Source organism: Pipistrellus kuhlii, unplaced genomic scaffold (assembly GCF_014108245.1).
Source record: "Pipistrellus kuhlii isolate mPipKuh1 unplaced genomic scaffold, mPipKuh1.p scaffold_m20_p_9, whole genome shotgun sequence".
NCBI lineage: Eukaryota > Metazoa > Chordata > Mammalia > Chiroptera > Vespertilionidae > Pipistrellus > Pipistrellus kuhlii.
Window position 1 is genome coordinate 45,493,341 of NW_023425595.1, and position 54,653 is coordinate 45,547,993.

Here is a 54,653-nt window from a genome sequence, read left to right on the forward strand (position 1 = left end):
CTCCAGCAGTAGCTCCTCAGACTCCAGCAGTAGCTCCTCAGACTCCAGCAGTAGTTCCTCAGACTCCAGCAGTAGCGATGAAGATGACAGCAGCTCTAGCTCATCTTCCTCGGGGGACACCTCTGACTCAGACTCCAACTGAGCTTTGTTCATTCCTAGATAGTGGGACAGAACTTCCTAATAGAAGTCTTAGGCATCTGTATAAACTGAAGGGCTCTTCTCCTGTCCCCCTTTAGATATATACTAGAGGCCTGGTGCACGAAATTCATGCATGAGGGGTGTGTGTGTCCCTCAGCACAGCCTGCACCCTCTGCAATCTGGAACCCCTTGAGGGATGTCCGACTGCCTGTTTAGGCCCAATCCTACTCAGGCCTAAATGGGCAATCGGACATACCTCTTACAATCCATGACTGCTGGTTCCCAACTGCTTACCTGCCTGCCTTTCTGATTGCCCCTAACTGCTTCTGCCTACCAGCCTGATCACCCACTAATCACTCCCCTGCCAGCTTGATTGCCCCTAACTGCTCTCCCCTGCAGTCTGGAGACCCCTAACTACTCTCTCCTGCAGGCCTATTCTCCCCAACTGCTCTCTCCTGCAGGCCTGTATCTCCCCCCCTCCCCCTCTGCTGGTTTGATTGCCCCACAATTGCCCTCCTTTGCAGGCGTGGTCCCTTCCAACTGCCCTCCCAGGATGGCCATCTTGTGGTGGCCATCTTGAATCCACATGGGGGCAGCCATATTGTGTGTTGGAGCAACAGTCAATTTACATATTACTCTTTTATTAGATAGGATATAAAACTGCTTTTATTTTATCTTAAATTTTTATTGTATCCTTTTCCCCCCATTGTCCCCCTTTTCTCACTCATGCCCTCACTCTCCTGGTGTCTGTGTCCATTGGTAGGCTTATATGCATGCACACAAGTCCATTGGTTGATCTCTCCCTTTACCCTCACTCTCCCCTACATTCCCTCTGAGGTGTGAGGGTCTGATCTCTCTGTCCCCTTTTATTGCTTTGATTCCCCTTCTCCTCCTCAATACAGAGTAGGACAGGTTGGGAAGCAGGGAGTTGGGACAGTACTCTCAATATCAGACCCACACAACCTGGGAAGAGAGGTTCCTGCTGGGAGAAGAAATATATGTGAGCCTGTATTGGGTCCCCCTACATCATCAGTCCCACTCCCTCTAGGAGCCCCAAGCAATGAATAATCTTGAAACAAATGGTGAGGTGATTGGGCAGTTGTGGGGAGCACATTGCACTAGACTGTGTATTTCTGAAGAAAGAAGTTTTGCTTTCATCATTTTCTGTCTACCAGAGGTCGTTTGTGGCCACCATGAGTCTGTGACTCCTATATTTTTTGCAAGAGCTGTAGCTCTGGACTCTTGCACTCATCTGGTGTGAGAAAGGAGTTGGTCAGTCTTGTAGCATCATGTAGCATCATGTAGCATGCAATATTTATACATAGATATTTAACTCTGACATTTCTATGAGTGTTTCTTACTAATTTCAAATATAATTATATATTCTAATTTTAGCTATCTCATGTGAATGAGTGCCTCCATAGAATAAATGCATTATAATTTGGGGCACTGCTTCTCTAAGTAGTGTGTGCATTTGTTCTTGGAAAAACATAAATTTCTTCCTGTTGCTCCAGGTTCAAGTGAATCTCCTATTTAGTGTTCATGGTTGATGGATATATGAATAGATGGATGATTAGATTGATAATTAGATAGATAGTAGATAGTAGATAGATAGGTGATAGACAAAAATAAAAAGATACATGGATAGCCCTGGCTGCTATCTTTCAGTGATTAGGCATTGACCTACACTCCTAAGGGGCTCAAGTTTAATTCCTGGTCAAGGGCAAATACCTTGGTTGCAGGTTTGATCCCTGCCCTCAGTTGGGGTGTGTCAGAGAGGCAACCAATGGATTTATCTCTCATATAGGTTTCTCTCTTTCTCTCTAAAAATCAATGGGAAAAAAATACCCTTAGGAGAGGATTAACAACAACAACAAAAGATATATGGAGAGATACATAGATATATACATAGAAAGATATAGACATATAAGTATGCAATATTCTGTTCCACTGGTCTATCTGTGAATTATTGTGGTAGTACCACATTGCTTTGATTATTTGGTTTGCTGATACATTTGAAACTCTATTTAAGGCCCTATCATTAGATTCTATTCACCTCTATATTTCTGGCTATTTCCATATTGTGTTCTCATGAATATAATCATGATAAAAATAATTGTATCATTTTTATATGAAAATCATTTAGATAACTAGTTATCCTAGTGAATTTTTATTAAGTGTTCTTCTAGATAAGTACATTTTAGAAAATAATGGCAACATTTACACATTTTATACCTCTAATCCTTTCTCTTTCTAAAAATGTTGGTTGGAATATTCAGAACAATGTTAAGTAACAATAATGATATGTGTTTATCTTGCATCTGACTTTCAGACTAAGATTTAAACTTTAAAGAATTTGCAGCCATTGAAATTATGCTGATTAATATATTTAGAATAAACTATATAACCTATTCATAAAATGCCTATATATTTATATTATTTTACTACATAATATGTATTCTTATTTAATACATCACTTCTATCAGATTAATAATATTTTCATTAGCTATATTCATATCAGAGATTGGGTTATTATATGCCCTAATATTAAACAATCATCATATTCCAGAAATAAACCTGTTTTTTATTCCATTTTGAAAAGATAACTAGAGGTTAAGCAGATTTTCCAGCCATTCCTGTGCTGGGAATGTGACATTTACACAAAGCTTCTGGGTATATTCACTACATTCACTAACTCTTTTTCATAATCTAGATTTTTTATTGACTTTTCCCATGGTAATGAAACCTGCTTGGGGAAAGCAGGCTGAGGGAAACAGGACACATTATTACAATAAAGCTGAAGTATTTCCCTTCTCTCTTCCCTAGAAATTGAAAAGAAAATGTATTTAGGATAGGGAGGGAAGAAGATGCATTTATCCAGGGAGGAAAATCTCTCAGTTCCAGATATCTAGCCTGGGATCCTTAGCACCTAGTCTCTTTCACTTTGCATAAAACTGGAGAAAAAGTGGAAGGTAAGTAACACGGAACCATCTGGGTGTCACAATGTGCATGGTGTCTGACAGTCCAGAGGAATGAAGCTATCCCTCATGTCTATGCTATTTGAAGTTCAGGAGGGAAAATGAGGTTTGCAGAGTGATTTGGCTTCTATCAATACATTTATCCTCTTAACAGATTGGCTCTCATTCATTAGGCATTTCTTTCCTTCAAAGACTGTAAACTCCTGGTTTCCCAACTTGGCTTCTCAGTCTGCTCCACTGCTTTCCCTGTTGTGGGTTCAACATATTCTTATTTTAGTCTACATGCTTTTCAGGCATGACCTCATTGTACCCCATGTTTTCAATTATCATTCTTTTAAAAAAATATTTTATTGATTTTTTACAGAGAGCAGTGGAGAAGGACAGGGAGTTAGGGATACTAATGAGAGAAACATCATTCAGCTGCCTCCTGCACACTCCCTACTGGGTATGTACCTGCAACCAAGTACATGCCCTTGACTGGACTTGAACCTGGGACCCTTGAGTCTGCAGGCCAATGCTCTATCCACCGAGCCAAACAGATTATGGCATCAATTATCATTCTTATATCAAGGAGTTCCACATTGATATCTAAGTTCATATGTATAGAAATTCATCCACAGAGAAATAAAAAGTTCATAAAATCTCAAATAGGAAAGACAAATTTTTGGTGTACAAATGAAGAAGAAAACTAAGAGCAAGGGATGGAACCTGAGATTCCTTCCTTGTTTGAGATTCTATGATGGCTTAGTTATTTATTATTTTTATAAATATGTTTTCTTCTTGATTTCAGAAACAGGAAGAAAGAGAGAGGGAGAGAGATAGAAACACCAATGATGAAAGAGAATCATCAATCAGCTGCCTCTTACAAGCCTCCTGCTGGACTCGAGCCAGCATCCTGGGCATGTGCCCTTAACTGGCATGGAACCATGGCCTCTTAGTTCATAGTTCAATGATCAACCACTGAGTCATATTCGGTGGGCAGTACTAGACATTCTTATTTCATTCCTTATTCTTACAAGAAAGCTTGCAAATTCTCCATTAAATATGTTTGCCATAATTGTTTCTAGATCATTGTTATAAGATTATAAAATTTAATTCCCCTTTTTGTTTGTTAATAAGTATTTAAAATAATGATCATTGAATTACATTGAGTGATTTTATATTGAATCTAAATACTCAAATACATATGCATAACATTATTCATAAAATTATCTTATTATCCACTAACATCTAAATCATCTGCATGTTTGCTTTTTTTAAAAAAATCCACACCTCCTCCAGTTATGTTTGTTTGTTTATTTATTTCCTTTGAAAGAGAGGAAAAGAAAAAGAGAGAGAAAGAGAGACACAGAGAGAGAGAGAGGCAGGGATCCATTGCCTCCCATATGTGCCCTCACCAGGAATTGAACCTGTAATCTTTTGGTGTATGGGATGATGCTCCAATCAACTTAGCCACATGGCCAGGACTGTATATTTGAATATCTCTCCCCCCTTTTAGAAGGATTAGTCTTCTTATGAGTTTATCAATTTAATTGATCTATTCAAAGAGCTAATTTTGTATGCTATTGAGTTTTTCATTGTATTTTCTTTAACTTCAGTATTTTATGCATTATTATAATAAATTTTATTTCTAAGTATCTGATATGGATTTTCTTTTCTTAAGCTACCTTATTAAGATAGGCTTTTTTTCTTTCATAATATAGTCATTTAATATTACACATTTTCTAGCACACACCTTAAAAAGTAATTAAAAACAGTTGAAATAAATTTCAATAACATATTTAATCCAATATTTCCAAAACTTCATTTCAGCATGTAATATCAAAATATTAATGAGATGTTTTACACTGATTGTTTTAATTTTACATTATGCATGGGTTTAATTCTTACAACAAAACCCAGTTAAGACTATTCACATTTGAGGTGACTATCAAAAAAGACAAAACCAAATTAGACAAACCACCCATCTACATGGGAAACAGCTTGTTTTCAAATCCTTATTTGACAGAACAATTTCAAACAGTCTTAGGACTAGAGAGTGGGTAAGGACCCACATTCTCTAAAGTCCAACAGATGGCCACTATCAATGGCCTAATGATGATAGTTTTAGAGGAAAAGTTGTCCCAGTTAGCCAGGCTGGGTGCTTTATTGAACATGATCCATTGGTGGATGTAACCTGGCATCATAATGACCACCAGCGAGGCTCTTTATTTTCAGGTAAATATGGAGGACTGAATTCCATTCCTAGGCTCTTTCTTTCCTTCTCCCCACCCCTCTCTTTGGTTTCTTTTTTTTTTTTTTAATATATAATAAATCTTTATTGTTCAGATTATTACAGGTTTTCCTCTTTCCCCTCTCTTCCCCCATAGCTCCCCTCCACCCTCCTAGACAATTTTCTTAACATACTAGTACAGTCCTACACTTTGAACTGGAGATTACGTTATCATAGTTATAAACAAAAGTTTAAATCATTCTGATTGGGTTAAATAATTGCTCAGACTGTTAAAGAAAACAATAACAAACACCTTTAGGTGGCTGATAATAAGATCAGTGGGTCTGATGTCATTCTTTGGTCTTCCAGTTTTTCCACCCACATAAGTTCACCTTAGATATGACTTCCACTACTCTCCACTCTAAATCTAAAATATATAAACTAGACTAGATCATTGCATGAATGTTTTTTTAAAAGTAGATTTTACCTTCTAGGTTCACAGCAAAATTGAGGGGAAGGTACAGAGATTTTTCATATTTCCCATCCCCCTACACAGGAAACTATAGTGACACATCATTACCACCTAGAGTGCCTTTATAAAACTTATAGCTTTCATCAGGGTTCACTCTAGATGATGTACATTCTATGGATTTGAACAATTGATAATGAAATGTAATCACCATATTAGTATCATACAGAATAGTTTCACTGTCCTAAAAACCCTCTATGTTCCACCTTAGTTTATTGTTTGATTATAAACATTTTTTAATAGTGGAGAATATTTTGTCTTTTCTTTTTTTCTTTTTAGAAAAAAAAAGAGCAAAGTGAAGTGAAATTTCAAGCTACATTTAATATATATATATATATATATATATATATATATATATATATATATATCTTTGATTGATTTTCCACAGAGAGGAAGGGAGAGGGATAGAGAGCTAGAAACATCGATGAGAGAGAAACATCTACCAGCTGCCTCCTGCACGCCCCCCCCCCCCCAACGGGGATGTGCCCGCAACCAATGTACATGCCCTTGACCTGAATCGAACCTGGGACCCCTCAGTCCGCAGGCCAACACTCTATCCACTGAGCCAAACCGATTTCAGCTCAAGCTACATTTTAGAAATCAAAATCCTGGAGACATACATGAGGATAAAGTGTCAGAGAGTGGCAAGTATTCACTGCCACAGAACCTCCTACAAACATGCTCTCTGAGCACATCTCCCAGGCACCATCATGTCAAAGCCATTGCTTTGTTCATCCCTTGTCCACAAAAGGACAGCAGAAAGCCAATCATTTCTTCACTTGAAAGCTTTCCACAAACTTTTAAAAAAAAGTTTGTAATGACAACATGAAGTCCCAGCTGATCTTTTCTCAACCCCATTCTATGTAGTCAGCACCAATGAATGGTGGGTTTGGCATCCAAAAGAGGACCTCACATGTCTTCAGAGGACACACAGGGCAATTATCCCAGCAGCAAGGCATCTGTGGACACATTCAGAGGCTGGCCCTCACCCTGCTTTTACTTTTTAGTCTTACTTAAACTGAATTACAAACAGGGTCAATTTGATAGATAAACTCAGTCAGAGTTAAGGTTAAAAAGTTAGCCTTAAAAGATGAAGGATCGCTCACTACTCCCAAAGCTGTTAAGGCCCTTCCAGATGTATGTGTATGTGTATATGTATACCTAACTACACTAACATATAGATGGAGACGATGAGTATATATATATGCATGTATGGCTATCTGGAAAAATTATGTCATTACTAACCAAACAGAACTTTGTAGGCAGTCATCCCAAAGCCATAATGCCACACAGAGCCATGCCCAATCCATGCATTGTACCATATTAACCGACAGAAGGCTGACTGGGCTCAATCTCTCCCATCTGTGGCCCTGCTTTGGCGAGGCAGGGGGTAAGAGAGAGGCTGCCTCTGCTTCAAACATAAGATGCTTCTTCATAAGAACAGTCATTGTCAGGTGAAGCTATTAAAGATGTCCATGGAAATGAAAAGCAGGCCCCCTTATACTTTCAGGAGAAAAGTGGCATCACATGTCAAACTACCTTTCTCCTTGACCAGTCAAAGCCAAATTTCCCAGGCCTTGGGAGCCCCCAGGGAGCGGGGGCATTAGAGGCTCACGGGCTTGGGGTGATGAGGTCCGAGGCAACTCAGGCTGCAAAGACCTGCTCTTTGCCAGGGGTCTGTCACTGGAGTTGACCCAGGTGGCCATGTCCTTGGGGCATCTCTTGGCAACAGCTACACTAAGTGAAAAGTTCTCCAGGTGAGATGAGTTAGAGAGCCAGAAACAAAGTGGGAAGTTCTAGATAGAACAAGTTTAGTGGCTCTGCTCACTCTGAGCACAAGGCCATGTACCCTGCGGATCCATCAGGGGCCTCAGACGATTGTGAGACCTCAAGAGCTGGCTTTTCAGGGTCAGACAGGAATGGAACTTCTCTAGCTGCTCCAGGCTGGCCAGAATCTTCAAGAGGGGGTTCTCATGCTCCAGCTGAGAGTTTTTCTCTACCAGCTCTGAGATCTGCTCCTTCAGGATCTCTGCTTCCTCTCTCACAGCATAGAGCAGGTGATTCTTGACCAGTCCTTCTCAATCTTATTGTCTAAGGCCATCATGCTGGTCCCAGGTCTGAGCTCCGAAGCTAGCTAGCAATTCCTTCTGGGCTCTGAAGCTTCAGTCCTGCTCCTAAGTGGCACCCAGTGCATAGCCAACCCCCTGCCCAGCCCTGCTCAGCCCTGCCAACCATCCTTCCTCTGCCTGTAGCTGCCTCTGCCTGATCCTGCAGCAGCTCATTCTCAAAGAATACTTTTCTTATAAGGCAATTAAAAATGAATATTGTCTGATACAAATAAAAAACCCTGTGAGTTCTGTCAAAAACTTGACCTTAATTTGAAGTAGTTTATAAGCACTTGGTATGTATATGTTTTAAGATAAATATCTGCTTTTTTCTGTGCCTGGACATTTTTAGGTTTTTATTTTTATTGATTTCAGGGAGGAAGGGAAAGGGAGAGAAAGAGAGAGAGAGAGAGAGAGAGAGAGAGAGAGAGAGAGAGAGAGAGAGAGAGAGAGAGAGAGACATCAATGATGAGAGAATCATTGGTCATCTACCTCCTGCATGCTCCCTACCAGGACCGAGCCTGAAACCCGGGCATGTGCCCATGACCAGAATTGGAATCAAATGTGGGACCCTTCTATCCACTGAGCCAAACTGGTTTTGGCAATAAAATATATATTTTTAAAAGCAATATACCACCTGCCCAGCTGGTGTGGCTCAGTTCTTGAGTGTCAACCTATGAACTAGGAGGTCACAGTTCCATTCCGGGTCAGGGAACTGGGCAAGGGCTCGACCCCCAGTATGGGACAGGCAGGAGGCAGCCAATCAATGATATTTCTATCTCTCTTTCCTTCTCCCTTCCTTTCTGAAATCAATAAAAATGTATTTTTATAAAAGAATGAAAAACTTTAAATATTGGCAGTACATATTTATTTAAGATCTATTCTATATTAGGTCCTAGAATAAACTCTTTCTTTGCATTAGGTATTTTGACTAATCAACAGTCATTGGAAGGTTGGTTCATTTTCTGCATTTTCTCCTTAGGAACATGTATTTTTGAGATGCAACACATAGCAATGGTAGGAGCACAGACATTAGAGATTACTTATTACCTTAATTCAAATCACTACTCAATAGCAGCATCATATGACTTAGTTTCTTTCTTTTTAAAAAAATATATTTTATTGATTTTTTACAGAGAGGAAGAGAGAGGGATAGAGAGTTAGAAACATTGATGAGAGAGAATCATTGATCAGCTGCCTCTTGCACACTCCCCACTGGGGATGTGCCTGCAACCAAGGTACATGCCCTTGACCGGAATCGAACCTGGGACCTTTCAGTCTGCAGGGTGATGCTCTATCCACCGAGTCAAACCAGTTTCGGCCTGACTTAGTTTCTTTATCAGAAATATTGGATTATGGCTCCATATGTAAAATACAGGAAGCACATTTACAGGAAAATCACACGTTGAGTTCCATAAATGTAAGCTCTTCGTCTGCTAAATTTGAGTCTTTTTTTTTTAAGTCTAAAAAATTACCTTGATTTAGCTAATCATCGTTGATTAATTTCTAACAATATATTCAGGAAATGCAGTGGTGAATTTGCTATTTATTGTGGGACAAGAACAATTCAAACAACAACCGATTTGTGGGGAGAGATAGGAGGTAGCTTATGTGTGCATTTTGGTCTTCTGTCTTCCATTCCACCACTCATGGCCCAGGTGATGATGCTAACTGAATTTACAATGATGTGAGAGTGCCGAATCCTAACCACTAGACCACCAAGGACTGCTGAATTTACAATGATGTATGACTACTCAGATTGTAACACACACACACACACACACACCTAGTCTCTATCATAATAGAGATTCTATAGTGGCTGTCTCACACATAGAAATACCATTTTATCACAGAAGGGAAAAATCAATGGGGTTTAAACTCTGTTTTTAAAATCAGTTTTTCAGATTAACTTTAAATCCTGAAAATTTATAGCAAAACTCCTTTCAAGTAAGGTAACTTACTAATGTATCCTTCCAAAGATTTGCTAAGTGCCCCTGATGCCCTAACTAATGCATTCTATTGTTGAGGGGGGAAAAAAGGACAAGTTATTCAAGCTATTCTAGGTTCACTAAAATGAAGGCCTATCCTAGTCAGCAGAAACTTCCTTGTCAGCTCACTTTCCCCCCTGAGGGTAAGTAAACTTGCAGCAGTGACCAGACCAAGGAGAAAAAGTTGCAGACTGACATGGCATGTAGATAACCAGGCATATCCAGTATGTAAAAATCCTGCATTCCTAGATTCAAACCAAGAATAGTAATTGCATAATGATAAATATTTTGGTGACTCCAGCAAGTTCATAAAAGAGGCAAAATACTACTGTACATATATTCTTGATAAAAAGCCATAAAGCATGATTTTAATGACAAAAAAAGAAAATTAACACAATTTTACATTTCACCTTATCTTTATTCTGAATACAAAGAGTTTACATTAAAGTAGAAGAAGAATAAAAGACAATAATGTATCATTAATAGGCTTCAACTAAAAAGGGCTTCCTCAGATCAGACATCCCAATCACATAAGCAGGTTCATAATTTAGCCCTACTCATGAGTTGCCAGTGAAATGTAAGGTCTGAAACTGTTATTACACAGGTCACCTACATAATCCTGAAATGGGGAACGCCTAATGAGGGAATGCTTAATGAGAGAACACCTCGCAACATCCACAAAACTTACAGTTCTATTGTCAACATCAAGGAACACACCGACCCTGGACAGAGGTTTCTGTATGTATTGACGAGCCATCGGGGCAGTGCTCCAGAGAGCCGTATGATTATCCTCCTTCACATGTATAAGAAGAAAGGTGTCCTCACATTCAGTCAATGTGCCATTGGTCTCCATCCAGGGTTCCTTACGTACCCCTACAGCCCAGTCCCAAGACTTGTCCACATACACCTCCCAATAATGCTTGCCAGACTTGAAGACACGGTTTCCCCATGCAGCAAAAGAGTTAGATGTTCCAGGATCCAGAGATACATGTAGACCATCACCCATAAACCTCAGACTTCTCACGTCATCAAACAACCGTATATTCTCAGGGGTTATTTCACCAGTGAAGGAAACTTGCACTGTGAAGAAAGGAGAATATTCCAGTCAAAATCAATGTTAAGCCCTCGACAGTTTTTCTCAGTGATAAGAACATCAGCCCATGGACTAAATTTTGTAGTGTTTGATTCCTGACCATGGGCATGTACTCTGGTTGCAGGTTCATCTCTGCCATTGTGGGAGTGCATGTGGGAGACAATCATTCCACATGTGTCTCTATTGTCTGTTTTTCTTGGTCTGTCTCTTTCTCCCTCCTCCCTCCCTTCCATGCTCCTCTGAAAATCAATGAAAAGAATATCCTTGGGTGAGGATTAAGAAAACAACAACAAATCAATGTTGAAAATAAAATTGTCCATGAGAGAATGGGACACCTTAGTGTCTCACAAAAAAAAAAAAAAAAAAAAAAAAAAAAAAAAAAAAATTCAACACTAAGTTTGAATGGAAAATATGGAAAATATCAGATTCAAATGATTCCAACAAATCTCCTAAACACACACACACACACACACACACCCAAAAAAAAGCAAAAAAAAAAAACCCCACACAAAATGAAAGAAATATCCAAGACCTAGAACTAGGCTATCATAAAAGTGAAGAAGGTCATATCTACTTCTGGCTGGTTACTTTTTATAAGCTGGACACCTGGGCATTGCTACCAAGTCCATAACAATAAATCTTACCTCTCCCACTCCTTCTTGAGGAGAAAAATAATTTTATTTTAAATAAATGGAGATGACTTGCTCAGAATATGGTGCTATACGTAAGCAAGTTGGCATTAAAGAAGAAACATAGCCGAGACCGGTTTGGCTCAATGGATAGAGCGTTGGCTTGGGGATTGAAGTGTCCCGGGTTCAATTCCGGTCAAGGGCATGTACCTTGGTTGCGGGCATATCCCCAGTAGGGGCTGTGCAAGAAGCAGCTGATCGATGACTCTCTCTTATCAATGTTTCTAACTCTCTATCTCTCTCCCTTCCTCTCTGTACAAAATCAATAAAATATATTTTAAAAAATTTAGATACATTTCAAAATACAGAGTTATTATTCTTTAAAAAAAAAGAAGAAGAAGAAGAAACATAAAGGCCATCTTAGGTATGATTTCCTATGAAGGATAGGAAATGGTTCCACCTAAAAGCTTAATCTTTGATAAATGTTTCCACCTAAAAGCTTAATCTTTCTTTCTTATAGATTAAACTCCAAGGTATAGGTTTAATGTTAAGCTCTACGAGTAGGCTCATTGACCACCAAATTATTTTATTCTCATATTCATAAATTCTTGGTTTCTACAACTAGCTTTTTACACAATAGTGATTAATTCATATTATATCATTTGAAACCCACATTATATATCTAATTACTATAATTATTTAAGGAAATATTTTAGAAATCTAATTCACTGCAGTTATTTGTAATACCTTGAACTGATATCCAGTTTTCTATGGATCAATCAACAATTGACATTTTATATGATATATTTCTAGGAGTCAGTGGGATCCTTTTTGGTGCATGTATTTTTTTTATCATCATATAAGTAACATCAAATTTACAAGTTATTGATAAGGCATGAGTCACACCTATCATTTTCCTATATTATAGTGACCCCATAACTACATAGGACTATACATGCCACTTTGAAGACTATTTTCTTGTGCAAGGTAAAGTTTAAGACAGAGGAAAAGGTCACCCACAACATTTCCCAACTGAAGGACCCTGCCAGGTGGTCCCCCATTGGGTAACTTTCACCTCGGAAGGGGTTGAGCCTGTCCATCAGTCCAGTGATGGGACTTGCAGTGAGTTCTGGCTTCAGAGGCTGAGGCATGTCCAGCTGCACCTGCTCACTCCTGTCAGGAGGAAGAGGCAGTTAATCCTGCTGGTGGCATCACCATTCAGCTGAACATTCATCAAAATCCTTTTGTTCACAATGATGGTATAGAATTGGGCCAATCTTAGGGAATCTCTAACTTTTCTTTTTTCTTTGCCTGCTACCAGTCCCATTTCTCAGAGGTGCTTGTCTGTCTTACCTAATTCTGGGAAAATCTAGACTAAATCTAGACTTTGCAATTTCAGTTCCTATTGACTTTGAAATATTAAACCATAAATGATCAGTCTATATGAAAAGTCCTCATTGAGTCTAATGACACATACTCCCTCAGCCACCGAAGGGAAAATACTAACTTCTGGTCAAAAGTACAGGAAGTCCTATTCTGCAAAACATGCATAAGTAGATGCACACACAAATAATTGAGAATAATCTGAGAAATTATGTCTTCACTATGTGAGAGGTAGTTGTAATCTTTCACATCCCTAATGAGCCCTAGTTAACATTGAAACCCCAAATCACCTTCTTAGTTTGTCTTCTAGTTCCTGTAAAGAAAGAAAAGAGAAGCTTAGAATTCTTCAGAAATAGGTTATTTTACCAACCAGACTTTGGGTTTGGGGGAGTTCAGAAAAATACTAATCGCACCACCTGCAAACTGTCTTATAAATTCAGTTTCTTTTCTTCCCTAAAGATCATACTGACACAACATTTTGTCAGAATCTAAATTCTTTTTCAAATACTTAAAATCTTTTTATTTAAATACAGTTGGTATTCTTATATAGGTTATATTAATTTCAGGTGTACAATATAGCAAGTCAATATTTTTGTATCTTATAGAGTGATCACTCCCACTAATCCTAGTAATTAATTGTTACGTTGGGAACCTATCACAATATTTTGTACTGTCTTCCCATCCCCTTTTCAGCCCCCCAAATTCTGGCAACTATCCTTTTGGTCGATTTTTGTGTTCTTGATGAATCCAGAACACTGAGTATGAAAAAAGAGAACACAAGAATAGTGACTAATTACTCTTATTCTCAGCTTTCTGCATTAGGGTCTTTCCTACGGCTTGATCTCAAACCAATGGTAATGGTATCACAACAATAGGAGCAAAGATATAGGAGCTTTGGCCAAAGGTCTCTATATTGCCCACTTGCAGATCAAAATTAAAAGTACTTGGATAAGTTTTTTATCTTCTGTTTAGTAATGCAAGAAATAAAAGATTTTTAAGAAGGAATATATTTCATAGGGAATTTTCAAAATCACAGTTCCATAACACTTAATTTACAATTAGGTGGGGGGGAATAACAGCTTATCTATATCATTCCCAATAGGGAGACCCTCTCTACCATAGATTCAGGAGATGAAGACATCAATCTCTGATACCAAATAAATGAGGGAAAGCAAAATCTTCTGATAATATAAAAAATTCCCAGGCACATGCTCAGTTCCTACCTTGAGCATCTCTTCATCTGGTTTCAGACACATGCCCATGAGCTCATCATACATTGCTCTTAGGTTTATGCTCTTTTCAATCATTTCAGCTTGATATTTCTTCAGTTGCTCAGACAACTTTGACCCTTCCTCAATAAGTCTCTCTAAATTTTTTTTGTCTTCTTCTTGTAGAACCAGTTGGAGTGCCTCATAAAAAGCCCTGGTTTCATCTTGGCGTCCGTAGAGATAAGCCTGCAGAGAGATAGATCTCCTAGATCACATTACAAGGGCTGACCTTACCCTCCACCACGTAAACAGCATCTCATTCACTGATGCTGTTCTCTACCAATAAGTTTCACCACCCTAAATTCAGGTCATTCCTCTTTCCTTCATTTATGTTTTATTCTTATAAGCTATGCAAACAGCCTTAATCCTACACTTTCCTCAAAACGACTCCTTTCCTCAAAACTGGTTTGGCTCAATGGATAGAGTGTTGGCTTGGGGGCTGAAGGGCCCTGGGTTCGATTCAGGTCAAGGGCATGTACCTTGGTTGCAGGCATATCCCCAGTAAGGGCTGTGCAAGAGACAGCTGATTGATGACTCATATCGATGTTTCTAACTCTCTATCTCTCTCCCTTCCTCTCTGTACAAAATCAATAAAATATATATATTTTTTTTAAAAGCAAAGACACGTTTAAAAAAACAAACAAACAACAACAAAAAAACAAACAAAAAAACACCTCCTTCCACTTCATGAGTGCCTGAAAGAACTGGAGAAAAGCTTCTCATTAAGAATTTCTTTTATACTGTATTCTTTTTCTCAAGACTGCAAGCCAGCTATGGACGTTTATGGTGACAACATGCAACATTCTGGCTCTGCATCACTAAATTCATCTCTGGTGACAAAACCTCCCTACTCTTCTGCATGAGAACTCAGCATAGCTCTTTATGGAGCACATCATTGCCTTTCCCCACCCTCTTCTTTCCCCGTAGGTTTGAAGCCATTAGAAAAGACCTCCCTGAAATCCTCACCACCTGCCCTCACACTGACATCCATCCTCCGGGACCTTTTCTTTGTCGCCCTTTTCTCTATGGATGGGCTACTGTCCTCCATCTAAGACCACAGGCTCCTATATTAGTTCCTAAAGAACTATAATCATTCCATTGTGCATTCTCTCCCAAAAGGTATGGATTCACACTTTCTCTCCAGTCTTAGTTCCTTCTATTCTTTACTTCTTTTCCTCATTTTTCTTTTAATTTAACATGTTATATTTTCTTCTACTTAAAGCAATATCATTGTCTAGCTCTTGCATTCTCAATTCTTACCATGAAGGTACACACTTTAAATCACTGTTCTCAGGTCTTTTCCTGTCATGTCTATGCCAACCTGATTCACAGGGAAATGCAGTCTCATACTTACCATCCAAAAGACAGGTATTCTGCCGTCTTTACTGAGAGTTTTTTTAATTTCTTGAATCTTTTCCCATAAAGATCTCATTTGGTTAGAGAGCTTTCTCTGTAAAATAAAATAAAATAAAATAAAATAAAATAAAATAAAATAAAATAAATTTTAGCACCAGAGAAGCAAATACATTTAGGTTTCAGATAATAAATGAAGGCATTAATCAAGGGATATTAGACAAAAGTACGTTAGAGAAGGATCATGATTTTTTCCTATTTGCCCTCACTAATGATACATTTTAGGTTTTAGATTGAAGAACCACCCAATAGAATATAGAAATTTGTCTAGAGAAACTGATCAAGATTTTACATAGCACAACTACTTCTCAGTTGGTCAGAATTTGAAGCTAGTGATACTTTTCTGGTCCAAATTCCTCTGTATTTTCTCTGACATCTTTATCAGTGTTAGCAAATATAGTCTCCACTGGAAATCCTTCCTATATTTATAGTTTTCACACCACTGAATCTTCCATGAAAGTTTTCCAGTGCCTAGAGTACAATGCTGCATCATCAAAGTAATGATGATCCTTAATTAATTACTCTCCCATTAAATGCAATGTCCATGAAGACAGGTAAACCAGTGCATTTCCTCACAGCTTCATTAATGGTTCTTAAGTACAATAGTATGTATCAATACACTTAAAAAGGAGAAGATAGAATCCTCATCTCTTTGCTGTACTCTCCGCCAGCATTCAAAGAGCTCTGAGGGGCACCACTCACCCTGAGTTCCTCAGCAGCCTCTCCCACGGAGCAGTGTCTGTGGGCCTCGTGTTCCTGAGAGCTGGAGCAGTGCAAACAGAGCAGGCTCCTGTCGTCTTCACAGAAGATCTGCCTTGTCTCCTGGTGCAGCCCGCATCTGTTATCCTCAGAGCTCAGGAATTGCTGCAAACTGGCTTTTCTGGCCATGGACGCCAGATTTTTCAGGATAACATTGGTTTTGAAATTGTTCTGCTCCGATGGTTCCCTGCACACAGGACAACAGGGACGGCTTTCTTCTTTATCCCAGGATACATAGAGACAGGAACAACAGAAGCTGTGCCCACAGCCCACAGTGACTGGGTCTGTAAAGTAATTCAGGCAGATGGCACACGTGAGTTCTTTCTGGAAGTTTTCTGGGATGTCCGAGTCCATTTTTCCGAGAGAAGAAAATCAGGAGTTGTTCTTCTGCCCCGGGGATATAAAGATCTAAGCAAAATGTGACTCAGGTTGTGACTCAATAACTGTGCCCAGGGCAGAGTAAAGCTTGATAGGCACGTGACACAAACAGAAAGCAGACACTGGAAGGCTCCAACAACCTGTAGAAACTATTCTTGGATTTCTAACCGCCTCCTGCACCCTTTTCTTCTGCTTAAGAAAGAACCTCAATTTGCTGAGTTCTTATTTTCTCCAAATAGTTTCAGTTTCAGGTATTTTGAATAATTTATAATTCCAGGTTCTGGGTCCTGCATGCTCTAATATTTTATTTAACACTCAATGACAGTCATTGATTTAGCTCAAGGTATTTTACCTAAATTTTCATTATTATGTAATTGTCAGGCATTTTGGTTGTGATTTTTCATCTCATTCAGAATCCACATCCCAACACATTTGATGGAATCCAACTAATATATTTTCTTTTGTTACGTGTGCTTAAAAAAGTGGTTTCAGAGAGAGAATGAGAGAGAGAGAGAAGCACTGACTGGTTGCCTTCTGCACATGTCCCAATGTGGATTGAGTTTACAACCTGGGTATATGTCCTGGCCAGGAATGAAATTGGAGATTTCCAAGTGCTTGGGATGTTGCTCTACTTAACCAACTGAACCACACTGGCCTGGAAACTCTTTTGATTTATACAAAACAATATGTGAATACCTTAAGAGTAATGAAGAGGAAACAAAACATTGTCAAAATCATCAGAATTTCACAGACTCTACTCACATGATAATTCCAGTGTGCTTTATTAACCCTCTTCTCTTTATTAGCCATATCTATTAATCTAAGAAACAAAAAATTAAAGAGATAATTGTTTTATTTGAAGTCTTCAATAATGATTATCAAGCACTATGTGTGATATGATTATGGATGTAATCATAATTGTAGTAGGTGGATAGGCATGAGAAGAGCGGACCCATGGACCAGTTACATAGGGTCACCAGGGTGAGAACCCTGGGTGCCCAGCAATGGGGCAGAAACTACAAGCCCTTGTTCCACCGCTCCGTTAAGCATTAAGCCCTAGAGATGACATCTTGGTTTCAGCTGTGTCTCTTTATGTGTCTCTTTCCCATTGATGTTTCTCTCTCTCCATCAATATAAAAATCTACAATAATAAAAGCTTAATATGCTAATTAAACTGGACGTTCTTCCAAACATCCTTCTCTCCTCTGGATGAAGCCGGGCTGAGAGGGAAGCGCAGGTTTCAGGTGCCTGCCAGCAACCAGAAGGATGCCTGGGTCCTGGGTGCTGGGGGAAGGAAGGCGTAGCATTGTATGCAGTTTCGTGCATCAGGCCTCAAATCAATCAATCAATCAATCAATCAAACAAGTGGAAAAAATATCCTTGAGGGAGGATTAGCAAAAAATATAATAAAAACCCTCAAGATGGAGGACCCAGCATAGATCTCTTTATGGAGCACAGCATGGCCTTTCTCCACCCCCTTTTTTCCCCAGAGACTGCTCTTTCTTTTTCTCTCTAAACCCCCTCTTCACCTTCCCCTTTTGGAGTAAGCCCAAACCTCTACCCCTCTTTCATTTCTCAAGGTGCCTCCCCCAACCCTCCCCACTAATGTCAAAGGACTCTTCTTTTCTTTTTTTGAAGTAATATGTTTTCTGAGCCCAATTCTTTTATGGTTCATTTTGTCTACCACTGTGAATTTCTAAATAAACTTTCTCTTATAGCTTAAATCTTTTTTAAAAAATATATATTTTATTGATATTTTACAGAGAGGACGAGAGAGGGATAGAGAGTTAGAAACATCTATGAGAGAGAATCATTGATCAGCTGCCTCTTGCACACCCCCTACTGGGGATGTGCCCGCAACCAAGGTACATGCCCTTGACCAGAATCGAACCTGGGACCTTTCAGTCCGCAGGCTGACTCTCTATCCACTGAGCCAAACCGGTTTCGGCAATATAGTTTAATCTTGCCTCTGAATTCTTCTCTTAGCCAGAACTCAAGAACCGAGGTTGCTGAATGGAGGCTAACACTTTTGCCATTTTCCCTGCTACTACTAATAATAATCAGCACTGCCCTAGCTTGATTGGATCAGTAGGTAAGAGCCTTGGCCTGTTGACTAAAGGATCCCAGGTTCAATTCTGGTCAAGGGCACATGCTCAGGTTGTGAACTTGATCTCCAGTAGAGGGTGTGCAGGAGGCATTCCCTCTCATCATTGATATTTCTATCTCTTTCTCACTCTCTCTTCCTATTTGAAATCAATAAAAACATATTTAAAATAATAATAATCAGTACCAAACATTAAAGCATACTTTTAAAAATGCATTTCACTTAAAACTGGGTCCTCATGTCCTTATTAGTTATATAGATGGCCCCCAAACTCCTCATATTTCTTATATGCTCAGTGTCACTTTCTGCAGGCCCAATCATGACCTACATTCTTTAAAATGTAAGTCAGAAAACTCATGTTTCTTCAAACATTTATTTAACTTTAAAACAATAATCTCCTTAAATCACTGAATGTGTTATCTAGTTATATGTCTTGTAACTTATACCTCTCACTGTATACAGAGGAGACTGTAATGTGTAATGCATATAGAATCAAACATTCCTAAAACATGTTTTTAAATCTATGCCATGTATTAATCCACAAGATACCTGGGCACTACTTTCTAAATCCTTACGAACCATAGGAACAAGTAAGGAATATATGAGATAACAAAAGTTAATATTCATTCCAATACAGGATGAATTCATCAAAACAGGATGCCAAACAAACATGGAATAATTTTCACTAAGATGGCAAATGACGTTACTTGATAGAAACAAACTTAGTTTGGTGATTAATTGAAATTAGGAATTCTTTTGTTGTTCTTTAGGAAAGTTATAGAAACCCCAATATGGCCTAAGGAGCAGATCCAGGGTCTCCAGGGCTTTCCGTAGCAGGAAAAATAGGAAGAGGTCAGCTCAGGGTTCAAGACTTTCTGTGTGGTGGCAGTCTCTTCCAGAAGTCTTCCCACCAGGTGAGTTCTCAAGACACTCTGTTCTGGAGAAGACTCAGTGTTGGGCTCCCTGAGTGTCTTTTTATTGTGTCTCCACAGGTCACACCTATTTCTTATAAGGATTATATTTCAGACATTTTGTTCATCCTACCTGAGGACATTTTGTTAATCCTACCTGAGGACATTTTCCCCATTGACTTTTAGAGAGAATGAAAAGAATCGGGGAGAGGTAGGGAGGGAGAAAAACATCACAGTGAGATATTCAGGTCTGGAGGACTGAGCCTGCAGCTGAGGCACATGCTCTTGAGCAGAACTGAACTAGAGAGTCTAGGGCTGATGCTATAGAGCACATGTGTCAAACACATGGCCCGCGGGCCAAATCCGTCCCGCCAGGCCTTGCAATGTGGCCCGCACCGCGCTGTCATCACTGCACTCCGCTGCATTTCCATCACAATGACAGTTTATGACTGTTCAGTAAACCATTCGGCCCGCGATTTAGGCTGGATTTTAGATTTTGGCCCCTTCTCTGATTGAGTTCGACACCCCTACTATAGAGTCTCTAAAGGCCACACCCACTTTTTCTAAGGATTATATTTCACAGGACATTAAATAGAATTAATTTCACACATTTTTAAATCTCCCTAAATATACCTTTATACACATAATCTGATCAAGAAATCACTGATTTTACAACAAACCAGATCTCATAGGCTGTCTTTCTATCTAAATTTCTATACACCATGGGTTTAATTTAATTTTACTTTTTAAATTTAAATAAGTTTTTATTGATTTCAGAGACAGGGAGAGAGATATAGAAACATTGATGAGAAACATCAGTCAACTGCCTCCTACATGCCCCATAATGGGAATTAAGTCTGCAACACAGGAGTCAAATTTAGAGACACCCTGGGACAACACTCAACCTCTGAACCATACTGCTGGGCATGACTTTTATTTGTAACTTACTAAAAGATAGAAAGGATTGTTTTATCAATTAGCGATTCTAACAAATGTCTTTGAAAACGTGAAATTATGTTCCCTGAGGTTTTTTTTTATTTTTTTATTTTTTTTAAAAATCTTAATCTGTTATGGAAGAGTGCTTTCTTTGACAGATTAACTGGATTTTGTCTTTTTGTTGTTGTTAATCCTCACCCAAGGTATTTTTTTCCATTGATTTTTAGAGAGAGTGGAAGGGCTGGGGATAGGGAGGGAGGAAGGGGAGGGGAGAGAGAGGGAGGAAAGGCAGGGGAAAGGGAGGGAATAAGGGTGGGGGAGAGAGAGGAAGGAAGTTAAGGGGAGAGGGAGGGAGGAAGACAAGAAGAGAGCTAGAGACTTCTTTGGATACCTACTGCCTTCTGCACATTCCCAGAGGGACCACGTCCAAGGATTGAATCTGGAACCCAGGTATGTGCCCTTGGCCAGGAATTGAACTGGGAACTGTAGACACTTCGAGGACTTACTGGGTTTTACATGGGAGGCTGTTATTATTATTTTTTTTTAATCCTCACCTGAGCATATTTTTCAATTGATTTCATAGAATGAGTGAAAATGAGAAAGAATGAGAGAAATATTGATGTGAGAGAAACACATCGATTGGTTGCCTCCTGCAGGAGCCCAGACCAGGACCAAGGCTGGGGAGGAGCCTGCAACCAAGATAGGTGCCTTTGGCTGAAATCAAACCTCAGGAAGAAGCTCTATTCACTGACCCAAACCAGCTAGGGCAGCTTTTGTCATTTTGAAGGCAATATTTTAACAACTTTGGCACATCACTCCAGTCACGTGACACAGATTGGTCTTTGAGACTTCTAAACCTTGTAACCTTTGGGTGGCTCTGAAATCTGTAAGTATGCTCTTGTTTTAAAGAATGACCTTAAAGTCATCGTGGTTTTGTTTGTTTGTTTATAGTTAAGAAAATTAGGAAATACCTTTATGAAAAGATACGCAGAAAGTCTAGAGAAAGCTGGAAAGGAAGGGCATGTGCTTGTGATTAGAAAGATTGGTAGCAATGGTCAAAAGTTTCCTTTAGGACAGCCTTAGGAAAAAGATTATTCATTCACTGTTTCTTGGTTCTCTACCATTTCACACTCAGCTCACCTACAGTTATCCACCAAGAGCTCTGGGAAACACCCACCACCAACACTGGGTGTGTTAGCCTAATCCTCTTAAGAAGAGAAAACACATTTAGGAAAAGGAAGCAGCCTTCTAGAATCAAAAAAGGGGATCACAAAAATTTTGTGGTTGGAATATTAACACAGTTCCAAGAGAGCTACAGTGGAGAAGGAAACATCACCTCAGCAAAGGACCCCAAGAATCTGACCACCCTTTTTCAATAAATCTGTAATAACATCATTTTTCCAATACCAGGTAAGAGCATACCACAGAGGCTATTGTTTTTCTCTGACATCCTCTTTAAATGCCTATCTGTAATTCCGTATATATCAAAATGTGTATATTTTGCTAGGAAATGAGTGGCTGGGATGTAACTAATTTGCTTGTATCTTTCTTTTATATTATTCCTTATTCAATGTTATGCTTAATTTTTGTTTTCTTTTTTTTTAATTGAATTTATTTGGGTGACATTAACTAATAAAATTATGTAGGTTTCAGGTATGTGATTTTCTAATACATTGTATGCATATTGTGTTGTGTGTTAAGCACCCCAAGTCTTGTCTCCTTCCATTACCATTTATCCCCCCTTTACTTTCTTATAACTCCACCCACCTCCAGCCCCCTTCACTCTGGCAATCACCATAAGTCCTCTGAGTCCCCAGTCTTTCTTTTGTTTCTTTGCTTAATACCTTCACCCTTCTCACCCTAAACCCCCTCCCATCCCACAGCTGCCAGTCTGTTTTCTCTATCCAAGAGTCTGTCTCCACTTTGTTAGTTTATATTGTTCATTAGAGTCCACATGTGAGTGAAATCAAGTGGTATTTGTCTTTCTTTGACTGGCTTATTTCACAAAATAATACACTTCAGGTCCATCCAAATGTACCACAGCTTTTGTTTTTTTAAGATTTTTAAAAATTGATTTTTAAAGAAAGAGGATGGGGGGGAGGGAGAGAGAGAGAGAGAGAGATATGAGAGTGACACATGAACAGTACATGGTCTTTACTGGAGATCAAGCCAAAAAGCTAGGCATGTGCCCTGACTGGAATAGAATAGAACCTGTAATCCCTTGGTACCCATGACAAAGCCCAACAAATTGAGCCACACTTTTCTTTAAAAAATATATATATTATTGATTTCAGATAGGAAGGGAAAGGGAGAGAGAAAGAAACATCAGTGATGAGAGAGAATCATTGATCGGCTGCCTGCTGCATGCTCCGCACCGGAGATCAAGCCTGAAACCCGGGTATGTCCCTTTGACTAGAATTGAAACCAAAACACTTCAATTCACAAGCTGACACTCTATCCACTGAGCCAGACCAGCTAGGGCAAGCCACACCATTTCTATCCACCCATCTAGTGATGGACACTTGGGCTGGCTTCCAAATCTTGGCTATTGTAAATAACGTGCAATGAACATAGGGCTGCATATAGTCTTTGGAATTAGTGTTTTGCATTTCTTCAGATATATTCCCAGAATGGAATCACTAGTTTATAAGGCACTTTCATTTTTAATTGGGCTGGGGGTCTGGTATGTGGTTGGGATCCCTTGCTTCTCAAAGGAGACCTCTGCAGCAGAGATAACCCTCCTGATTAAAAACAAGCCACAAATGGGTGTTGGACCAGCCTGTTCTGCATCTCCATCCCTCCTACCAGCCTTACGGGCTTTCTTAACTCCTCTAGTTGTAGGACTTACCATTAGCCAGCTTTCTGGTTGTTCTGAATAATGGTTGTTCTGTATTTTAGTTATAATTGTGGTGCGTTTGGGAGGTGATTAGTACCAGCAATTACCTACGCCACCATCTTCTGATGTATCTCCATATTTATGATGTTGAAAAATTCTGAACTAGAGAATATTTTTTAATTTAATTTATTTATTGTTTAAAGTGTTACATATGCCTCCCTTTCCCCCCATTGACATCTCCCCAGCTCCTCTCACCCCCAGCACATACCCTCACCCCCTACTGTCTGTGTCCAATGGTTATGCTTATATGCTTGCATAAAAGTCCTTTGGTTGATCTCCTACTCCCCCCCCCTCCCCCAAACACACCCTCCCCTGCCTTCCCTCTGAGGTTTGACAATATTTTAGATGTTTCTGTTAATATGTCTCAGGATCTACTTTTGTACATCAGTTTATGTTCATTATATTTCATAAATGAGTGAGATCATGTGATACTTATCTTTCTCTGACTGGCTTATTTCAAATTTCATAATGCTCTCCAGGTCCATCAGAGCTGTTGTCAATGGTAAGAGTTCTTTCTTTTGTATATAGCAGTGTAGTATTCAATTGTGTAGATGTATCACAGTTTTTTAATCTACTCATCTACTGATGGGCACTTAGGTTGTTTCCAAAACTTAGCTATTGTAAATTGTGCTGCTATGAACATAGAGGTGCATACATCCTTTCTAATTGGTGTTTCTGATTTCTTGGGATATATTCCTAGCAGTGGGATTACTGGGTCAAATGGGAGTGCCATTTTTAATTTTTTGAGGAAACTCTATACTGTTTTCCACAGTGGCTGCACCAGTCTGCATTCCCACCAGCAGTGCACCAGGGTTCCCTTTTCTCCAGTTGTTTGTTGATGATAGATATTCTGACATGTGTGAGATAGTACCTCACTGTCATTTTGATTTGCATCTCTCAGATGACTAGTGACTTTGACTTTTCATATATCTCTTGGCCTTCTCTATGTCCACTTTCGAAAGTGTCTATTTAGGTCCCTTGCCAATTATTTTGTTTGGGTTATCTTCCTTTTGTTAAGTTGCATGAATTCTCTATATATCTATGTCTGTTTTTCTGCAAGTACAAGGCAGTTTTGAGAGCAATAGATTGGTAATATAGTTTGATATCTGGTATTGTGATCCCTCCAACTTCATTCTCTTCTTTTTTAGGATTGTGCAGTATTCGGGGTCTTTGAACTACAGAATCTAAACATGGATTAAGAACAATACTTTTATTTAGCCAGTATCTATTGAGAATAGGCAATGATTAGAAGTCATACATAAATGAAAGACATGAGACTAAAATATATACACTGTATATACTTTCCTGAAATCACATTAAAGATAGCCTAAATTCATAACAACTAGAGATTTATATATGTTTTTACAAAATATACTTTTAAAGATTTCAGAGCAGAAGGGAGAGAGAGATAGACACATCAATGATAGGAGAGGATTATGGACTAGCTATTATACTTCTCACATACCCTCTACTGGGATCAAAATGGCAACCTATGCATATGCCTAGCATCAAACTGTGACCTCCTGGTTCATAGATCAACACTCAACCACTGAGCCATGAAGGCAGGGTGAGAATGACAGTTTGATTTGAGATTATTGTCACTGTAAGTTAAAACATATCTTCTGTAAATGCTATTCAATACTATGAATGATACATATGAAAGCATTCTTACATTACAGTGGAACTTTATTTTCAAACTTAATTCATTTTGCAAGGCTGTTTGAGAAGCAATTTGTTAAAAAAAAACATCACTTTTTCCCATTGGGAAGAATTTTTCCCAGTGAGCCAAAATTGAATTAATTTTTCTCAGAACCCAAATAATTTTCTGTTTTAACCTTTCTTACATGTAGTACATGTCTAATGTACTGCTTATAAATAAGTACTTCTTGCCCGGACTGGTTTGGCTCAGTGGATAGAGCAGCGTTTTTCAACCGCTGTTCCGCGGCACACTAGTGTGCCGCGAGATGTTGCCTGGTGTGCCGTAGGTGCAGACAAGACAAGAATTTTATAATTTTTCACTATTTTGTTTACTTAATATTTCATAATAAAGTAATTATAAAATACTTTCTTTGTATTTATTTGATTCCTATTCAAGAGAATTACTTTATATATAGTCAATATAGGCACAGAGTTAAATTTTTTAACATTTTCTAATGGTGGTGTGCCTCGTAATTTTTTTCATGAAACAAGTGTGCCTTTGCCCAAAAAACACTGGGATAGAGCATCGGCCTGTGGGCTGAAAGGTCCCAGGTTTGATGCCGGTCAAGAGCAGTACCTTGGTTGCAGGCACATCCCCAGTGAGAGGTGTGCAGGAGGCAGCTGATTGATATTTCTAACTCTATTCCTCTCGCTTCCTCTCTGTAAAAAATCAATAAAATGTATATTTAAAAAATAATAAGCACTTCTTTTCTTAAATTTATTAAACCACCCTGAACAAATTTTTCCTTTATCACTGCCTAGAAATGCTATCAACAGCCACGTGCTTTTTTTTCACAAACAAACATTTTTTTTTAAAATGTATTTTATTGAGTTTTTACAGAGAGGAAGAGAAAGGAATAGAGAGCTAGAAACATCGAGGAGAGAGAAACAGCAATCAGCCGCCTCTTCCACAACCCCTGCTGGGGATGTGCCCACAACCAAGGTACATGCCACTGACCGGAATCGAACCTGAGACCACCCAATCCACAGGCCAAAACTCTATCTGCTGAACCAAACCAGTTTCAGCAGCCAAGTGCTTTTTGTTTATGCAATCAATAGTGGTTGTTATATCTATGTGGTTGTTCTGTGAGTACTTTCACACCCTTAGCAACATTAGCACTCTTTCCTTTTATTTTTCTTTATTTAAAAAAAATTAAATTTATTTTAGAGAGAAAGAGAGAGGGAGAGATGGAAAATTAGTATGAGAATCATTGACTAGCTGCCTCCAGAGATTGAGGCCCAAACCCTGGCATTTGCCCTTAACTGGTATAGAATCCACTGAGCCAAACCAGCCAGGGCAACATTAGCACTCTTGATGGCCTCTTTATGTTTTTAAATTGTGCTAATTATAGATTTTGGCCAACAACAAAAGCATTCTCTCCTTTGTTTGTTGCCTGAGAGACACTTTGTCACTTTGGGGTATCAGCATGAAAGATTTGTCCCTTTGAAAACAGAAGTTTGGGTTCCACAACCAAGACATTTTTTTCTATGAACATCTTGGTTGAGAAACAAACTGAGATGGGGGACAAGGTTTGACTGTATTTTATTGCTTATTTATTTACAGCGTGTGCTAGGTACCAAGAAGCAGCCATGATCAAAACAGACATTCCTATCCTCATGAAGGCTATAGTCATGGAGCAAAGCCCTGCAATACAAGCTACATGAATTTTAGTTATAATCTGGGTTAATGCTATAAAGGGAAAAAGGGGAGGGGTATAGTGAAATGTAAACTTAGGCTAGGATAAGGAAGTGGCATTTGAAGACAGCTTGAGGGAAATCAGGGTATCTTTAGGTATGGATCCTGAAGTGAGGAGTGTAGTAAGTTCAAGTGGCTAAAAAGAGCCCTGAATCTTGAAAGAACAAGAAACAAAAGTGGAATGTGTTATACTGGTGCCAGGATATTCAGGACTTTGTAGCTTTAAAAAGTCTTTTTTTTATTTTAAATCCTAACTTGAAGACAAAATTTTCTATTAATTTTCAGAGAGTATAGAAGGGAGGTCAAGAGAAGGGGAGAGAGAGAAACATTGATGTGAGAGGGACACATTGACTGGTTGCTTCATGCTTCCTGATCAGGGATGGGGAAATAACCAAAACTCAATTATTTGTCCTTAAGTGGGAATCAAACTTGAGACCCTTGCTTAGTGGGCTGATGCTTGAACCACTGAAAACACCAGGCAGGGCTTTCAAAATGTCTTTTAATCTTAAATACATTTTTCCTACCTCTTTCCTGATTTTTGTCCCCAAGATTTGTTAGTATAGTTTTTGTTTTTTTCTGTAATATAGTCATCCCCTACAGATATTCTAATATGAACAGTATTATATTTTTATTTAAAATCATTTCATTTGTATTCTTATCTCCTCACCCATCATTTTTATAAATTGTGACAGTTAAGACTATTATACAGCAGTGCCAATAACTATCCTTGTTCTTATCTCTGACTTTAAAGATAATTCTAGTAAGAATTCCCCATTTATAATGAAATTGGTTATATTTCTTTTAACTTAAAGGAAGGTCTCTACGGTTTCTTTTTGACATATATGAATTGCCAGCATTGCTAGGTTTGGGCTTTGGTTCTATTAAGAGAAATAAGGGTGCCCTAGCTGGTTTGGCTCAGTGAATGGACTGTTGACCTGCAAAATGAAGGGTCATAGTTTTGATTTCTGTCAAGGGCACGTGCCCAGGTTGCAGGATCAATCCTCAGTAGGGGGCATGCAGGAGACAGCCAATCACTGATTCTCTCTCATCATATCTCTCTCTCTCTCTCTCTCTCTCTCTCTCTCTCTCTCTCTCTCTCTCTCTCTCTCTCTCTCTCTCCCTTCCTCTAATAAGTCAATAAAAACATATTTAAAAAATAAAAGAAAAATTAAAAAAAAACATAAACACTGTTATGCCAGGACAATTTATCTGATAACATAACCAAGATATCTAAATGACCAATGGGTGGTTAGGTTACACAGGTGAATTTTGGCCATTCTAATATATTTGTAGTCTATTTTACTGTTGTTTTAAAGTCCTTTCCATTTTAGGTATTTTTCTTTTATTTTAATATTTTTACCTACTCCATCCTTTCTTTTATCCTATGCCTGTTGAGTAAATTGTTGGTTATTTGTTTGGTTCATTTGTAATTAAGACAAGATGTGGTAAGACAAATAGAAAGACATCCTAGGATGGAACTTGAGAGAAATGTTATTTTTTTCTTCTTTTTCTCTTTCTGCCTTTCTCTTATTTTTTATTTTTTTTTTTGAGCTTGAGGATGTTTAATATTACAAATGAAGCATTTTAAAGTTCATCTTAATTTCATTTCCAGGGGTGAGCCAGTTTTCATTTGTAAATTAAATTATAGAAGGAACATAGCCTAAGTGAAATGTGATAATCTCATTTATTGCATTGAAGAGTTACTTTTCTATCTCCACAGAAACATAAAATCACACATTTGGAGATAATTCACCAGGGGATTGAGAGTAAAGAAGTTTGAGATCTTGCTGAGGTGTTTAAACAGCTAGGACCATACAAGTGACCCAAAGATTTAGAGATGGCATTGTCTAATAGCCAAGATAACTGGTGTGAAGAAGACATTGCACAGCTACTGGAAAGAATGGAGAATAACCTTCCACCCAGTGATAACCACACATTCAAAATAGCCCAGGCACATATGGACTGGGCAAAAGTAGCTTTTAAAGATTTTTCTGGAGAAATGTGCAAACTCAAGTGGTTAGAGATTTCTAGGAAGATAAGGAAGTATCGGACTCTAACAGAATTAGTCCTGGAAGCTAAGGAACATGTTAAAAATTCTTACCAAAGCAAAAAACTCAAGAAACATCCAGACATGCCCAAGAAGCCCCTGACTGCTTACCTCCGCTTCCTTAAGGAGAAACGGCCTGAGTATTCCCAAATGCACCCCAAACTCAACAACCAGGAACTGACCAAGGTCATGTCTGAGAAATACAAGGCACTCCCAGAGGAGATGAAGCTGAAATATATGGAAGATTTTCAGAAGGAGAAACAGGAGTTTCAGGAGAAACTGGCTCAGTTCAGGAAAGACCACCCTGAGCCTGAGCAGAACTCCAAGGCCTCTGTTGTCCCCAAAGGGAGCCGAAGCAGAGCCCGCAAGAAGTTTAAGCGAGATGAAAAAGAACTGAAGTCTTCCCAGGAAAATGATCTTTGGGGGGACATAAGATTTCGTGGAGAGCCTGAGAAGCCCCCCATGAATGCATACCACAAGTTCCAGCAGGATTTATGGTCCAGTGAGGAGCTGCAAGGCCTGCACCCAAGGCAGCGCCTGGTGGAGATTGGCAGACGCTGGCATCGTGTCCCAATGAGCCAGAGGGAGATTTATGAGCAGCAGGCTGAGGAGCTGCAGAAACAGTACAAGGTGGACCTGGATAAATGGCTCAAGACTCTGTCTCCTGAAGGGTATGCTGCCTTTAGAGAGAGAAGCTCTGGGAAATCTAAGAAGATGAACATGCGTGGAGGCCCATACCCCAAAATCAAGACAGATGTGCAGTCTCCATCAGCAAGGACTCTGCAAGAAGGGCTTGCACAGGAGGAGCAAGAGCTGCAGGCTCCAGAGATGGAGTCATCAGAGACTTCGCAGGAATCTGATGAAAATAAGGAAGATGGGGGAAAGGCAGAAGGCAGTGCGTCCTCAGAGCCCAGCAGTGAAGATGTAGATGTAGAATGTGAGAACAGCAACTCCAGCCTCTGACTCTCTCCAACTGAACCTTGTTCACTTCTAAATGGTGAGATAGAGAACTTTCCAACCATAGTCCTTGGCACTGACACCAAATTAAGGGACTTTTTCTCTCTATCCCTTTTCATTTTGTCTACCTCTCCTTCCCTAAAGAAAAGAAATTAGGTTTAGTTGGAAAGAAAAGATCTTGTGTAGGACATTTGACTTTCTTCTATACCCAAAATCTACCCTCCAGAGAAATTCCATGGAATTAATGCTCTTAAAATAAATAATGAGATGACCAGGCTCTGGAGGGCACACTGGATTGGACTGAGTTTTCTGAGGTGAGAAATTTTACTCTCCACTTCTATCTGATTGAGGCAATAGGGACTCCCATGAGCCACTGACCTGTGCTTTTTCTCTGTGAAACTGTCTATCAGGACTCTTGCATTGGAACTGGGGAGGGGAAGATTGGATTGACTGGAGGTAGGAGAGTTGCCTTTAAGAAAAATTTTTGGGCCTTAGCCAGTTGGCTCAGTGGATAGAGTGTTGGCTTGCAGACAGAAGGGTCCTGTGTTGGATTCCAGTCATGGGTACATGCCTGGTTGTGGACTTGATCCCAAGTAAGGAGGGGTGCAGGAGGCAGCCAATCAAGGATTCTCTCTCATCCTTGATGTTTCTGTCTCCCTTCCCCTCTGAAATCAATAAAAATATATTTTAAAAAAGAAAAAATACAAAAGGTTTTTTAATTTTTTTTTTTTACCACAGTTGCTATTGTGGACAAAATTATTATTTAGATTCATTTATAAAGTTGGGAAAAATAAGTTGTCATGCCCCTGATATCTGTCTCCCTTCTCTCTGAAGTAAATTATTGGTCATCCCTGTCTTGTGAGGGGATGGGGCTTGTGGGCAGCACAATTTCTGTACGTATATTCATATCTTAGACTTTTCTTACTGGTTTCAAAAATTGGAAATTAAATTTTGTGAACTTCTTCCTTTCATTTCAATTGGGTGCTCATTAAAGTCAGTCCCCTTTCACTCTGGCACCAATTTTCCAGGCACTGTCTGGTTTTATTCTGGTTTTTGTCCCAAACCCTTCCTAATGCTCTATGTGCAAATAAATCACATCTACCCCCACCTACCTCCTTTATCTTTTTTTTTTTTTTAAATCCTCACTCAAGGATATTTTCCATTGATTTTTAAAGAGAGTAGAAGGGAGGGAAACATTTATGTAAAAGTGACACATGGATTGGTTGTCTCCCCTGTGTGTACTATCAGAGGCCAGGGATCAAGCCTATAATTAAGTATGAACACTTGACTAGAACAAAACCTGCAAACCTTCAGTCCATGGGCTGACACTCTAGCAACTGAACCAAACTGACTAGGGCTTTACCGCAAATTTCTCTGTATGACACTGTGTACCTGTATGTGTATGTGTGTATATGTATAAATATTTTATTCCACTGATCTGTCTGAGAATTCATGTGCTGGTACCACACTGCCTCATTATTTTAATTTAGTGACATTAAAGTCTGTTTAAAGCCAGTGCCAACTCATTATATGTATTTTTCTAAACATTCCTGGCTGTTTTCGTTTTTTGTTCTTGTTCTTGTGGACATTAGCATTGCATAAACAATTGTATTCTTTTTTTTTTTTTTTAATCCTCGCCTAAAGATATTTTTTTCCATTGATTGTTTTTAGAAAGACTGGAAGAGAGAGAGAAAGACAGAGAGAAACACCTATGTGAGAGAAGCACATCGATTGGTTGCCTCCTTCTGGAGTCTCAACCAGGACCCAGCCAGGGAGGAGCCTAGAACCCATGACCATGAAGAAACCGATTTGGCTAAATGGATAGAGCGTCGGCTTGGGGACTGAAAGGTCCCGGGTTTGATTCCGGTCAAGGGCATGTACCTTGGTTGCGGGCATATCCCCGGTGGAGGGTGTGCAGGAGGCAGCTGATTGATGACTCTCTCTCATAGATGTTTCTGACTCTCTATCTCTCTCCCTTCCTCTCTGTACAAAATCAATAAAAATATATTAAAAAAAAAAAAAAAAAAAGAGCCCATGACCAGAATGGAATCTGGGACCTTTTGGTCTATATGCCAATATTCTGTCCACTGAGCCAAACTGGCTAAGGTGCACTTGTATTCATATATGGAAGCAGTCAAGACTTGAAAGTTTATGTTATTTCTTGATGTTTTAGTAAAATATTGCAGTATGTGTTTTAAAATTGTACAATTACAGTATGAGAAAATAATAACAACCCTTACACTTTTCACACCTCTGCTGGTGAATCATGCTTTTAAAGCATACATTTTCAGCATCTACTGCTGTGAGCCTTGTCCTAGTTGCACGGGATACAGAGATGAAAGTTACATCCTGGCCACACTCAGTCTTAACAGGGAGGAAGGACCAGGAAGGGTAATCAGAAAGAGGCAGGGAAGTACAAATATTGGACAAATACAGATTAAAATTCTGAATTTTCTTTTACAATAAGGTGGCATTGGTTAAAATAAGAATCTGTTCACTTAGCCATTTCCTCATAGTAAATGATAAACTGGAATAAAATTACAATCAGAGGATTTTGTGCTTAATAAATGCCTCTTTCACAGTTGATTCATAAGCAAAACAACAAACAAAAACTAGGTTGATTTCTTCCTTCCTGCCAAATGTGGATACCACCTTTTTCCCCTCACAGAGTTCTCACTCTCCTCTTTTTTGCTTACAGCTACTCTTTCAACCAAAGGCAGAGGGTCACTAGCTCTTCCTGGCCCCATCCTCTCCAAATGACAGCCTGCTCTGTGCAGGTTCAGAGCCCAGGGAGAAAGCACCCTGATGCCACCTGCCACTACTTGCTACTCAGTCTTGGGTCTTCTGGCCTGCTCGGACCCCTAACTTAAGGAGGACTCTGGGGCCTTACTGATGAGCAGGAGCCAACTCAGGGAAAAGCACTCAGGGCTGTCACAGGAGAGCATCAGCAGAGCCAGGCGGACCCACTGGAGCTCCAGAAGTCCCTGAAGTTCTGGTCTGGACCCGGGGATCCTTTGCCCCTGTAAGCCTTGCATCCTTGAGTCAGGCCCAATAGTCCTGAGCCTCCAGGTGTCCCCACAGACTCTGCAAAAGCAAATCCAGTTTCTATGCAGACACTTGTACCCCCTCCATTCTGAGGCACTATCTCTTTTGTTAGAATCTGGATTGTTGAGAATGTTACAGATGTCTCCCCTTACTCCACCCCCTCATTGTCCAACTCCACCCAGATCCTGCCCTGCCTCAGGCATTCATCACTCTTTTGTCTGTGTCCATAGGTAATGCATATGAACTATTTAATCTCTAGCTACCTCTGATTCCCCCCCTCCCTCTAAGATTCCTCAGTCTATTTCATGTTTCCATGCTTTCATTTTGCTTATTAGATATCTTGTTGCTTTTTTTTTTAGGTTTAATTGTTGATAGATATGTATTTATTGTTGTTTTATACTTTTTTTCAGACTAAGTAATTTTTCTGTATAGGGACAACTCTTAGAATACAACTAGGATTCATTTGTATGGGTAATGGAGTCCTTAAGCTGATATACAGTAATATTTATTTATGAATTTTAAGTTCCAAACTTCCTAATTAATGTACAGAGATGAAATTGTATTATAATTGTTACCATTTTATTTTCATTTGTATATGAAACATCAATAAATTATATCACTCTTGAGGTGCTTATTGTTCATATTTTTTATCTTTTTTCTTCTTGTTCTCCCTCTTCTTCGAAGACCCTACAACATTTTATATAATTCTGATTCCATGGCCATGAACTCCTTTAGCTTTTTCTTTTCTGTGAAGCTGTTTATCCGACCTTAAATTCTAAATGATAGATTTGCTGGGTAGAGTATTCTTGGTAGCAGGTCGTTGTTTTTCATTTCATTTTGAATATTTCTTGCCACTCCCTTCAGGCCTGCAATTTTTTTTTTTTTTGCCTGTAAATTTTCTGTTGAGAAATCAGCTTACAGCCCTGTGGGCACTCCCTGGCAGGTAAGTAACTGCTTTTCCCTTGCTGCTTTTAAGATTCTCTTTTTGTATTTAACCTTTGGCAATGAGTGCAGTCTGTTAAGGAGCCTCAGGATTCCTTGGCCCCACCAGTCCCTTCTACACCTGGAATTTTGTAGGCTCCTGGACAACCTCTCATTTACTCCATAGAGCCCGTCCCTGTCCCAGGGCCATGGCTGCCCCTGGAACTTTCCAGGGCTAGTGGAGCCTAAGGGTTTTCCTCAGCCCCTCTAGAGCCAGTCCTTGGGCCATGGGAGCTGTTTCCCCTCACAAGTCCCAGGAACTAGTGTCTCAGGTGTTGTCCCTAGGAGAGTTGGGTTCTCTGTTCCTCTGGCCCCACCTACAGGTACCTGCCCTGCAGGACAGCTTCAGGGAATGGGGTTTATCTGGTTTGCTCCAGGGACAGCAGAGGGCTCTATTCTCCATTTAGACCCTGAACTAGATTTGTTGGAGTAGGGATCCCTCTAGTGGGTAATTACTGGAAGCTGGGACAGTGTAATCTCTTGAACTTGGCTGCCACTTGCCTTGGACCACAGTTCTTTCCTTTGATCCAGGTTTCAGAGATGAAGGAACCCAGGGACTGACTCCATCTTTATATACTAAATATTTTCTAGTAGAGTGACTTGTATATATAATCAAATATTTTTCCAAAAGAGGGAAAAAAAAACAAAGCTAAATTAAACAATATGATTTACATTTTGCGAAGGTAACAAAAAACAGTGATGGAAATTTATATATGTAAATTAAATTATGAAATAAAAAATAATGCAGAAATCAATTCTTGTTACGGGGCTAACCAACAATCTTTCACCAATAAACTCTAATCAATTTTTGAGAAGTATAGTTTTTATGTAAAAAGAAAAAAAAACCAACTTGAAGTATTATCAATCTTCTTAGATATCTAGAAAAGAAGTTTTTATTCCACAAGAACTAAATAATAGAATGATACAGATCAGCATTTAAAAAATATATATTTTATTGATTTTTTTACAGAGAGGAAGGGAGAGGGATAGAGAGTTAGAAATATCAATGAGAGAGAAACATTGATCAGCTATCTCTTGCACACCCCCACTGGGGATGTGCCTGCAACCAAGGTACATGCCCTTGACTGGAATCGAACCTGGGACCCCCGAGTCTGCAAGCTGACGCTCTATCCACTGAGCCAAACCAGTCAGGGCCAAATCAGCATTTTTAAACTGAAATATTATTTACATACTACTTGCAAATAACAACCGTAATTACTGTCCAGCCATAGATAGTTCCAGAACCCTAACCTCTTCTGAGCAATCTCCAGGTGGTCTGTCCATCTTCAGGTTGGATTGGGTGAACCCTAAACTTTAGATGAGATGAGTGGCAGATGACAATGCTGTAATTCTGGACCACAAATTAGGTCACAGTCCTGCCGGTTGCTTACCCCCTGGCTGCTCCATTCAGCAGCAACCAGGAAAGGATTATGAAATCTTGGCCACAGCAGAGCTGCTGTGTGTAAATGCAAATGATTGTGTGTGTGGAAGGGGACATGCTGGGATAGACAAGCTAGAATCTCTTCTCTCTCCCTCTCTCCCATACTACCTAGCGTTATGTTTTTCCCCTGTTTTAATAAATGTTTTAATAAATATCTTAATGTTTTAATAAAATGTGTTAATGTTTTAATAAAACAAAAAGATAACCCATAGACAGGGGGAAATATCATATATATGATAAAGGATTTGCATCCAAAGAACTCTTATAATTCAAAATAAGATATAAAAATCCAATGCAATACTATGCTTCTGTAAAAAGGAAGTATCTCCTACCATTTGCAGCAGCATAGATGGAGCATTATGCTAAGCAAAATAAGTCAGTCAGAGAAAGATAAATATTACATGATCTCACTTATTTGTGGATTATAATGAACAACATAAATTGATGTACAAAAACAGATCCATAGACAGATAAACATCATAGATGCTCAAAACACAGAGGTAAGGTAGGGGAAGGAGGGTAAAGAGAGAGAGAGATCAAACAAAGGACTTGTATGCATACAAATAAGCATAACCAGTGGACACAGGCAATGGTGGGGGGGTTAAAGCATAAGTGGAGGGATAGGGGCAGTAGGGGGCTAAGGACACATATGTAATACCTTGAGAGAGAGAGAGAGAGAGAGACAGAGGGAGAGAGAGAGAGAGAGAGAGAGAGAGAGAGAGAGAGAGAGAGAGGGAAAATTCCCAGGGAGTGAAATCAATTGCACTAACCTATTTGGAAAACATGCAGAATGAGAAACATTTCTAGAGATTAAATGACTTTAATTCTTACCATTTCCAACAGCATGGATGGAACTGTAGAATATTATACTAAGCAAAATAAGCCAATCAGAGAAAGATAAATATCACATGATCTCACTCATTTGTGGAATATAATGAACAACATAAAATGATTAACAAAAATAGATCCAGAGACAGAGAAACAACATCTATCAGACCCTCAAACCTCAGAGGGAAGGTAGGGGACAGCGTGGATAAAGGGAAGTGATCAACCAAAGAACTTGCATGCGTGCATATAAGCCTAACCCATGGACACAGACAGCAGGGGGGTGAGGGTATGAGTGGAGGGCAATAGGGGAATAAGGACACATATGCAATACCTTAATCAATAAAGAGAGAGAGAGAGAGAGAGAGAGAGAGAGAGAGAGAGAGAGAGAGAGAAAAGAATCTCTGTGGGTGATGCTCAGCCACCAGTGTTCTAACAAGACCTGCAGGTGATTCTGATGCACCTGCTAGGCCCATGGTTGGGAAACTGGGGCTCACGAGCCACACACGGCTCTTTGGCCCCTTGAGTGTGGCTCTTCAACAAAATACCATGGCCTGGGCGAGTCTATTTTGAAGAATTGGTGTTAGAAGAAGTTTAAGTTTAAAAAAATTTGGCTCTCAAAAGAATTTTTTTTTGATATTTTTAATTGTTGATATTTGGCTCTGGTAACTAATGAGTTTGCCAAACAATGTCTAGGCAAAGTCATTGTTAATGGTAATCTCTGAAAGGATCCCTTCTCAGAAAGGAAGGTCAGCACAGATGGGAAAGGAAGACTCTTTCTTTCTTTGTCTCCACCCCTTCCTGAATCTGGACCATCTGGGTAGAGAAACAGAATCCCTTTTGGGTGCTGAGGGCCAACAGGATTAGGCAATCAAGGTTCTTTGAGAAGAAGCATCAACTGGATACGTTAACCCTCCAGGTTTAGGTTTACCATGTTGCCTTATGTATGGCTTCATCCACCACCAAATTACTTCATTATTATTATTCCTAAATTCTTTGTTTCTGCATTAAGCTTTTTTTTCACATTTATGATTATTTCTGATTACATCCATTGAAACACGCAGTATAAATCCAATTGCTAAAAATTTTAATCAGCTTAACAATAACCCACAACCTTCGGACCAACTCAATTGCTAAAAATTTTAAACAAAATATTTTAAAAATCAATTCACTGCAGTGAATCAAAACATCTTTAACTGAAATCCAGTCTTCTATAACTCAGTGAACAACTGACATTTTATGTAATATTTCTAGGACTCAGAAAGCCACTTTTGCACACATATTTTTTTCTTATTATATAAGTCACTTTTCAAATATATAAATATATGATAAGGCCTGAGTCACATCTATCATTTTTCTATAGTATAGAAAAACCCCATGACTAGGTAGGACCATACATGTCGCTTAGCAGGTTATTCTCCTCTGTAAGATAAAACAAAAGGAAAAGGTCATACACAATATATCCAAACTGGAGGACACCATCTGGCGACACTCACCTCGGAAGGGGTTGAGCCTGTCCACCAGTCCAGTGATGGGATGTACAGGGAGCTGTGGCTGCAGAGGCTGAGGCATGTGCAGCTGCACCTGCTCACTCCTGTCAGGAGGAAGAGACAATTAATCCTGCTGGTGGCATCACCATTCAGCTGAACATTCTTCCTCAAAATTCTTTTGTTCACAATGATGGAACAGAATTGGGCCATTCTTAGGGAATCTCTCTTATTTTTCTTCTTTGCCTGCTTACCAGTCCCATTTCTCAGAGGTACTTGTCTCTATTACCAATTCTAGGAAAATCTAGTCTTTGCCATTTCAGTTCTTATTGATTATGAAATATTAAATGATAAATGACTGTTCTTTCAGAAAGATCTGCATTAAGCATGAAAATACACACATTCCTCAGCCACAGAAGGGAAAATACTAACTTCTGACCAAAAGGAATAGGGAATCCTATTCTGCTTGGGGGAGGCCACCCATCAATGTTTCTCTCACTTCTCTATTTTCTTCTCTCTCTAAAATCAATAAACATATTCTTGGGTGAGGATTAAAATAAAATAGTAGTGTCCAAGGTATTCTTATATTAAACTCTTACATTAAAATATAAAATTATCACTAGCTGGTTTGGCTCAGAATTTAGAGCATCAGTCCATAGTTCCATTCCCAATCAAAGTCACACATCTGCCTTGCAGGATTTATCCCCGGCCCTGGTTACATATGTAAGGGAGGCTACCAATCAATAAGTCTCCCTAAGGTTGATGTTTCTCTCTCTCTCTCTCTCTCTCTCTCTCTCTCTCTCTCTCTCTCTCTCTCTCTTTTCTCTCTCTCTGTTTCCCCCCCCCCATATTTCTTGGTCTCTCTCCCCCTCTACCCTACTCACCACTCTCTCTAAAAATCTATTGAGATAATAATAAAATAATAATTAATAGAATTAAAATAATAAAAATAAAATTATACCAACAAATAAAGCACTATCTACAACACAGAATACAGTTAAAATATTTCCAAGTAAACACACTAAAATATTTCCAAGTTTTTGGACATTTGCTAAAGTCAAAATTAGTAAATAATCTAAGCTGTTTGTAAATTAAAACTTTTTGATGTCCATAAATGTAAATATGAAGACATTGTGTGAGGGTTGGTTTGTTGGCAAATTGGTGACTTGATGAGGTTATGTTAGTAGAGGTGTATTTCGGGAGATTAGCAAAGGTGTTGCTAATCTTCCTTCCCCTTAGAAGAGACTAGCTCTAGGGAGAGCTCTCAAATCCCATCACCTGGATAAAATGAATGTGGTCTTCAGAGACTCCATATAAGGAGCCAAACTCACTCTTTCCAGAACACAAGGAGTGTGCTTAGAGCTTACATGGTCTGGGAGAATTCTGAGAGCTACAACCATGTTTGGCAAGCTTGATCCCTGAGCAGACCTCTTTTTATTAATACTTCTTGAGCAAGCAGTGGTGAGTTTAATTTATCAGCAAATTGAGGTTGTTTTTACAAAATCACCTTGTTTGCTAACTTAGTAAAAATGATTCCATTAATGATTTGTTTGGTGTTTTGAAAGTAATATGATGACTCATTTTAGTTCTCTTATTTTATTAATCCTTAGTAGTTCCTAGGACTCAGAAAAGTGGCCAGATACCTGTGGTTTTGTATACAGTTGTAGATTCTAAAAACATTTAGAAGTATTTGATTCTATATGTAGTTACACATTACAACCTACTTGAAACATGATGAATGCTTGTGTACACAAGAGAGGTGCTATTCTATGTTTAGTGAGATAAGCACTCAATGATTTGAAAAAATAGTTACATGTTTCAATATTTCACTTTGAAGTAAAATAAATGTCTCTTAAGAAACAGAGTTTTATGACTTAAAGTTAAATTCAGGATAGTCCAGTGGTCTTCCCACATATCCATTAACCCAGCTATATCATCTTTAGCAATTCTTCCAATAGAATTGTCCACAATCAAGAATATGCATTAGGGATGCATTTTGTAGTATTTTCAGTAGCTAAATAAATAAATAAATAAATAGGAAATGATTGTTCTGAAATATATGTTGCCATTTAATGACATATACTACATGTTTTTAGTCTTATTCAACTGACAATATTCTATAGTTTAGTCTGATATCTTGTATGATTTTAACTAAAGGGTTTTATTAATCATCTAAAGCAAATGTTTGCTTCAGCATGCATAGAAAATCCACAGTACTGAATGATATGAAAATAAAAATAACAAAAACAAAAAACCAAAACCTCTCACTGTGATCAATCAAGATCGCAATGAGTGACCTTAGAGGCTAAAATTTCAATTTATTGCTAATGTAATCAGAAATACTTATTAACATTATCAATGCATTGTTTTAGAAAAGATACATATGGCCAGGGCATTTATTCTGTGGATGGCTTGCCATGCTAAACTAGAATAGAACAAGGATACCTATTCTTATATTTCTTAAATTTAAGGTAATATGAACTTATGATAGCTTTTTGATGTGCCAACTTGGTGAGGCAGAACTACAAGGACAAAAATGAGGGCAGCAACCTTTTTTTTTTTTTTTTTTACACACATACCTCTTGCCTCGTTATTCAATCAAAGGCTAAACTACTTGATGCTGTGAGGAGACAGCAGGTGTAACTGAAGTCCCTTATTTTTACTGTGAGCTAATGAAATTCTCAAGTCCTGACTTCATCAGTGAAAGCCTTTTAAGGAAAGGCATAGACAATCCTTGAACAACACTCCAAACATCAAATCAGTCAGTATTGTTCCAGAAACACCTCACTGACAGTGACAAATGCTTTGTCCCACAACCATTGGGTTCTAGCCTGCTGGTGATTTCTCATCCCAACTTACTCCACCACAGATGATCCTGTAAGCTAGATCTTTGTAATAAATCTGTACATGGATCTATATTACTGGTTCTGCTTCTGGGGTTGATAGATAAATCCTTCTTCACTGCTGTGACAGTCTTGACCATAAATCTTGTGGTCCATTGGCAAAGAATTCTTATCTGGGAAATATTAGGCCCTGCCCAGTATGGTTCAGTTGGCTGGGCATCATTCCATGCACCAAAAGGTTTCTGATTTCATTCACAGATGTGCCAGTGTTTCTGGCTCAATATCAGGTAGGGGGTGTGGAGGAGCCAGCCAGGAAATGTTTCTCTCTCTCCTGCTCTGCCTTCCTTTCTTTTTGAAAATCAATAAAAAAATATATTTTAAAACAGAAAATATTAGATAGCCCCTTCCCAAATTTCCTTCCTTTATTTCATTTTCATATAAAAACTCATAGATATAGCATACCAAGAAAAATACTGACAGTCCTTCCTCTTTATTTGCAAGTTCTATAGTTGCAAATTTGCTTATTTACTAAAACTTATTTGTAGTCCTATAATTAATACTCATGGTGTTTTCTTAGCCATTCTTGGACTAGGACTGAGAAGGAGAAATTTGAGTTCTGACAGTTGAAAGTTTCAAACAGAATTTGAATTAAGAGAAGCTCATACAGTAAGTGTCTTTTTCAGGGTATATTATGCCAAGTTTTTGGCATTTTGGTGCTGTTTGTTGGTGACATCACTGTTTGAAATGACCCCCAGCCTTAGTATCAAAGCACTTGGCTATGTTTTATGGAGAAAATGTATCTGTTAGATAAGCATCCTTAAAGAATGAGCTCTAGAGTTGTTGGCCATGAATTAAATATTAATATATACATAATGTATAATAACTAAGATGTCTTTAAACCAAGGTTATGTACTTCTAACAAATGGATGGAAATGCTATGACCAGAGGCTGGAAGGAGATTAACTCTGCATTTCCACAGGGAATAATGCTTCAGTACTTGTAATAAAGTGTTTGTGCCACTTTGTAGAACATGAATGAGATTTTTACTATGTGTATAATATCATCTGTCACTTTAGAAATGAAGTAATTTGTTTTTAGAATGCAATGAAGAATCTACGCTTATATAGATAATAAAACTAATAGATTATCCAATACAACAATGAGCAATTTAATAAAGAGATTATTTATAGAGAAGAAAAAGAACAAAAAAATCAAGAAAAGGTGCTAATATTGATTAATAATGGGAAGAAAGAAATTGGAATCAAAAGAATTATGTTTTATGCATGAGATTGACAAACTTTTGTAAATTTGATAATAATTCCCAAGTATTGGATAATTTATGATTTCTCTTAGGAGTTGCAAAGGGACAGCATTGGGATTTTTAGGGAGTGTTCCCTATTGGTTTGGCTTTGTGGATAGAATGTTGGCCCATGGAATGAAGGTCCTGGGTTTAATTCTGATCAAGAGCATGTACCTCTGTTGCAGACTCCATCGCTGGCACTGTTCTGGGCATGTGCATGAGGCAACCAATCAATGGGTTTCTCTCACATCCATGTTCTCTCTCTAAAAATCAATGGAAAAATATCCTGGGGTGAGGATTAAGGAAACAAAACAAAATAAAAGATGCTTCTAAGAGAAAAAAATAAAATAAATGAAAAGTCAACTCCTAGTAATGTGACAGTAAAGTTTGTAGCTGTGAATGATTAAATATATTTTAGTTTAAAATTAATCTACTTTTAAAAGTTAAAAAGGAACAAGAAAAATGTTTATTTAAACTTTTAGCCTATATTTTTATACCAGAAATATGGATTATAGAACATTATGTAGAATAGTACTTATAGAACATTCACTTTACTGTTGTAGTAATAATATATGTACATTTTAAAAATATTTCAGTTCAGAGTTTAAACAAAAGTTAATTTAATCCTTGAGAATTCAAAAAAGGCCAATTTCTTTCATAATTTCTTTTCTAATAAATCTCCATTGGTTCAATTTGTGTTTGTTTGTTTCTTTATTTGTTTGTTTTAAAGGAGAGAGCAGGTTTTTTTGAGCTTCTCTCTCAAGTCATTTTATAGAACAATTTTGGCCATCTTCTCAGATTCATTGGCTAAATAGATTTGTGGGATAAATTTCACACTTCCGCATTTACTAACAAGTTATTTAAAAGAAGAATGGGTACAATTCTGATTATTTAAAACAATTAAAACCAATAATAAATGCTATATCTCACGTCCTATATAAATGGATACTTGCACACATTTGTATTTGGATAAGTACTGGGAACTGAATGTGCAAGATTGTGTGAGTCATCTAGTGCTAACCTTATCTGTGGTAAAGCCCAAGGACTCTTTCTAAGATCCAGATTTTCATCTGTGTCATGACATAAATAGTTTGTTTGCTTTAGTGAGTATTGCAAAGAGAAAAACATATGGACATCACTACCCTCATATAACTGTTCAGAATCCTCTCACCAACCCAGGCCCAGAAATGAACTGTTTCTAATTCTTCCCAGAAACATGGATCCAAGCATCTTGCAAATCTTTCAGAATGAACTCATCTGCCTCGATTGCAGGAACTACTTCTTAGACCCCATCACCACAGACAATGGGCACAGCATTTGCAGGCCCTGTTTCTACCTCAACTGGCCGGACAGTACAGTTATTGTTTACGGTTCTGAATGTCAGGAAGAAATACAGAATTTATTTCTGAGAAACTTTGGCACAAATGTCACCCTCAAGGAAATTGTTCTCGTTGTCCGACGAGCCCATCTGAGGCAATTCCTGTGCTCTAGGGACAATAGGTGTGGGATACACATGGAGGCAAAGCAGATCTTCTGTGAGGACCAGAGGAGCCTGCTCTGTTTGCACTGCTCTACCTCTCAGGAGCATGAGGCTCACAGACACTGTTCAGTAGAAGAGGAAGTTGAGCAACTCAGGGTAAGTGATGCCCCCGAGGACCCACTTCTATAAAGTGGCTATGAAATTCCTGTGAGTCTGTTTCCTTGAGGATGGGATTACTCCATCCAGGTGTTCCTTTGAGAATTTCTGCCTTGGACTTCCTTAATGTAAAACCTCCCAGTTTTCACAAATATGTGATGTAAACAAGGGAACTCTATGATTTTCAATGGCTCTGATTTATCACTCTGGGGGCTCTCATTTTATGAGGGCTAAATGTTACATTATCCTTTTCATTAGATCTAATTAACCCATCTTTTGCAGGAGAAACTCCTCAGGACAATGTCCTCTTTATGGGAGAATTACTGTAAAAGTAACAGAAAGCTGAATGTGGAAACTGTCACTTACAGATCCTGGGAGGTTGGTATTTGCATTTCTCCAACCTGCAGCATGAACTTGGGGTAGTTGGATGAGTAACTTTGAAATAGTAACTTCCTCTGAAACTATAGTATTTTCGGGGATTCAACAAGAAAAGGGTATTTTCCCTCCATAGACAGATAGTTGGGCTTTTAGTCAGGGTTTCTAACAAAATGACAGCTGACACACAAAGCATGCTGGTTTGTTCCAAGGATTAACGATATTTATCACTTCTACACCAAGAACCACAACAGATTGGGCCATTTCACAGTGTTCCATATGTGGAGGGCGGGGGTAAATTCTGGGCTTAGGAGACATTTGGCAGCCATTGAAAATTTAAGTGAAGCATCTGAGGCAGTATAAACATTAATGTGAATACTGTTGGAAAAGTAATATTTGAAAACAGATGGAAAATTTCAGAGAGAATATCTAATATCTAATCCAATCCAGGGAAACTCTGAACTTATACCAAGTAATTAAATTTAAATCTATATTTATAAACAAATAAGAAACTGAAAGACCGAACAACCAAATGACTGGTCGTCCTGTGGCTATCAGGCCCACTGACCACCAAAAGGAAGATGCTTAATGTAGGAGCTGCCTGCTGGTGGTCATTGTGCTCCTATAGACAATCTCCTGTGGCTGGCCAGCCTCCCGAGGTCTTTCTCCCTGGCTGGCCGTTCAACCTCCTGTAGTCCCTACCCCCAGTTGATCAACAACCTGTGGTTCCTCCCCAAATCCAAGCGGACCCCCATAATCAACCTTGATGGGAAGGTGGTTGCCAACCTCCCACAGTTCCTCCCACCTACTGGCCAGCTCCCCTGATTGGCCCCTTTCACTAGCCAGGCCTAGGGACCCCACCCATGCATTAATTCATGAGCCTCTAGTAATATATAATATCTGAGGAGAAAAATGACAAGATATAAGGGATATACATAAATATGCATATGTTTGAGTTCTAAATAGGATCAATCATCAGAGAAGACCTCACTGAAAATTTCACCTTATGAAAAAGATCTCTGAAAAGGATGGCAAATGTAGGGGCATGTAGAGAGAGTATTCTAGATGGAGAAAATAGCATAGGTGAATATATTGGGAACACTTGAAAAGCCATACAAATCAGAGGGGGCATCAGAGTGAAAAATAAAGAGAATGAAAGGAACTAAAATCAAAGAGATAATGGGATTCAGATTGTCAATGAAACCTCCTCAGGATAGGATTAAGCTGGATGAAATGCAAGGGATAAGCATATCAGTCTGAGGTCACAGCATGAAAAAGGTGTTGAAGTAATCTCCAAATTTCAGGAATCGGACTAAACAGAGAATCCCTAATCCAATTAATATAAATTTAAACTGCATGTTTTATAAATGAACTGTGTTGCCTTCTCACACATGTTGCCTGGAAGATAGAAATCACACATTTGGTGTTTTTTTTTTTTTTTTTTTTTAAATGATTATCTTATCAAAGGCTTCATTATGAATGAATTGGATATAATTGGTGTTTAAAAATATATGGAAGAGGAATGAGAAAATGTGAATCCTGAGACTAGACAAGATTGAGGGGTAAAGTTAAATATAATTGATCTTTATAAGGCGATGAGATTCAGTAGGAGATGAATGAAAGGGTTCATGTTTTGACTAACTCCATGTCATTGCAGATTTATGTAAACTCAAAGAGGGAAGGGATCAGAGCGGAATATGATAATTTGCCTCCATCTCGCTATATGGAAGAGCTACATTATATAGAGATATTGCAAAGGGAAGGCAAGGAGATTTTTTACCAACTCAAGGATAGTGAAGCCAGGATGGCACACAAGACGGAGCTTTTAAGAGGAATGTATACAGAGCTGAAGGAAATGTGCCATAAACCAGGTGTAGAGCTGCTCCTGGTAAGAAATCAGAGGTGGGGTGTTGAACATTCATGTGCACTGGCATTCCTTCAGCAGAAATCCATCTCCTCTTTTATGTCATTTATTTCCATAAACCTGTTTTCTTTTACTTTGTTGGGAGGGTATTGCTCCTCAAAGGAACTCCGCAAAATAAAGATCCAGATCCCTCCTACATTATCCATAAGAAACAAAACTCTGTGAGATGGTAAAAAAATCCTGAGTTAGATTCCCCCTCTAAAAGTCAATGATATATTTTTGGCTTTGTGAAAGGCACAAAATGGTAGGGGGGGGTGGTATTGATATTGAGGCTAATTATAGGCATGGCAATATGGGGAGATTTGGGGTTCTACACTTGCATTGCTGTCATTTTGGGTGCACCCAAATTAGAAATAGAAAAGACACTGATACTTAATCATGGCTATAGGAGCACACAGGGACTCCCCAGCCTTCCCCCTTCCCCCCTTTAGCTGCCCATGGAAAGTCTCCAGGAATCAGTGTCCAGCAGAACATGAGTTTAGGGCAATATGGTAAACAAGAGGGAGTAAATAGCAGAGTAAGGAAATAATGACTTCTGGCACTATCTCAAAATTTCCCACCAGGGTGCTGGAGGGACTGAGCAAAAAATAAATAAGAGAAAGAGCAAAAAATAAGATAAAATAATCTCCCACTGGACCTAGTGGAAGAGTCATTGGTAAAAAGCACTAAACATTTCTATTTTTCTCCACAGAATTTTGGAGACATATTGCACAGGTGAGTCTGTACCTTGATACCAGCTGGTGCTCTTTCAGTTTTTACAGACATCAGGCAGGATATGCTAAAGTGAAGGCAGAACTTACTGGGATCTTGTTTGAATTTTTTCCCTGTATCTATCTTCCCGTCTCCAACTGCATGTTTCTTTTCATTGCAATACTGAGTGATTGCATTCAGCAGTTTCTATGGACAAATTGCAAAGAACACCCCCCCCCCAAAAAAAAAAAAAACTGAATTAAGGAAACTCCTCCATTCCCAATATCTTTTTTTAGTTCTCAAAATCCTACATATATGAAGGAGAAGATGCTAAGTTTTCTGAGGGATGAGAAAGTCAAATATCAATACCTTAGAGACAGAGCTAGTGGAATCTGAGGTGCTAGGGTAGAGGAAGACGTGGTGGTTTGTTGTTCTATTCATAGAAGTTGACAGTCCTGAAAAACAGATGAAACAAATTCTCTAAGAGAATGATGTGAGGCCCTTAGAACCTTTTTCCACCAGAAAGCAGATTCCCCTGCTTGGGAAAAATTTCACAGCCTCTATGTTGAGAGTGTGCACTAGGCCAACTAGTCTTCAGAGAACCCCATCATTTCCAGGTGGAGAGCATGTCAGTGGGATCCAGAATTTCCCTCTTGAAGATCCTCAAGGACCTAAGAGACTCAGGATCTTTACAAATTCCTGGACAAGATGAGAAAGGGTTAGAATGAATTCTGGTTCAAATGGACTTTCCATTAGACTTGAAAATTAAGGAACTATGAAGAAGAATTATTTGGCAAAGTGGATTTATTTAAGTCTACTAATTATTCAAATTAATGGATTTAAATAATTCTATTGAAGTATCTTATACATGAAAATAGTGGTTTTGTTTATTGACTGTAAACAGTATCTTCCTCTTCCTTCTTGCAGGAGTGAGGCAGTGTGTGAGCACATGCCCCAGCCTGTGAAAGCAGAGCTCACTGCAGTGACCATCTCAGGGATGATTGCAAGGTTCGAATTGTTCAAAGGTAAGTGCAGGCCCATGGGAAATATTCCCATTATCTATCATGTGTTGTTAGGACCATGCAGATAATCTGCCCTCTATTACTGTGTTTCCCTGAAAATAAGATATCCTCCGAAAATAAGACCTACTTACAGGTTTCCTTCTGAGTGAAATATAAGGCATCCCCCCGAAAATAAGGCCTCCCTAGGCTAAACATGAGAGATTTGGTCCACTGATTCTGAAAGAAATGAAGTCACAAGAAATTCACCAGGAAATTCAGGAATTGGATAGTTATGATGATGTTCCAGAAGATGATGACATGATTGTCATTGAATAAATGAGTAAATTCTTGATACTGTAGGATTCACAGTTTGTCTGGTTTGCGTTGACAACTACCGTATTACTGTACCATATACAGGTAATAAATTTCCTTTATTTTCATTTAACAATAAATGTGTACTGTATTCTTCATGGAAAAATAAGACATCCGCTGAAAATAAGACCTAGCGCATCTTTGGGAGCAAAAATTAATATAAGACACTGTCTTATTTTCAGGGAAACAGGGTATTAGTGTGTACTATTTTCAAACATAAGTAGATCATTTGGCTGTATAATCATTTCGTAAGGGATCATGTCTTTACAGTCACCTTCATAATACTAAGCATGAAAGGTAGTGAAAAACAGAAATATGATTCAGACTCATAAATAGTGAGTTTCCTACATGTAAAGGAATTATGTCAGAAATGAGCAGTATAATAAATGGAATAATGTTCAGATTTAAGGTTAATTATCTATTTTTATGAGCAAAACTGTACATTTATTCTTTTTAAAAAAATAAATCTTTATTGTTCAGATTATTACAGGTGTTCCTCCTTTTTTTATCCCCATAGCTTCCCTCCACCCGATTTCCCACCCCATCCCACCCCATGTCCTTACCCCCCACTACTGTCTTCATCCATAGGTTTAAGACTTTTGTCCAATCTTTTCCCGAACCCCTCAGACCCCTGCCCCCCTGAGAACTGTCAGTCCACTCCCTTTATATGTCCATGATTTCCTTATTTTCACCAGTCCATTCTTTTCTTCAGACTTTTTATTCACTTAATTTTTAGATTCACTTGTTGGTAGGTATGTATTTGTTGTCTTTTTGTTGTTCATGATTTTTATCTTTACCTTTTTCTTCTTCCTCTTCTTAAAGAATATCCTTCAGCATTTCATGTAATCCTGGTTTGGTGGTGATGAACTGCTTTAGCTTTTTCTTGTCTGTGAAGCTCTTTGTCTGACCTTCAATTCTGAATGATAGCTTTGCTGGGTAGAGCAATCTTGGTTGTAGGTTCTTGCTGTTCATCACTTTGAATCTTTCTTGCCACTCCCTTCTGGCTTGCATAGTTTCTGTTGAGAAATCAGCTGATATTCGTGTGGGTACTCTTTTGTAGGTAACTAACTGTTATTCTCTTCCTGCTTTCAAGATTCTCTTTGTCTTTTGCCCTTGTCATTTTAATTATGATGTGTCTTGTTGTGGTCCTCTTTGGATTTCTCTTGTTTAGGATTCTGTGCATTTCCTGTCCTTGTAAGTCTATTTCTTTCACCAGGTGGGGGAAGTTTTCTGTCATTATTTCTTCTACTAGGTTTTCAATATTTTGCTCTCTCTCTTCTTCTAGAACTCCAAAAAATCGGATATTGGTATGCTTAAAGTTGTCCAGAGGCTCCTTACATTATCTTCCTATTTTTGGATCCATTTTTCTTTTTGTTTTTCTGGTTGGGTGTTTTTTGTTTCCTCATATTTCAGATCTTTGGTTTGATTCTTGGGATACATTGATTTAGAGTTGAGTTTCTGTAAATTCTTTATTTCATACTATGTATTCATAATTTCTGTCTGGTCCTTTTCCTTTTTTTTTCCCCCCCCCATTCTTATTAAGGTCCTTGAAGGTGTCATCAAGTTTCTCAGCAGTTTTTAGAAGGTTCTTGAGTAACCTTATAAATGTGGTTCTGAACTCCATGTTGTCCTGTAGTTTGCTTTCCTCCATTGTCCCCTTTCAGGGTATGCCTCTGTGTCTCTGCATTTTGGCTGCTTCCCTGAGTTAATGGAGCGGCTTTGTGTGGTAGGTGACACACAGGGGCCAGTAGCTCAGCCTTCCCAATCACCCGAGGTAGTCAGTCTTGGAACACCCCTTTGTGGGCTGAGTGAAAAGTCTTGGTATAGTTAAGCCTTGATTGCTATTGGTACTCTGGGAGGAATTGTCCTCTAGGCCAATTGGCTGTGGGGACCCGCTGTGTTTATAATGGAAGAACTGCTGCACTGGAGACAAGCTTATGGTGCAGGACTTGTTTCAGTGGGACTTTGGTGCTCACTGAGTCTGCCTCTTGAATGTGTCAATTATGGATGTGAGGAATTGAAATCTGTGTCTTACCCTGACCACTAGGTACACTGGCTTCTGGATCTCCAATGGGGTGCAGGACAGCTACTGTCTGAGGTCACCCTGCAGGAACTACAGCAAGATCTACAGTCCTCTCCTCCCTGCTTGGGATTTGTATATTATGGAGCTGTCTGAACTGGCTTGGAAGTTCTTAGCAATAGTGAAGGCCATTCATATGCAAAAGCCACTGCTTGGAGCTTGGGTGTGTTTGTAGATTGTGTGGGGCAGAATCTCGGGGCATCATTAAGCTAGGGAGTGGCAAACAGCAATGGCTGGCAGTGAGATGTCCTGCACCTCCGACTGTGTCTCTGAGTCCAGCACAGGAAACAATTATTCCTCTGTGCAGCTCTGCAAACCAGCCACCCTCACTTTCTGATCTGATGGCAGACAGTCTAGCTTCTCCCTGGAGAAGTTCGGGTCTCGTGTGTCTCTTTCGGGTTGAAGAAAGCAATGCCTGCCGCCAGCCGGGATCTACCACTAGCCCATGTTGTGCGCCCCCATACCTCCATTTTTCAGCTTTTTTGCACTGAATGTTCCCCTCTCTTTTTGCATGGTTGTAGAACTTTCACTCAGCCAGCTTTCCCATGGCTCTGGTTAATGGATATTTTGTCTTTTAGTTGTAGTTTTGAAATTGTTGTGCACAACTGCAGTGTAGGTGTGTTTACCTATGCCGCCATATTGGGTTCCCCTTCATGTCTTGGTTGGAGGGTGCGCTTTAATGGACTTACATTTATTCTTCATATATAATTTTCAAATGTTTACAACAGTTTTTTTGTAGACATATAGCATACTGGATCTTATTTGGTTTCCTTGTATTTTTCCCTCCAATGGCCATATAATGTAAAGATTTGAATTAATATGTAAGAGTTAACAGAAGACTTGTTGATGGTAGACATTCTGAGAGGTGTGACATGGTACCTCATTGATGTTTTAATTTGTATCTCTCACGTGATTAGTGGCTTTGAGCATGTCTTTTGGATTTCTGAATATCCTCTTTTGAAAAGTGTCTATTTAGGTCCTTTGCCCTTTCTTGATTGGATTGCTTATCTTCCTTTTGTTAAGTTGTATGAGTTCCCTGTAAATGTTAGAGATTAAACCCTTATCAGAGATAACATTGGCAAAATGTGTTCTCCAATGCAGTGGGCTTTCTTGTTTTGTTGATGATTTCTTTTGCTGTGCAGAAACATTATTTTGATGTAGTCACATTGTTTATTTTCTTTTTAGTTTCCATTACCTTGGAGCTGTATCCATAAAGATATTGCTATGGCAAATGTCTGCTATTTTGATGCCTGTGACTTCTCAAATTTTTTATCCATTTTGAGTTTATTTTTGTGTATGGTGTAAGCTGGTGGTCTAGTTTCATTTTTTGCAAGTATCTATCCAGTACGCTGCTGTAAAAAGAAGGAATTCTTTTTTTTTTTTAAACAAGGATTTAAAATATATATGTATATATTATTGATTTTTTTACAGAAAGGAAGAGAGAGGGACAGAGTCAGAAACATCGATGAGAGAGAGTCATTGAGCAGCTGCCTCTTGCACACCCCCTACTGGGTTTGGGCCCACAACCAAGGTACATGACCTTGACCAGAATCGAACTCAGGACCTTTCAATCTGAAGGCTGATGCTCTATCCACTGAGCCAAAGTGGTTTCAGCAAAAGAAGAAATACTTAACATTTGCAACAGCATGGAAGAAACTGTAGAGCATTATGCTAAGTGAAGTAAGCCAGTCAGTGAAAGATAAACACCACATGATCTCACTCATATGTGTAATATAAACAATATTATAAACTGTTGAACAAAAATAGATAGAGGCAAAGAAGCATTGAACAGATTGCCAAACTACAGGGGGAAGGTAGGGAAGGGTTAGGGGGGTAAGAAATCAACTGAAGGACTTGTAAACATGCATATGAGCATAATTAGTAGACATAAGCTACTGGGGAAGGGGGTGAGGGCAAGTATGAGGGTGGGTAGGGGAGGTCAATGAGGAACAAAAAGGAGATATATGTACGACTATTTGTAATACATTAAACAATAAATTTGAAAAAAGAGTTAACAGAAGAATCCTATCTAATAAAAGAGTAATATGCAAAGTGACCATCACTCCAACACACAAGATGGCTACCCCCATGTGGACACAAGATGGCCACCTTAATATGGCTGGCAGGGGAGGGCAGTTGTGGGCAATCAGACCAGCAGGGGAGGACATTTTGGGGGGACCAGGCCTGCAGGAAGGTCTGGTAATATATAAAATGACCATCACTCCAACACACATGATGGCCGCTCATGTGTGGTCAAACTTGGCTGCCCCCATGTGGACACAGATGGCCACCACAAGATGGCTAGCAGAGGAGGGGAGTTAGGGGTGACCAGGCTTGCAGGGAGGTCAGTTGGAGGGGACCAGACCTGTAGGGGAAGGCAGTTAGGGGTAACCAAGCTGGGAAGGGAGGGTAGTTATGGGTGACCAGATCAGAAGGGGAAGACAGTTGGGGGAAAGAAGGCCTGCAGGGAAGGACAGTTAGGGGCTACCAGGTAGGCAGGGGAGGGCAGTTAGTGACCAAGCCAGCAAGGGAGGTGAGTTAGGGGCAATCAGGCCAAGAGAGTAGCAGTTAGTCATCAATCAGACTGGCAGGGGAGTTGTTAGGGGGTGATCAGGCAGGCAGGCAAGTGGTTGGGAGCCAGCAGTCCTGGATTATGAAAGGGATGTCTGGCTGCCCATTTAGGCCTGATCCCTCGAGGGGTCCCAAAGTGGAGAATGTGCAGGCTGGGCTGAATGAATTTCATATACCAGGCCTCTAGTTATTTTTATGAACAACAAAGTAAAAACACACCAAAATTCAATTTACTCATAACTGAAGAGTTACATGTTAAATCTCAAAATGCTGATAGCCCAGAGTCAGGACAGAGGACAGAGGGACTGGTGAGGGGTTTTTCAAACACCCTATTAAAATGGACATAAATTGGATTTTAATTAATTTATCTAAAAAAATGTTCGACTTATGCCAAATCAGTACATCCCTTCCAAAATGATGATGTGATTATTTAGAAGAAATGTTCCTCTGATTCTAATTTTTTACAATGGAAAACAATTCAAAGAATATTAGCATTGGCCATTTGCTATGAAAAGTGAACTTGGAGACATGAGTCTTTTTGTTCTTAATCCTCACCCAAGGAAACATACACAATTTTTTTTTTAATTGACTGAAGAGCGGCATGGAGAGGAATAGTGAGATAGAAACATCAGTGATGAGAGAAAATTATTGATCAGCTGCCTCCTGCATGCCTCCTATTGGGAATCAAGCCCAGAACCCAGACATGTGCCCTGACCAGCAATGGAACCTTGACCTCCTAGTTCATATGTCAAGACTCAAACACTGAGTCACATGGGCTGAGCTAAGTATATTTTTTTACATTAATTTTTAAAGACAGTAGAAGGGAGGGAGGGGCGAGAGAGGGACACCATGTACCCAGGCAGATGCAGGTGCAGGGGATGGAACCTGCAATCCAGGATGTGCCCTGGACTTAAATCAAACCTTTTATTCTAAGTTGGTGAGCCAACACTCTGACCACTGAGTCACACTACCCAGGGTGAGATGAGTCTTATATTTTACTCTACACATTTGAATTTTTTAAAAAATGTCCAAATTTCTGTTAGGGATCTGTTTGTTCTACACATGTATAGGTCCTTTATTAAATGTGACAACCAACATAGCTCATGTTAATGAGACCTCATAATAAAGCAACATCTTGAAAGAGCAAATTTGCCTCAGGACTTTTATCTGCAATGTGTCCACATGATTATTTTTTTTCTTTTTGCAGAGATTGTTATCCTACGGCATGCAAGAACTCACGGTCATGTCTTCCTAGATGGAAGTTTGATAAGCCTGGATGTTGGATGTGGCCCTCTAGATGAACTGTGTATCACCTCACAATATGAGTGTTTTCTTAACTGGGGTGTTCAGACTTTTACCATTGGGAGACATTACTGGGAGATAGATGTGGGAGACACTTGGAATTGGGCTGTAGGAGTCTGCTGTGATGAGTTGGTACAGAAGCATATACATTTCCATAAGGCATTTTATCTTCTTGGCTGTGCTAAAACGGACATGCACCACAGTGTCTTCACCACCTCCCCACCTGTACTGCAATATGTGCCCAAACCTATTGGCCAAGTAGGGGTATTCCTGGATTATGAAGGTAGAAGTGTGACCTTTGTAAACGTAGCACAAAGTTCCCTTATATGTAGAATCTCCTATTGCTCTTTCTCTCTCTGTCTCAGGCCTGTCTTTTGCTGCAGTCACTTCAATTAGAAATAACATTAGGAATTTTTCAAATATTCTGGGGAACTCCAATATCTATGGAAGGCCTTTTCCTGGTCACTATCAAATAAGACAAATATGTACATGTTTTTGTTTCTAATTTCCTTTTATGTCATGAATACCTATTTACTGTATTATTAAATATGATAACCTACAAAACATATGTATTGGTTTGTGCTTGATTCAGTTTAGGAAATCATCATCCATGATGCATTTGTTTTATTGTGAACTGTCAGGAAGATAACTAGAGCTGACAA

The 54,653-nt window shown here is 39.0% G+C and overlaps 2 protein-coding genes across 2 annotated transcripts in view; one reads left to right on the forward strand and one right to left on the reverse strand.

The window, feature by feature from the left end:
* Nucleotides 1-13,341: 13,341 nt before the first annotated feature.
* LOC118713748 (tripartite motif-containing protein 43-like) lies at nucleotides 13,342-16,849 on the reverse strand. The gene is made up of 3 exons (XM_036428646.1): nucleotides 16,439-16,849; nucleotides 14,279-14,509; nucleotides 13,342-13,368 (listed from the first exon to the last, which is right to left on the reverse strand). Exons 1-3 carry the CDS (start codon nucleotides 16,847-16,849, stop codon nucleotides 13,342-13,344), a joined length of 669 nt encoding a protein of 222 aa, XP_036284539.1.
* A 26,407-nt stretch (nucleotides 16,850-43,256) lies between these two features.
* The window catches only part of LOC118712538 (putative tripartite motif-containing protein 49B), a 19,388-nt gene continuing 7,991 nt past the window's right edge, over nucleotides 43,257-54,653 (forward strand). Inside the window, exons 1-5 of the mRNA XM_045578149.1 lie at nucleotides 43,257-43,676; nucleotides 45,709-45,939; nucleotides 46,667-46,689; nucleotides 47,593-47,690; nucleotides 53,897-54,123. Coding sequence (XP_045434105.1) covers nucleotides 43,257-43,676; nucleotides 45,709-45,939; nucleotides 46,667-46,689; nucleotides 47,593-47,690; nucleotides 53,897-54,123 — 999 coding nt within the window. The remainder of the gene's footprint in view (nucleotides 43,677-45,708; nucleotides 45,940-46,666; nucleotides 46,690-47,592; nucleotides 47,691-53,896; nucleotides 54,124-54,653) is intronic.

Bases quoted from the DNA above. Each gene is read 5' to 3' on its own strand.
- LOC118713748 (XM_036428646.1), bottom strand. From the start codon at position 16,849: ATGGACTCGGACATCCCAGAAAACTTCCAGAAAGAACTCACGTGTGCC. The intron at 14,510-16,438 runs GTGAGTGGTGCC...ATCTCTCTGCAG, and splicing joins AGGCTGCTGAGGAACTCAGG to GCTTATCTCTACGGACGCCA. The intron at 13,369-14,278 runs GTAGGAACTGAG...CTTTCTTTACAG, and splicing joins CAGATGAAGAGATGCTCAAG to GAACTAGAAGACAAACTAAG.